At 38.9% G+C, this 72,089-nt stretch overlaps 1 protein-coding gene across 2 annotated transcripts; it reads right to left on the reverse strand.

Moving 5' to 3' along the window:
* Nucleotides 1–981: 981 nt before the first annotated feature.
* On the reverse strand, nucleotides 982–22,935 carry ARGLU1 (arginine and glutamate rich 1). Of its 2 annotated transcripts, XM_033104504.1 has the most exons (4): nucleotides 22,345–22,935; nucleotides 14,928–15,153; nucleotides 12,579–12,662; nucleotides 982–1,816 (listed from the first exon to the last, which is right to left on the reverse strand). In XM_033104504.1, exons 1-4 carry the CDS (start codon nucleotides 22,689–22,691, stop codon nucleotides 1,652–1,654), a joined length of 822 nt encoding a protein of 273 aa, XP_032960395.1. In that variant the 5' UTR covers nucleotides 22,692–22,935; the 3' UTR covers nucleotides 982–1,651. The 2 variants fall into 2 exon arrangements, 1 of the variants encoding a protein (XP_032960395.1); XR_004422854.1 differs by lacking the exon at nucleotides 982–1,816 and having other exon boundaries at nucleotides 12,578–12,662; nucleotides 13,091–15,153; nucleotides 22,345–22,920.
* Nucleotides 22,936–72,089: the final 49,154 nt, after the last annotated feature.

A 72,089-nucleotide genomic window follows, 5' to 3' on the forward strand; every position in this document is an offset into this window, starting at 1 on the left:
TAAGAATCACGAAATTAGAACTAACCTATACTTAAGAGGTTAAAAAATGATTTGTAAGCAACTTATATTATTTAGGTAAAATTGAGTGTTTTAGAGTAATAAGTATGTTTACTAAGTCAGTTCTCACTACAGTTCATGCCTATTTAAAATTCTATCTTTAAAGTTACGTAAACTGATTTTATTGTTCCTTACCACAATTAGACTCATTGAAGAGCTCAAACTAAAGCAATAGCATTTTTCTTAGCATGCACACACAAAATAATCTATCATTTAGTCATCTCATTATGTTTTCACTTTTAAAGACTGATCAAACTGTCTCAAAAATATTGGAGAACATTTCCTCTACTTTGATGACACATTTATGCAACTCAGGTAGCATTTTTATATCAATGTCCTTTTCTTGACTCTTTTAATACCAGATTTAAAAGAAACGTATGTAAAGATAAATGAGGCAGATTCAAGTGTTAAGTCATCCATATCACATGCAAAAACAAAAACTTGTAAGTTTAAATGTGTTTGTCCCCAAAATAAACGTGCAAGTACCCTACACTGAAGATGATTTGACTACCTTAGCCTTTTGTGAAAATACAAAGCTAAATTCTTTCTGATGGCCCACGTTGAAAATAATCTAGGATTCTATAAATTTTTAAAAGCATTTTTCTAGTCTTTAAGTATAATTTGTGGTGATAATACTTACATCCTAAAACAGAGGCACAGGATTGAGAATTTAAATCTTTTTCTGGGTGATTGGTTTTTCTTAAAGGTAATACTGATGTCTTAACTGCTGTATCAGCATATTTGTAAAAATAGCCACTAAATACTAATTCACAGATATATTTAATGCACATATAAATCCTACGTTAAAAGTATAAATGAGAGGAAATATAGCATAGTTCTAGGATTTCTAAATTGCTGACCATCAAAAAGTAAACCACCCTCTTTAAGACTTAACAGAACTTTAAAAAAAATTGCTTCAACATATGAATTTAAGACTTTACTTTATTCAGCAAAATCATTTATTTACACAATGGGGAATGCTGGTTTGATTTTGTCAATGAAATAAAAACAAATTGAACAAAGACAATACTGAACTGTATGTATATTTTGTATTAGAGCTGGCCAACTGTTTCCTTACCTGTATCAGGAACACCAAGAGCAACAGTATCATGAGGACACTGGCTTAACAATACACCACATAGGTCCAGCAACACCCTGGGAGCTTCCAATGCAATTACTAACTTTTTATTTTTTTATAAATATATAAAAAAACAAAAAGTCAGCAAAACCAGCATTATGATGTATTAAACAGAGTATAACTCTGAAGTCCATGGGTCAGTAAAAACCTTATCAGACCATCTATAGTTTATAAAGTGATCTGTTCTTCAGACCACTGATATAGAATCCAAACAGGTGAAAAATATATCGCTTTTTAGAAGACGACAATGATCTGATAAGGATTTGACTTAATGGAAGTTAAGGGGGGGGGAAGGAATTACAGAGCATAGCCCCTATTAGAACAAGCTAACTTTCCAGATTTTCCAAATAAAAAAAAAAAAAAAAAACAAAAAAAAAAACAAAAAAACCACTTCAACATGAAGCTACAATACAAAGTTTTCCCATTTTTCTTTGTAAAAAGTTCAGAGTTTGCAATTTAATCCTGGGTTTTTAATGAGAAGGACAGTTTGGGCCTGGACTTCCCCTTGCCCAGGATCATTTTTTGTTCTTCTTTTTGTTGACGTTGTCGCTCTTGTTCTAGTTTCATCCTTTCCTCATGAATCTTTCTTTGTTCTTCAACAATTCTCAACTGTTCTTCAGCCTGGAAGTTAAAAGTAAAAATTAGAAATTTCCATGAATTCCATGTCTTCTGTTAGTAGGTATCTGGGAAATCAGGTGAGAACAATCAATACGAATATACAATAGTATATTTAATAAAACTTGCTTAAGGTCATACAAAAAGTGAGAGATAAAATATTGAGAAGTTAGAAAAGAACTCCTTATTAATTATTCCTGTATTTTCTGATTGTGTTATGAAAAATATATGAAGAAACTGTAGAAAAGCACTTATATATTTTGAAAATGGAAATTTCTACAAATCATGTCTTGAAATCGGTCTAGATTTTGTCCTGTTATCTATTTTCATCTACGCTTTCAGTACATCAGATTAACAAACTGTCCATTACAAACCAAAGCATGGATTTATTCAAGAGTATGTTATCTACCTATTACTATAACTAGATTTATAATTAGAAAGGAATACAAAAATTATAGGAAAAATCCCTACAAAATTACAGGAATACAAAAATTATAGGAAAAATTGGGACATTATGTTGGTAATATACAGCCAATTAATACTAAAGACCCCCTTCCCCTCCCCCCAGAGAAAAATATTAGGAAACCCTTTTCGACTTGGCTGACATTAAAATGCTATCTAATTTCAAAGGAAACCTTGCATAACTCCTGCAGTCCAGTGCATTTATCTTCTTTAGTCTCAAGCAACCAACTCCTTCCAATATTCTCTACAGATTTCTCCTCTTTACCAAGAAAATGCAGGCCATTCTCATGAATGAGCTCCTTCATCAAGTCTCTTTCTTGCCTACCAACGCTACCATGCCCACCTCTTTAATTCACAACCCAGTGCAAGTTTACTCCTCTCTTCCAGGGGACATTAGGCAAATGTGTGGAGATTTGGTTGTCACAACTGGGAAAGTGGCTCCTGGCATCTAGGGGATAGAGGACAGGCATGCTGCTAGATATCCTACAATGCATAGGACATCCCCCCACAACAAAGAATTATCTAACCCCAAATGTTAATAGTGCCAAGGTTGAGAAAATCTGCTCTAACGCTTGAATTTTTAATCTGTTATCACTGAGTTGCCTCTTTTCTCTTATTTGACCTCGATCTTAAAACATTCACTGCATCCTTTGAATGCCTTCCTATTCCCACTCAAACTCAAATTTAAAGGAGTCATTACTTCCACCTCCATTATTTTACTGAAATTATTTTTTAGAAAATCAAAACTAACAGTAAGTTTAGTGACCTCTTCATTCATTCTTCTGTTCACTTGAACTTGAATCTCCTGTTTGTCTGCACTGCTAGGTTTAGGAATAGAAAATGTGACTGAATTACAGGCTTTATTACAGGAAGAAGATAGGAAAGGGATGGACTCTGCTTTGCAACACAGGACATTTAAATTTTCTCTTGGGGGTAGGAAAATCCCCAATTTTTAAATACATAATTAACACAAAGAGGTTTGTTTTATTTTTTACTTTAATACAGGGGTGGTGGTGGTGGTGTCAGACTAAAAGGTAGAAGATAAATAGTACAGGGGTGTGAGGAGTGGAGTGTGGCACAAATCCAATAATCAAGTAAGGTCAGAGGTGAAAATTAAAAATAGTGGGACCAAGATGGAAAAGGAGATTTCATATTATTTCTAAGCCTTTGAATTCTCATAAAGTGGAAAATCCAACACAGAGCTGGATTTTATCCTCTATCTTCAGAAATATGTCTTCTATCTTAGATTTTTTTCCTAAGTTACATTTCCAGCTGGCTACCGGACACTACCTGGGAGACCTCTGAGTACTTTCAAAATTCAACACATTCAAGATATAAATTCCTCTAACATAATCCTAAAATACATCAATCCTTTCTACCTTCCCTACTGCCATCCATATCCTATAGCTTAACTTTGTCTCCTCCCTCTTCCCTGACACAACCAAACAGTCATCAAGTTTGTTAATCTTCTTTTATATTTTCTCATCTAGAGTTCCTTTTCCATTTCCATTGCCACCATACCAGTTCAGGGCCCCACATCTCTTAAAAACCTAAAATGATTTCCCAGTTTCCAGTCTTGCCCTTTGACACATCCTACACACAATGCTGCAAGTCTCACCTTTCTAGAGCATTGATTTTTCTCTCATGCCCTCAAACTTTCAATGATTTTCAGTGTGCACAGAATATGGCTTACCTTCCTAAATTTGCATATTATTTAGGATTTTCTATTCTCTCTTTCCAACTTTTTTTCTACTAAAATACTCTTAAATTATCCTATCTTGCCTCCCCTCTCATTTGTTCAAGCCATTTTTCTCTTAGTAAAATCCTACCTGTACATCAAAATCCATTTCAAATCACCTCTCTTGCTTACTTTCACTGATAATTACACCAGGAAGAATTATCTGCTTTTGATCATCTTTAGTGAAATCAATGCCAATTACTTTACCCCCCGTTTTAATAAATCATCACACATTCAGGGTTAAGAGCTTGGCATGTACAACCGAATCAAGGTATAGTAAAAACTCTTAGTGCTTAGTGTGTGTGCAGCATGTGCTTGGGAAACGCTTACCAACATAAACACCCAGGCTCACTTTTCCCTAAGGTTCTAATTCAGCCCCTAGGAAGGCAGATCAGAATTCTTGGGGAGCACATGGTTTGAACATCACCTCAACCCATAAGAAAAATCTAACTAAAATTACAGAGACAACATTTTTTACCTTATCATATCAATAGAAATCCAATAGTATAATACCAAATACTATTTTACGAAGAGTATTTTGGCAGTATCTACTAAAATTACATTTTCATAATACTTTTACCTAGCAATTTATTTTTCTCCAGAAAAATTTCTCGCTCATATTCTATAAGTGAACTTGTAAACATGCAAAACTGAACAAGGTTATTGCAAATATAGTTGGTAAAAGACTGAAAAACCCAAATGTTCACAAATGAGACTATTAAATTACAGATCTATAAAACAAAATACTATTAGCTGTTTAAAAACAAAGGATCCCCTATATATGGAAATGGAAAAATCTCCAAGTTATACCGTTAAGTGAGAAAAGCAAAGTATGAAATACTACATATCATATGCTACTTTTACGGAAAAAAGGGGGAGGAAAAAATCTGCCTAAATATGTATTTTACACTCTGGAAAATAAAAAACATATCTGAATATACCTTTTGGTGATGGGAATGGGAAGTGGATGGATGGGGAAAAGTAGAGGGACTTTACTGTTTTTCTAAAAAAATTTGAATCATGAGGTCCCATTACCAAATCAAAAAATTAAAAACAAGATTGTTAAAATAACTTTCTTTACAGACAGAAAACTTATTCAATGGCACCAAAGTTACCTTTACATCGATAAAGAAAAAGAAGAATTTCAGTTTCATATAGGTCTACAAATATAGGAGATAAAAGTATGGCTGTGTCTAGAGGGGGAGCTATAACTTCTCTAGGACTATAGGTAACAGTGGTATCCCCAGTGTTAAGCATATTGTGTATTGGAAGTACTTAATGATGGAGTAACTTTTAAAAAAGAATTGAACAGGTGAATACCCTGTCTTTACATATAAGTATTTTGTTCTATTATAGTTTTAAATTAAGCATAAATGTTATTTAATTACAACTCGGCAAAAAAATAAATAAATAAATAAAATAGAAAGACTAGTTGAGCAAAAACCAAAGCCGTTTCTCATTTTAATATAGTGGCTCTCGTGATGAAAAATTGGTTTGGTATAACCCCACACCCTACTTGTTAGGTATTCTTCTAAAACCTGATCTCCCTCTGCAGTAAATGTCTGACATGCTACTTCCTTCCTGATGACCCCATTTGCTGGAGAATATCCATCTCTCCTTAGTAAACATGTATTAGTGAAATTTTCTAAAGTTATTCATGTACAAGGTAAAAGAATAACCTCCCCCAGGGGCCCATGGCAATTTACTTATTCTAACAGTTACATCCTTAGGGTATATACTATCATTATGGGATACCATTAGCTACCATCTAAAGAGAATTCATACCACCACCTAACCCACCCCTTCTAGCCCCCTTTCTTCTCAATTTAATCCCCCTTTTGTTACCTATATAACCTTAAATATATTTTAGAAAATTCAATGTTAGATAACATCTGAGATTTCATGTTACCTAAAGTGGAGACAATTGCTTCATAAAGAACTGAACTAACATAGTTGAACTTGGCATGGAATATTGGGTACAAAAGCACTGTCGTACAGAACTCTTGGAGAGAATGCCCTGTAACAGACAAAAAAGATACCTAATACCTTCAGGATTTTATCATTCATGTCCTAAAATTTCACAAAAACCTGTACTCACTAGATGTGGTTCTTTTAATCTTCTGTACCCTAACTTCATTCTGTTCTTTCAGGTGAGTTATTTTGTCTTGGTCATTCATTCCCTTTCATTAAGTTCTCCTTAAATGTCTGGTGATCCTTGGCTGGTTAGCTTGATTACATCAGGTCTTCTCTGGTTCTGACAACACTTTCCTTCACTTCCTTTTTTGTCTTCTTCCTCCCTCTTTATACCCTTACCACTCACCTAGTTTACCTAGTCTCCCTTTATAGTTTCTACTGCCACCTTACCAATTCGAGCCCCTATCCTTTGATTGGCCTCAGTGGCTTGTTTCCAGTCTCTGTCCTTCAAGCCACCCTACACAATGTCAATACATTAACATCCAGAAAGTTTTTTTTTAACAGTCACCCAGACGTATTAATCTTAAATCAACTTTTTATCTTATCAACTGGGAATAAGTCTCTCACTGATTGAAAATCCTCACTTAACTTTTCCACCATTTCATTTCAAATGAAATATTTAATTGGCATTTACATTTGGTGCCATGCCATATTTTTCTCTCTTAAAATGTGTAAATCTATCACTATTACCTATTTTAAGTACTGTGCTATTCCAATTTATATATCTTCACTCTACTATAAATGTCCCATTCTCTTTACAAGTATGTTAGTTTCCTATAACTGGTGAAACAAACTAACACAAACTGGATAAAAATTTATTCTGGAGGCAAGAAGTCCAAAATGAGTACCACTGAAACAAAATAAAGGTTCTGAGTAAGCCACATTCTTTTCGAAGGCTCTTAGAGGGAATCTGTTCCTTGCCTCTTCCAGCTTCTGATGGTGGCCAGGGTTTCTTGGCTTATAGAAATATCACTCAAATCTTCAAGGACATGTTCTACCCTTCGTATCACCTTTTCCTATGTGAGCGGTATCTGTTAGGAGACTTGACAGCCTTTCATCATGTCCTCTCTCTGTTCCTTTCAGTCCAAGTTGGCAGTGTTTCTTCTGATATAACATCCTCAAAAACACTGGGTCTCCCATGTATGTCAGGCCATTATACCAGAGGCTCCTCTAGACATTCTTGGATAATCTCATCTAATCCTGATTTTGCTCAAGTGGTTGAGGAAACCTGAATCGTGCATAATCTCTTCAGCATTAGCAAAAAAGCTGTCCAGCCATACCCTTGGCCTTCTTTTCAAAGAAAATTTTTCGAACCGTGAACCTCCTAATTTAGCATCTTTTATAATCTAGATAGGATGAAAATTTCCCCAAACGTCAAGCGCTCATTCCTTTTTACTTATCAGTTCTTTCCTCAATTTATCTCTTATCAAATTTTCCTATAAAAAAGAACAAACCAGACTTCACCTTCAACACTTTGAAACATCTTCAGCTAAATATTCAAGCTCATCACTTAAAAGTTCTGCCTCCCATAACTGTAGAACACGATTCAGACGGGTTTTCTACCGCTGTATAACAAGGACCTCCCCCCTTCCCTCCAGTTTCCAATAACATGTTCCTCATCTGCTTCTGAATCCTAACCAAAAGCCCTATGACATCCATATTTCTACCAGTAGGCTTTTTAAAGTAATCTAGGCATTTTCTATCATGTGCATCAAAACTCCTCCAGCTTCTACCCACTGTCCAATTCCAAAACCACTTACATATTTTTAAGTATTAACAAATTACCACAAACTATGTAGCTCAAAGACAACGTAAAATTATTCTGGAGGACATAAGTGTGAAATCAGTATCACTGAACCAAAATCAAGGTGTCAGCAGGGGCCTGCTCCCTCTGGAGGCTCATGGGGAGAGTCTGTTCCAGCTCCTGGTGGTTGCCAGGGTTCTTTGGCTTCAGACCACATCACTCCAATCTTCAAGGCCAAAATCTTCAAATCTCTCTGTTCTGTCTTTGGCATCTCCGGTATGTTGTATGGTAAATTTCCTTCTGCCTCCCTCTTACCGTGTTTCTCCAAAAATAAGACCTAGCCGGACAATCAGCTGTAATGTGTCTTTTGGAGCAAAAATTAATACAAGACCCAGTCTTATATCATGTTAGAAAGACCCTTATTTTACTGTAAGACTGAGTCTTATATTAATTTTTTCTCCAAAAGATGCATTAGAGCTGACTGTCCAGCTAGGTCTTATTTTCGGGGAAACACGATATACGGATACGTGTAATAATCCAGGATAAATGCCTCATCTCAAGATCCCTAATTTAATCACTTCTGCAAAGACACTTTTTGGGGGCCACATAAGGTAACATTCACAGGTTCTGGGGATTAGTAGTTAAAAATTTAAGTGCTACTTTTTTAATATTAAAAAAAAAAAATTCCCCATTATATTAAAATAGCCTTTTAAATATTTGAAGATACTTGTGCATTGCCAGTACTAACCCAAGAACTAGCAACCAATCTGCCAAAAAAGCCAAGTCAAGCCACATTTAGATTAATTCTGATTTGATTTTATAAATCAAGTATGTCTATTGCCAGTTTTTTGCCTCCTTATGGACAGATAACATCAAATACCTTGATAAACAATAGTCTAGAGCACTTAGCATGATTCTCATATGAGAGAGAACACGTAGCTAAGCTAATGAATTCCTTATTAATTATTACTGGGATTAATCTTTGAACTTCAGCCACAAGAATCTACTTAGAAGTTAGACAGTGTGGTTTAAATTTACTTTCTTCATTAATATTTTTATGTGATCATAAAAGTGATATACATTACCTATAGAAAATGTAGACACTGGAGAAAAGTATAAAGTTACATATATGTCTACCAATTAGAAATAACTGTTCTTAGCACTTTGGCATATTTCCCATCTATAAAATGTGCAAATATATTTTTCGAATTAGGATAATACTGTATTTTAGCTATTTCGTCCCTGTATTACCAAATACTTCATGACTACAGAAAAATCCAATGTATGAGTTATTTATCTAAAAGCCTAGGAAATTTTCACAATTCTAAATATGGGGAGAACATTTTTGTGTGTAAATTTATTTGTATCTGATTAAGTGTCCATGAGATATATTTTTAGAAGTAGAATTACCTTAAGGTTCCGTACATTTACTGATTTACTGTTATTTTCTAAAATGGTCATATCCATTTAAACTCCCAGGATCGCTATATAAAAGGACTCTACACCACATCCTTGCCAACACTTGGTGCCAATAAAAAAAGTCTTTTCTCATTTGGTATTTAGTATTAGAGAAAAAGAAAGGGGGGCATTTCTTTGTTTTTCTATTGAGGTTGGGATATATTTTCAGGAAATTATTATAGCTACTTTTCATTCTACTTGTGTGTATTTCCTCTTTTACAGCACTCTTTTTTTTCCCTATTAGGGAGTTTGTCTTCTTTATTTTTTTGTAAGATACTGACTGCTGTATTATTTTTTCATGATTAGAATGTTTAAGAAATCTCCCTCAGGGTACTTTATTCCGTCTTCAATCTGCTTTCAAAACCTCACCTCCCATTACTATCACACAAACTTTTTATACACATAGTTGGTTTACTGTAAGTGCGACTACTTTTCCCACTAGCCTGAGATCCCACACACTCTTGCCTTTACTCTAATTCTACTTCCTGAAAGGCCTTTGACCTCCTTCTTTTCCTCACAAGACATGTCCCCAACCTAAATTCAATTTCTAACTATCCAGCAAGACCCAGCTTAGGCGTATCTCCTCCACAAAGGCTCCCAGGGCAATTACATCAATCATCTCACATCCATCCCACCTACCAAATGTTTCGCGGAGTTGTCCATGTCTCCACAATCAGCACACTGAATTCTTTAAGAGAATTGAATGTCTTATCTATTTTTATCTCCAAATTATTTTTTAAACCTCTTAGTTTCTCAATATAGATGATGCGAATAGTTAAGCTTGACCAATACGCCTTCTTTCTTCATGAGAAAGCATCCCAATTCTTCTTGCTTTATATGTAGAACAATGAGCATTTCTAGCATATTTATTATTTCATGAAGCATTATTTTAATGCTTATTTTAATGCGGTTTTCAATATATTTTATGTAATATTTCTTAATAAACATGTATAAAGATTAATGAGCTATGCTCAAAAAATTGAGAGGAAAAGAACAAAAATGAAAGAAACCTCAGTACGTGCCTTGCATCTTTATACAATAACATTTTTTGTCTCTTGCACAGAGGGTATTCTACTTTCCCTGTAAGCGTATTACTACCAAAACATTTTCTCCAACATCAACAATAATTTCTTATGCTTCTAACTTTACTAAACACAAGAAGCAAATTAGTTAATTATGTCCAAATTCTCACCAAAATTTTTCAAATGCTAACTTTTTTTCCTTAAGATACCTTTTAACCTAAGTTTTATCAACAACAGGAAATCAGAATAGTGTCACTGCAGTCCATTAGGTCAATCTCAAATGTTCTAGAACAGTGCTAATCTAAGTACAGCCCATGGACCAGTGACAGTGCAAATGAACAGATCCACAACAAGGTATATAAGTGTTTTAGAAGCTTTTATAAAGATTTTGGCCTCATTTTTCTAATAATTCATCTTAATTTTGCACAAACTGGAATTACAATACAAAACAAAACCTGGCCAATTATCACCACTTGAGAAGCACTGCTCTATAACAGAAAATTTTATTTTTAGGTTCAAAAAAAGACTACCAGAGGAATATAAAGAGGCCAAACTGTCCCTTGGCACCTAGGTACATCCACCCCAGGGTCAGAAGGGATCAAGATCTCGGCAGGGCATACTAAGTTTTAGAAGTCACTATATGGCATTCCAGCCTACCCACCTGAACTCACTATACTATCCAATCTCTTGTTATGTCTTAACAGAAATGCTATCTTACCTGCTTGGTAATTTTGCGTCAATGTTTTAAATACCAATTATAGTATTCCTCTCTTCTGGAAATATCCATGCCTTACAAACCAGACTGTATTTACCTTTCAAAGCTCAATATGCAAAACTCAAATTAAGATTCACACTTTCTTACTTCCTCCCACCTGCACTGAGATTTTCTCCTTACATGCAATCACTAAATAAGCATTCTCACATATTTATTAAAGAGCATGTAGTAATACATCTTATAATGACTCTTTATCCATTTCACTCAGAGCTTTTTCTACCTAAGCATATATTAAGGCCTTCATTGAAAAACCAGGATTACGCCTTCCCCTTCCATGATGGCCTTTGAAATAACAAGGACAGTGACTAAGTAAGTATTCATTGTGTCATTCATTCTAAGTTGCTTAGGTATTTCCAATATTGGCTCTTTCTGGGATACACTATCTCTTAAAAGATCACGCTCTAGAACCCACTACCCCCCTGGTTTAAATTTTTTTACTTTCATATTAACTATAGACACATTATCTATGGTCCTCCTTCATTCCCAGTCTCAACGGGATCCGCTGTTAATAACTTAGAGCCTCTCAGATGTTCTTCTATGCCTTTATAAACAGTTGCAGAATTTGATTTTTCTAAACTACTTAACTGGAGCTTATAACTTGCTTTTTTCCCTCTAGTCATCAGTATGACTTAATAGCAAATGTCTTCCTATGGCTGTATTATTCTCAACACATTTCTAAATAGACAGAACTTTTCGAGATGTCTAGAACCAAGTCCCTTCTGGGTCATGTCTTTATTCCTGGGCACTGAATAGCACTAACCACCCATTCATCCTAAGTAAATTTCCTTCCATCTCTGACTTAGTCTTACGTTGAAGTATTACAGAATTCCTAGAAGCCATCTTCATGGGGAAAAGGTATTTTTCCTTATATAATAATGCCTGGCTATCCTCCTTTATTTTTTTGGTTAATTACATCCATAGTCCTTTAATTCTAGCTTTTTCCTTCATTGTAGTTCTTTTTCCTATTTTTAAAAGATCACTTCAATATTCTTGTATTAACCTCTTTATTAAAATTTAAAAATGGCTTTACATCACCTTTTACATCTCTATACCATTCTATAATTAGTAAGTCTCTGTATTTCTTGTTAGATGGTAAACTTGGAATAGGAAAAAGAATTTACTAATCTGGTACACTTACTATCAAATATACACTATCTACTCATTCCATCTAGTACCTGGCAATAAGGCAACTAATGCAAAGTGAAATGTTGCTTATACATTGGTTTAAATGCTTCCAAGCTTTTGTTTTTGTTTTTTTGTTTTTGTTTTTTTTTTTTAGCACAGGAGAAGTGTTAATGAGGTTAGGATAGAAAAAAATTGGGGATAAAGATTGTTCAATTTCCCCTCAGGAAACCTATTTTAAATCACTGCAAATTTTGAAATTTTCTTCAAATTAACTAGAATTTCTGAATTGCCTCCAAACAGATTATTGGGGAACACAGCAGCTAAAATCTAGTCAACTATTTCACTCCCGCCCCAAATCCCTTAAAATGGTGCAGAGAACTCTAAAAATAATTACAGAGCACGAAATCCTTCCACGAAATTCAAAGGAAAAAACCCAAATAAAACATTATTCACATATGCTTTATACATACCAGTTTGGCTTGTGCTTCGGCAATTTTTCGGTTATTCTCTTCCAGTATTCGCTCTAGTTCCTCACGTTTTGCACGTTCTTCCTCCTAAAGGGGAGGACATGTTAAGATGTTAGAAAAATAAAATGTTTATTTTTATTGATAAATATTTACTAATCTTCCTCTGAACTTTTTTGATCTGACTTATAGGGTAGCTTTACAGCAACCTCTGTCTGACAAATGATAAACTGTGCAGCCACTAAAATTTGTTTCTAACACTATATTTCTTCAAGCACCCCTCCCAGTCCAAACAGCAACCGACTAAACCCTCCCTAATTGATAGTTTCCTGACAATTATTACTAATACTTTAATATCACACAAATCAACAAGGACAACTACAAAACTGGATAGTATTTACCAAATTAAAAAAATAATATAAAATATAAATAAAGTGAATATTTGTCTCACCAATTATGTATACCTACGTATTCTTTACCTATACTCCTTTAATCAGCATTAAAAGTTGAATATTTACTGTCTTGTCCAGTGTCCTGCAGAGTGTGCTCCTCGGCTGCCATACGCGCCAGCTTCCTCTTTAAAATGATTTGTACTGTTAGCTTGGCAATACCTGCATCAGCAGCTCAACCATTTATAAAGAAACAACATACAAGGAAGGCTGAGCTGAGGAATGCAGATGTTTATGGTAAGAAGGAACAAAAAATGTAATTCATCATTCCTAAGGCAAACAATTAATAAGAAAAATACATTTACTGTTAGTGAAAAATACAAATGGTAATCCATACTTCATGGAACTAAGGGCTTCTTCCATGGGGAAAATGGACTTAACATTCAGATGTTGACAATTTCTAAAGGCAGCTTATCTTGTCATCTACAGTCTGAACTGAAATTCAGGAATCCAGGGGGTGCATGGTCAGGAAATAAAATTCTGTAATTTATTTTTTTTTGGAGAATTTAATGAGATTTTATAATGCAAACTATATGAAGATTGCTTGATGGTTTGGGCAGTGTTCAGATCACAGCATACATAGTCAAATGATTTTAATATTTGGAAAGACTGTTAGAGGGTTGTGTCCGTGTAAAAAAAAATTGTTAATATGAAACAAAAAGCACATGAAGAGAAAAAAATCTTCCTATGATTAATAACTCGCTACAAGACAGCACCATTACTCCAAAAATATCTTCATTATTAAAAGCGCTGATATACAAATTTTATACATTCAATTGCATAGTCTGATATCCACCAAACATAGACATGTATCTCTAATTAAAGACAGCACAAGGGAAAATACATTTGAAAAGCTAAGCTTACTGGAAAACAGAGACATTAATGTCAACTTGTCCACAATGATGCCAAGATTAAAAATGACAATGAGTCATGTAATTTAAATTCAAAATATAACTATAGGATTTCCTGTGGTACACAGCAATGGAGTTCATATTCATTATGCAAACTATGTTGAGGGACACTCAGTGCTTTAAAGTCATTTGCCTTGAGTGTTTCAGCAACTTTCAACAAGTTTTAGGATCCTGGAGTAATCAGTGCAAATAAGCCATAAAGCTTCAGTAGCAAATTACTGTCTCACAGAAAGACATTTTCAACTTCTGCTCCAGCTGCTGATAAAAACAAATCTGTGTTTAGCTTGACTCCAGACAAGGACAACCTGTTCCTTCATAACTCTCTAGAGAAAAAAAGGAGTTGTTAGTAGATACTAAAAAAATGGATGAATAATCTGGACATTTTTCCTAAACAGATTCTTTGAAAACACATCAGGAAAATGGAGGGCTTTATGATCAGAATGCTAGAATTAGTCCACTGTGTTGAAGCAGAATTTGGGGTAAAGGGTGAGGGATAAAAGAAGGAAAAAAAGAGCAAGAAAACCTATTCATCAAAAGCAGGTGCTTTTGTCACTCAATGTTAGGCCCTGCTCTTTTCACTCTGACTGAAGGCAAAAAGCCTCTCACAGTCTAGGTAGTAAGAGTGATAAACAGAAAAGAATACATAACCACAGGTGGATTTTTAACCTTTTCCCTTTACCACTCCCTGTGTCCCCCCACCTTCCCAAAGAAGAATGTAAGTCCTGCAGCCATGGCAAAAGTTTCAAACACTTCTCAAATATGTAAGCCAGTTCCATTAAATCAAAGTGTCCTTGAATATGTTTTATGAAAATCACTTTTAAATATCAGTCAGGACTTCTGAATAGGCTAAAAAATTAACTTTCGCAGCAATGTTAAGTTTAGATGAGAAAGGAATTAGTCTGTATTCCATCTCTTTCTGAACTGAGCAGGAGGCACACCCGACACTGAAAGTTTTGCCATGGACTGTCTCTACTTTCCAAACGACCGAGCGTTACCTCTCTGGCTTTTTGTGCTGCAAGTTCAGCTTGTCTCTGTCGCTCGAGTTCTTCGAGCAACTGCTTTTCCATGATGCGCTTGGCTTCTTCTACCCTTCGGAGAACTTCTCGCTCAATTTCATCTTTCCTTTTCTCCAATTCTTCCTCTACCCTTTTTGCTACCAATTCTTCCACTCTTCGTGCTGTTTCTTCCTCGATGAGTTTTTCTTCTATTTCCTGCTGCCGACTAGCAAACAAAGTGGAAAAAATGACTTAGATAATATAAGACATAAACCTAAAAATCGAAACCAGTTATAAATTTGTAAAATATTGAGCCTGAATACATATTTTTATGATTTTACAATTCATTTTCATGTAACATTCGAGGAAATGATATCAAGGTATTAAGTGACACAGAAATTCAAAGAAATATAAAATCATGTTTCTTTTCTCTATTGCTTTCTGAATACAAGAACTAGTACAAACAGCTTAATTCATCAGTTTTAATTTAGGAATGTATGGTAAATCTGAAACAGGAAATCTATTCTTACCAGTTTTATAATGAAAAGACAAGCTGCTAAATATATGGATTTGCTCACTTGCCAATCCATCCAGTCTAAGGGTTGAGCTACAGAGAAGTCAGGAACAATCATGATGTAGCAAGCAATTAGACCAGCTAAATTAATTTTCCCCTTCCTTACCCCCAAACAATGTCCGAATGCAGACTCAAAGAGACTCAAGCTGCTAAGGCATTAGTTGTATAGCTTTTAGTGAAAATAAGACCACCTTATTCGGGTTCTGAATTTTATACACTTTACTGTACTTTTTCATTAATTAAAGTTCAATTTAAAGCTCTTGTAGAGATGAGAGTAGATGAAAAAATATACTTATCATCAGTTCTATTAAAAATCCAATGAAGCACAATACTGTTTTAGTTATTTTAACCCCATTTAGATATTAACTAGCTTTACTCAAAGTAAAATTCTGTGCTGAAAATACTGACATTTTTCAAGGCATTACAGTGGAAACCTTGCACATTTTATACCACTGATACTTAATATGACCGACTCAAGGGTCTAGTATGAATTGAAGATCAGTATGAAGAAAAATACAAAAGGTCTCATTTGTTTGACTTTAATTGACAATATTTTAAGATAGATTGGGAATATATTAAAATTAATTTTACTAGTTTCTTTGTTTAATAAAGATTTTTATAGTTTCTAAGTGACCATTAAAATACCCAATCCATGTCAACTCAACTCTATTTTGGGGGGTGATTCAATTCCCATTCAAGTGGTTTCATTTTCAACTATTACTTATGTATCTAACATTCTGATTCCTTTCAGAATGAATCATTTAAAATCTACATTTAAAATCTCTACACATTTCTGTCAAGGAGATAGTAGCTACTTGAGAAAGCATTTCTTTTAGATTCTAGATATCTGGAATACCCATTCTGAAGACTGTTGCTTGTTTCTTAAATATTTCCTCTCTTACACACTATTAATGACTTTCATTTTAAGAAGAAATACAAAAGCCTAACATGCTCTAACTTACAATAAAATATAGCATTAGGCTAGTTTCAAATAGCCTTTCTAGCAATTCAGTAAAAGAGAACAGATACCCACCCCAACATTAAAAATGAATAGCCAGGAATATCAAAAGGACATAATCAGGCAGCGATTTCAATGGAAATTAAGCTACATTTCAAACACAAAAATTGTGTTTATCTACTTCATCCAGAAAGAGAGAAATATGAAACAACTGACAACTGCTGAATAGGTATACTAGGATTATAATCTCTGTACTTTTGCACAAGTTGGCAAGTTTTCATAATACAAAGTTTTAAAAGTATACACACCCCCACACACACACTTTTGCTAGTTGGTTTTTATGAAATTAGTAAATGTAAAGAAGCCTAAGAAGAATATTTTAAAATTTCAAAAATGGTACAACTTAACTCTTTAAATAAGAACAATGTAAAAGTTGTTATTACAACTTTCCACATAAAGTAAAAAAGAGGTAAAAGAATGGGGTGAGGCTTTAGGCTAGCTTATCTTGTAGAAAAGTTGCCAAATTAGGAATTTGGTAAAGATCTAAGAGACCTTATACATATTCAGGGTTTTTGTAACCAGTCCCTAAGTAATAGCAATAGCACTACAGCTAATGGGGCCACATTTCCATAGCTAAGCAAGCAAGCAAACAAGGAGAAAAGGAGCCTAATAAATTCATGACTTACAGCAAAAGCCAGATCAACATGGTGTTAGCTCCCCATGTCTTTGCTCCCACTGATGGACACCAAACCACAGAGGCCAAGTGACAGGCAGTGCAAGCACAGGCAGTGGACTGCTTTGCTGATCAAGAGTCAATTCTAACTACAGCTCAGCAGTTTTATAGTCTGAAGGGGAGGGCAAGTGGAAAGTCCCAAGCTCAACTGAAACAAGGAGGATGAGAAATGGCCTACCAGAGTTTCTCACAAGGCTGCTTATCTCTCTCTTCCTGAAGGAACCACAGGGCAGCCCCCTATGACTATAATTAAGCCTTGCTGCTGTGTCCTACATGGAGACAGGCAAGGTCAGGGTGCCACAGCAGAACTGTTCCCTTACAAGGATTATCAAGAATGTAATTTGTGGTGTTGCTGTTATTCGTGGTAGGTTAAAACTGGTACTTCAGTAAATCAGAAACAAATTTTAAATCAAATTTTAGATCCAGTGCTGAAAAAGTTAAAGTTCAATATTGTTTAATTCCCCTTCCCCCACTAAATTCAGAAAACAAATGGTCATGTGTGCGACTGAATTAAGCATGAGTTAATCTTTATTGATGATAAATGTATTATAATTAATGATAAAAAGCTATTAGGCTAACTTTCATATGAGGCATTGAAAATTTCTTTGGAGGAAAAAAGAATCCTTTTGGTCATTAGCATCTTTCAAAAGATGTATCATCGAATATCATTGCCTCTCCATGCCTTAAAAATTTTTGCCACAGGAGTTGTCACTCTTGAAGTTCTTTTATCTCTCTAATCTTTTCCTCAGGCTCTTCTGCTGAATCCATTCACTTGCCAAAATTCTGTGCCACGGATGAAAGGGCTGAATCAAATCTTCAAGTTTTTCAATGGAAATGGTGTAACATCAGGTCTCCATTTTCTCCAGGCTCTCAGGTATTTTAAACACTAGTCACAATCAACTTTAAAATGGCAACTATTAAAACAAGACAGCAAGGGCCCAGCACAGTAGCACTGTTAAGAGTGTATGATTTTGTACAGAGCAACTTGCAATATTATTTTAAGTCTTTATAACATACGAGTACGAAGTCAACCCCAGGAGCTTACTTCTAGGAACTGCTTCATACTATCAGCAAACATCAGTTACTCAGTACTGAATAGGTACCAACTACTCTGCCAACAGCTTTATACACTATTTCATCATTTACATCTTTGATGATTCCTGAGGTGAAGCAGTTTACTTACTCACTGGGCTCACTCTTGGTTACTGACAGATGACTCTCAAAACTAATGATCTTAAAGCACTATTCTATCCTTCACTGTTTCTCCAGGATAAATGTGAGAGGCAAAGACATGCACAAAGAGTTAAATACCAAAATTATTTTTAGAAATTCATAAAATTCTTATCACCAACTAGATTTTATGTTCTGATATTCTGGCTCAAAACCCTAGCCTCCTCCAAAATACATAGCTGTCTACTAAATTTGCTCATAAAAGCTGCTTTTTGCTCTAACAACAAGCTCCTCAAGCATTCTTTGAAAAAAATCACTCATATAATTCCAGGTTCAGTTTAGATATTCTACTTTAGAAGGCTCTTGATCTGTCATGCAGTTGAACACTAAGCATATTTGAACCTAGCTATCACAGGCTAAAATAAATTTCTACACCATTAACACTTTCCTGATTTGCTGTGAGTCATTTTCAGCTGCCCACTTTTTCAACAGTTAATACACTACGCATAAAGCATCTCAAAGAAATATATATGAACATGGTAAGAAGGGTGCAGGAGAAGGAGAGAGAGGGAACCACACTAAATGGGGCACAGGAAGGAGGGAGAGCTTTTGAACTGAATTTTGAGCCATGTGAATTAGCTATTCAAAATGAGAAAAATTTTTTATTTTAGGTCTGCCTTTTATTAAGATTGTAACTTGTAAGACCACTTCTTAAATTCATCAGGTTCAATCTGGCTGCATGTACATAAATTAAACAACATTAGTTATTGAGGCCTATTATACGCCAAACATTATCTAAATACTTCAAATGCACTACACATATTTCTTATCTTCACAATAGGCAAGACAGGTATCTCCATTTCACAGATAAATCAAGCTCACAGGTAGGTGATTTATTTAAGACCTCAGAATTGTAAATGGCAAAGCAATCTGGTTTCCAATCTTCCTACAGACTACTTTTTAACTAGGCCCAACAGCAGATTCTAACTTTGCTGTCTCTCTGATCTCACACTGGACCTCTTGAAGGTACACTTGACAATAGGCATTCTTCTGGTACCTTTTCTCTGCTTCTACCATGTGCTGGTCTTCCTCCATCCAATTGTGAATAGGAACATTCCCTAAGGTTCTTTCAGTCCCTGGAACCAACTGCTCTTCTCTACCCACTCTCCCTGGGTCATTCTGTCTACTCTCAAGGTTTGCCCCAGGCTTGTCCCCCATACCAACCTTAGGTAAACTCCAAAAAATTAGTGTTCACAGTGGAAATTCCCTTTGAATTTCCCCTCTCCCCTATCCACTGGGTTTCTGACATTTTAACCAGTGTCTGACACATAGTAGTTACTTAAACATTTGATGGCTGAGATGTAATAGCCACAATATAAAAACATGAGAGCTAATATTAATGCTTTTTGTCCCTTGTTTCACATCCAATTTTATTTGTTCTAAACGGTTTGTACATCTTTTCCTCTTTTCCATTCTAACTACTGCTCCCACATTACTCCTGTATAGACTTAATGTAAATGTAACGAGTTCTATCCTTATACAGAGGGTAAGTTAAAAAAAAAAAAAAGCTCCCACATTTACCTGCTTAAATTAAAGCCTTTCCTGTTTTTAGGATGAAATCCAAGCTCCTTAATATGGCATACAACATCTTCCCATGATTCCCAGCCTCTATTTTACGTCCCTAATAACTCCGTGACATTAATGCTTGTAGTACTTCCTATTTCAATAACATTCATCTTTTTACCATTCTGCCCCTCCTCCCTTTATTCAGGCAGGGGTAGAGGGGACTCTCCTTTGGTCCACATACGAATATATATCCTCCTATGCCTAAGTTGGACAGTCTCTTCTTTTATCTGTGACCCACTTAAGAGAACAGGTATTTTACCCATCCAAGATGCTTCCTTTCTACTCACATCACCGTCACTGAATCACACTGGAATTAGTACTTACCTACCTATCTGTATCTATCTTCAAGCTAGATCAAGATCTTGGAGAGGGTTCCAATCATCTTTCTATTAACAGCACCTAGCACAGCGCCTGGCACATTAAATGCTCAATAAATATTAGGTGAATGAACTAACCAACAGGGATTTGCAGACATATGACTTCTTCCAATTCTCATGGCTCATGGCTCCAAAACCTAGGTCTTTCCATTGTTTCCTTTGCATTATTTCTAAGGCATTAGACCCACATTAAATAGTGCCTGCTGCAGAGCATACAGAAATTCAATGTACAGGTAGGTGGCTGTTAGCTCTGCCCCCTCCCTCCTTGGTAAGTACTAATGGTAGTTTGCCTTTTCTATCACTTGGAACTACGTAGCTGCTCTATTCTCTCATTTTCATCCCTGGATTTCTTCTCTGCTCTCAATGTGCAGCTTGCTAAATGGCTCTAATTATTCTCCACATACCACATTTCCTTTCACTTTTCCTACAAGGCTTAGCTTTCTAGTGAATGGCAAATCATCACTCTTTGGAGGGCTCCTTTGTTTTCACATGGAAAAATTATCTCAGAGATATCTTATTTTTTTTTTAAATGTCCATCTGTTGGTAGTTATTTGAGAGCAACATCTTTTAAGTTAATCTTATTCCAGACCAAAACAACTGGATTCTATGTAATAATGGTTTGTTGTGAAACTACTTGTACTTCGTGTGTGTGTGTGTGTGTAATTGACATTTCTAAGGAAAGATGCAAGTGTTGTGCATGTTTTAAAGGGATGCAGCAAAACACCTCTCCAGGTATTGCTTCCACTATAACATTTATTAGTTAGTGCTCCTGTCTCCTACCTCTTAATAACTTTGCTCTTAGAAACAAACTGCTGGAAAGCCTACAGAGTACAAACCTAACTGCAGAAAAAATTTACACCCCTAGATAATTCAGTACACATATATTTATCTCAGGAAAATTCTAAATTCAGTTTTTCCAGCCTCATGAGCAATTTCTAAACATGCAATGAAGAACTGAGGAAGATAGTGGTTAAATAGGGGAAGTGCACACGTTTGTCTAACCCTATCTTTCAATAGGTCTGTGAGGAAGGAATATTCAGAGCAGAGTACCATAGTCTTAAACCAAACACTACATTTTAAACTCAAAAGTTCATTAGTTTGGAATTATTTACACCTACTTTTGAGAGGTGGCTCTTTCCAGAAATACATTTTACCCAAACAGTATGTCAAACTGGGAACCTGTGACTCTGATTTTCCTTACATAGAAGTCTGCATGTAAAAAACACAAAAATAAAAGCGAATGTTCAAGTGTCTAAGTATACAAGGGGGAACGAGTATCAGGATTGCACCGAAGTTTGCTACAGAAGACTATAATCAATATTAATTAAAAGTAAAATGAGTAGGCTTTGGGATGGTGGTTAGCAAGGTGAATTCAAGCGTCAAAACTCATCGTACTGTACACTTAAGGTTTGTGCATTTCGTTTTTACGCCTCTAAAAACAAAACAAAACTGAGGAGACCCGAGAAAACTGACCGAGACATAATTTTAACAGGAATACATTAAAATGCATTTTTGGGTATATACTGTCGGAGCACCTCAAGTGCCTTATTCCTGAGAAGCCCAGTCCCCAATTCAAGCCGCAACACAAGAACACTCTGGCCAGCTGCGATTTGCATCCCACCGCTTAATTCCTTTCTGCTCTTCTCCAGCGGGCCTGCAAACACTCTCCAGACACGTCTTCAGACTGGCTAATTCTTCGCCCCTTGGCCGACGCAGCTCTCCAACCCACTCCGAACTCCACCCCCTACTTCCGGCACTCTCCTCCCCTCTCGCGCCAAAATCGCTTTCTCCCCGCTAAACCTTTCCAGCTCAAGCTCCACGATTTCCCTTCCCAACCAACTCGTGGGTCTGTCCTGCCCGAGGCTTTCCACACACCCGTGCCGCAGCCTCTCGCGCGGGTTCCCGCGTCCCCATTCCCCTCTCTCCCCGCCCCCCCCAGCTTGCCTCCCGGCCCCCGCCCCTCCCCCGCGGGCGCTCACATTTTTCGCTGCCGCTCGAACTCCGCTTTCTTCTCCTCCTCCTCTCGCTTCTGCTTCTCGTCCAGGCTGCTGCGCTTGCTCACCGTGCGCCCGAAGATGTCGATGCGGTCCGGCGGGGACGAGGCGCGCTCCCGGTCCCGCTCGCGCCGGGATACGGCCGTGTTAGTGGAACGCGAGCGGGACCGCGACTCCCGCCGCCGGTTCCGTTTACTTTCCCGGGATTTGGAGCGCTTCCGCACGCGCTCCTTGTCCCGGGAACGCGACCGGGACCGGCTCCGCTTCTTGTTGTGTTTGCTGCTCTTGGTGTGTTTGGAGCGGGACGAGCTCCGGCTCCGAGACCGGCCCATCCTTCCGGGGGACGCTGTGACTAACCGCTGGCCTCGGGCCCCGCACGCGCCTGGCTGCTCTCGCCTCCACCTCCAGACGCAGGCTGCCCGTCCTGTTGAAGCTGGGGGCAGGAAAACTGTCAGCCAGCTGATTTTCTGTCACTCTCTGAGGTAGACCGCCGCCACGAAGGCCACCTCCGACGAGCAGGCCGCAACACCAGGAGTTGCTAAGATGGCAGCCGGGGCTGCACCGGCCGCCCTTCCCACAATGCCACGCGCGGAACGCGCCGTCGCGCGAGCCCCGCCCCCGACGATCCTTGCCGAAGGCGAGGCGAGCGCTTCCGAACGCGGTCGGCTCCTTCCGCCAGTCTCCGCGCCAGCCTGCGGCGTGGGAGCTGGAGTCCCTCGTTTCTGCTTTAGTGCATTTTGCTTTCTGGTAGGATGTTTGGTGCGAACGAAGTCTTGCCTCGTCACGAACTGACTGCTTCATTTTCTAGGAGCTGCTTTTGTCAGGCAGACTTAAATTATGTCAGAGTGACCCTGACCAGATCACTTGCCTCTCTGCTTAGCTTGCTCATTTGTGCAATGGAGATAACCACATTTTATGAGGTGGTTGTGAAGCTTACAAGAGATAAAGTAGGCTTTGATAAGTGGAAGCCAATGCTTAACGTAGGGCTTCATGTGCCAGGCGTTGTTTTAAGTGCATTGCATTTATTAACTGGCGTTTTAATTCTCATTTTAGTGATGGGGACGCTAAGGTCAGAGGGTAAAGAAGTTGCGCGGTCACACAGCTAGCAGGTGGCAGAGCAGAAGTGTGTATGTTGCAAAGCCCCTGCACATAACTGATAAGCCCAACAAATCTTAGCCAGGACAGCTGTGACCCTATATGGTACAACAAACTATTGCTGTCAAGCCCCCAAAATAAAAGACGGCATTACTATTCATAGATGATAGGAAACCTTGAAAATCTAGGTGCCTCAATCTTAAAACTGAGTTCAGTAAAAGGCTGGAATGATGCCCAGCTAATGTTAAAGACAGTTATTTCCAGTTAGTTGGTATATGGTTTCCTGGAACACCACAAACTGGTGGTATACAGTAACAGGAACTTCCTCACTTAACAGTTCTGGAGTCCAGAAGTCCAAAATAAAAGATGTCAGCAAGGTTGGTTCTTTAGGAGTCTCTGAGGGAGAATCTGTTCCATGCATCTCTTAACTTCTGGTGGTTGCTGGCAATCCTTGGCATTCCTCGACGTCCCCTGGTTTCCAATCTAGTCTCTGTATTCCCATGGCAGTTACTGTGTCTGTCCTTTTTGTGTAGTGATTCTGATGATTAAATTAGGACCCACCCTCATCATTTTGACCTCATCTTTCTTAATTACATCTGCAAAGACCTTATTTCCAAATAAAGTTACATGTCCGAGTCACATGAATTTTGGGGGGGATACTGTTTAATCAACTACAGTTGAATCTTTTTAAAACCTTTTTTTTCTTAGTATTTTTCTGCATGTCGTTAATTCTTTATAATAAGTATGTGGTATTTTACAAAACTAATAAAGGGATTTTTTGCATCATAACAGGAACAAAAACTAAGATGGTTAGAAGTCTAAATATATTCAGATGCTTAAAATATCATTAAAAAATATAATCATTTAGGAAATTAGAATAAGTGACTATGAAGCAATGGCTCTGCCAGAGATTCTCATATAGTGCTTGGGGCCCAGAACCTCCATTTCTAATAAGTACCCCACATGATTCTCTTGTATGCATTTCACCAACCATAGTTTGAGAAACACTGGTATAAATAAATAAGTTAATATGTTTATCTATGTAAATAAAAGACAATTTTGAGAGAAAATACTTGGCAATATTTAGCAAAAAGGCATTGATATCGTTAGTATATAAAAAGTTCCTAATAACCAATAAGAGAAATAGAAACAACTCAACAGAAAAATGAGCAAAGGGTATAAATAAGCCATTCACAGAAAAAAAATACAACTGATTAAAAAAACCTGTTAAAAGAATCTAAATCTCACTAATAACCAGGTAAATGCAAATTTAAATAGCAATTATTTGTGTGTGTTTTCCTGTAATTGACAATTACTTTAAAAATTATAAATAAAGTGTTAGTAAGGTGAAGAAGAGAGGTGTTGATGACAAACACCCATATATACTGTTAATAGTTTATTACAACCTTTTTAGGGTGTAATTTGAACATGTCTATCAACATTTTAACTTTTTATAACCCTTGACCCATCATTCTCACTTCCAAGACTTTGTCCCACAGATAAAACACCACAATACTTATGATATAACAATACAAGGTGTGATAAAAAAAAATACGATGAATGCTCCTGCCGAGTGCCATCCAACTTTCAGAAAGGCAGGAATCTTCAATATGGGAAGTGGCGTGTCAAACCTTAGTAACAGTTTGTGACAAGTTCAACTTGTTCGGTGCAGTCAGTTGGGTATGAGCTAAGGTTGAGAGAAGGTGAGTTTTAAAGTGTGCCATAAATCATCCTCCATCATGACAATGCTCCGTGTCACACATTGCTTCTGGTATATGGCAATTTCTGTCAAATAAAAACATTTCGGTGTGTCCTCATCCACCTTGTACACCGGATCTGGCACCATGCGACTTCTGGCTCTTCCCCAAAGTCAAAATGACCCTGAAAGGTAAATGTTTTGAATCGATTCAGGACATCGAGGCATCCACGACAGTGCAACTAAAGACACGAAAGAGGACTTCCAGAACTGCTTCAGAAAGTGGCAAGAATGATGGGATAAGCGTGTTTGAAGCAAGGGGGAGTATTTTGAGGGGGATTAATGGCAATGTGTCTTTTACCATAATAATCTTCTTTTAATTTAAACATTCGCCATACTTTTTGTACATACCTCGTATATAAGACTATTTATCTCAGCATTGGTTGAATGGCAGATAATTGAAAACAATCTAAATGTTAATGGTCCAGCAATACAGATCTATATGGACTGATGTGCAAAGATGTCCTCAGTATAATTATGGCTAGTAGGTGAAAAAGGAAAGTTGTAGAATTGTAGATCGCAATCTCATTTTTGTTTCCAAAAGCATATTTGTGTGTTTATATTTATCTATGTGAATGATAGCTACACATTACATAGAAAGATCTAGAATTGGAGGAATGAACTGGGAAGCTTAGCCTAAAGTTGCTTACAAAGCAAATAATCTTTTTATTTGAATTCTATGTATACTGGGGTTGGCTCTAAGATAACTTACAGAACTTTTAAAAGAGGATGCTATTTATCCACCTCAAGCCATGTCTTCTTGCTCACCCTAAAAAAAAAACACACAGACAAACAAACAAAAAAAACCTGGAAAACAAAGGTGCATCAAAATCCAAGGCCCCGAATTAGGAGGGATTACCTCTGAGGATGCAGTAAAGGAATAAGGGACACAAACATTCCGTGCCTCCACTTTATAATTATCAAAATCTCGGCATTCCACACTCCCTGAATTTGTCTTTTTTTTTTTCAAATGAATTTACTTGTGTATTGATTATCTTCTGCCACTGGAATCCAGTTCTAGAGATCTTGGTGGTTTTGTGTTCATTGAAACTACTGGGTTGGCATGCTAACCTCGATAAACGTACACTGACTGAATAAGATTTGAGTGGCTTTTATTTTGAGTATGAGTTTGGTTTTATTTCTGTTGTTTTGTTTTTAGACGGTTTAAATTTCCTGTTGCCTCCTCTTTTCCATTCTCTTCTCCCATTAAGTGTTTCCTCAGTTCATCTCTGAATAATTACAATAGCCAAATGTAAATAACATATCATTCAAAAACAGATCATTCTAAAGAACAATCTTCTAATGTAAAAAATACCCAGGAGATGGAATATCTTTCCTACTTATTCTTAAATTACCAATCCTCAACCAACTTTTCAGAATTTGAGATGTATCCTGTAACATGTTGATGAAGCATCATTTATTTGGGTCATAAATACTAAGTGCCTATTTTGTGCAAATACTGCGCTAGTTGCTCATAGATTTATACCTACGCTTAACATATAGGTGGAGCCCGTGGGCACCAGGTTCCAATCTCCCCATAGCTCATTTATCAACCAATCAGTCTTTCTTGTTTCTTAGAAAATCATCTCCCTAACCCTTTCCTGAGCTAAACCCCATTCATCGCCATCCTTCCCTACCCCATTCAAGTCCTTGCCCCTCAGCAAGTTAGTTCTCATTGGCAGCACTTTTTGCATTTGTGATTTTTAAAGAAATGTTAGTTATTTAATATTCATCACTCGTGAAAAGGTGAACTTCTTGAGGGGTGGGGAGAGGAGTGCCCATGTCTGATTTGTTCATTTCTGTTTTTCTGTCTTGGGCCTAGTACCTTGCACACGGGAAGGATTCAACAAAATGTAATTTGAATGAGTAAACATGGGATGCATTATCTGGTTACCCCTAGAAAACTTAAAACACTGCTCCTTTTAAAATTGGTTCAGGCAATTCAAAATTACAGAATATTACATAGTTTGAACGTAGAAAAACTGATTTCCATCACAGCTCTGGCAATAAAATCAGCAAAACTAGCTTCCAAAAATTATCTTTCAGTGTAATTCAGAATGTTCAGTCCTATACAAAACATCCAGTGTTTTTTTTCCCCTAAAACAAATGTTACTTCAATTCTTCATCAAAAAAGTATTGTCCAGAGGTCCTATGCTAGGCAATTGTAAACTTGTAAGTGTGCCTCTATGCAAAAAAGTAAAGGAAAAAAAGAATCCAAGTTTGCCTAAGAAACAGAAAGGGAATGCTTTACTCAGAAAACAGAAAAAAAAAAATATTTCCATACTTAGACAAACACATACAGATAGTCCCAGCAGCAACAAATGCAAAGATCTGTCATTTCTGCTCAGATGCCTGAAGAGCAAGGCAGCAAAAAGGCAAAAGAAGCCCTTTCAGAAACGTGCTCAGACTGAACTGGGACTAGAGCTGATCTCTGAGAGATGGGAATGTTAGCTTGGCAGGCTCTGACATGGAGCCAGTCCAAAGCAGGAAGCCAAATGTAGTGTCAAATAAGAAACAAATCCTGACTTATTAAGGAGAGACTATTCAAAAGGATTATTGCAAGGAGTGGGGTGGGGGGAGGAAGACTATCACAAGAGGGGGCGGGGACCTGTAGAAATAGGGAGAATGCCGCAACAATAGCATCTACAGAGGCTAAAAGTGTTTTCTTCTATAAAGAGGAGTAAAGAAGGCCAGAGAGACCCAGGTACCGGGGAGTGGGGTAAAAGTGGGCGGTGATCCTATAGTAGATCAGAGAATGTTTTACTCTGAGGCCAGCCTGTTCTCAGGAGGGCCCCTTTACTGGATGTGGCTGAGGGTGGGCCAAACTTCAGGCACCTGGAGGCAGGAGAGAAGCCTATCCAAAGTTTCACTAACAAGCATTTTGTTCCCAATGATCAGAGGGGATAAAATAGTTCAGCTGGTTTATGAGGCAAAGAATGGGAATTTGGAGAGTCTGCCTCTGGCCTTGTCATAGACAGTCACGGGGACTCCTGTGAGTCATATCTAGTCTTATGGGGAGGTGGGGTTCTTTGCAGTGTGCCATTTTCCAGCACTCAAAGGATGGGAGATCTCTTAATTTTTGCTGCTTTCGAGGAGCATGGGGTTCTGGTAACATTCAATATTGTCAAAGTTAAAGGCTTTGAAGGACACCCTAAGAATCTTCATTAACTCCTTCTCTGACTCTTCCTTTCTTTATGCAGATCTGAGTTTCTAAAGACCTTTGTTCTTTTTCTTTTCTCTGAAGAATTTCTTTTTAACATTGCTTGCAAAGCAGGTCTACTGGTGACAAATTCCCTCAGTTTTCGTTTATTTGAGAAAGTCTGTATTTCTTCTTTACTTTTTTTTTTTTGATGAGTATTAATAGCTCCTGTTTATTCTTTTTAGTTTATTACATTTTTTTTTTTTTTTTTTTTTTTTTTTTACTTTTTGACCCTTTCACTCATTTCTCTCACTTCCTACACCTTGCCTATGGCAGTCACCAATCTGTTCTCTGTATCTATGAGCTTGGTTTTTGTTTGTTTGTTTGTTTTGTTTTTTAGACTCCACATATAAGAGAGATTATACAGTATTTGTCTTTCTCTGTCTGACCTATTTCACTTAGCATCCTTTACCCTTAGTTTTGAAGGATAATTTTGCTGAGTACTAAATTCTGGGTTGGTGTATTTTTTTTTTCCTTTCAAAACAACATTTCACCCCATTCTCTTCTTGTTTGCATGGTTTCTGAGAAGTCTGATGTAATGCTTATGTGTATTCCTCTATAGGTAAGATATCTTTTTCCTCCTGGCTTTTTTTCAAGATTTTCTTTGGTTGTTTTTTTTTTGTTTGTTTGTTTTTTGGTTTTTTCCCTTTGAATATCATATGTCATACGGTAGATTTTTTTGTTATTTATCATGCTTAGTGTTCTTTAATCTTAAATCCTTAGTTTAATATCTGTCAATAATTTTAGAAAATTCTCAGCCTTTATTATTTTAAATATTTCTTCTGCTTCTTTCTCTTTCTTCTTTTGGAATTCTCATTAACAGGTGTTATACCTTTTAGAATTGTTCCACAGTTTTTGGATATTTTGTTCAATTTTGTGTGTGTGTGTGTGTGTGTGTGTGTGTGTGTTTTCATATTTTCTCTTTGAATTTCAGTTTGGGAAGTTTCTATTGACATATCTTCAAGCTCACTGATTCTTTCCTTGGCCATGTCCAGTCTACTGATGAGCCCACTTTGAGTTCTTAGAGTCCATCTCTCTGCCTTCATTACCCATCTGCTCTTGCATGTTGTCTGCTCTTTCCATTAGAGCATTTAGCATCTTAATTGTGGTTATTTTAAATTCTCGATCTGATAATTCCAAAATCTCTACCATATTCGAGTCTGGTCCTGATGCTTGCTTTAGCTCTTCAGATTTTGTTTTTTCTTGACTTTTGGTGTGGCTTCTAACTTTTTGTTACAAGTCAGACATGATATATTGGGTAATAGATATATCTATCTAAAGTAGCTAGGCCTTTGGTGTGACATTTATGTTTATTTGGCTAAGAGTCAGTCTGTGTTCAGTTTACTGTAGTTGTAGGTGTCAGAGACTTCAATTTCCTCTTGTGTCCTTGTTATTATCTCCCTCTTGTCTTTGGGCTTCCCTAGGAAGTCCTTCTTAAATAGAGGTAAGGCCTTGTAGTTCTTTTAGCTGTAATCCCCTGCTATTATGCAGGAGGCCTATTGATCTGGGGGTAAGGTGTAGAGGAAGGGAATCATTCTATAATCCTATAATTAGGCCTCTGTTTCAGTGAGTCAGTACTCCTGGGCCAAAACCTTCACAAGGGTTTCTCAGCATTTTTTTCTTTTCCTTCAGGTGAGACGGGCAGGCTAGAGGAGGCTGGAGTCAGCCAGTGTTCCTTACCCCAAATTGGATAAGACTGGTGAGGTCTTTTTTTCTTGCTGGGTAGGCATTTGTTGTGATGTATTTCAAAATGGCTACCCCTCCTCCCACCCCAGACAAACACGGGATTTTTTTCCTATCTTCACCATGATAATTGGTGGGAATACTAGAGGTAAAAATCTATGAAAATGTGGGGGAACCTTCCTTAGACTGGGCCCCCAGGAGTTTTTCACTCGCAACTTAGTCTATCCTCAGCTTCTAGCAATTTGTTGAAGATATCGCTTAAGTGTTCCTATCTCTTCCTGGCTTCAGTGGCTTCTGCTTCAGAGAAGCTTGTCTGTATTCTTTGTATTTACCTGTCTCTCCAGTTTTCAGGGTAGTGGTTTATCCTGTGACTTTAGTTCTCTGTTGGATCTAAGAAAAGTCATTGATTTTCAATTCATTCAGCTTTTGTTCTGAGGTATGGAGACATCCAAACTTTTTGTTTTGTTTTTATACTTAATTAATTGTTTTAATTCCCACAAGAATTTCACAGCAGTAATCTATGAATTCACCTGTTCCTTTCAGGCAACACAATCTTAAAATATGTGTGTGAGCTATGTCCCCATTCTGGTTTTCTTTTTCCTATTTAGTGCAAGCAATCTTTTCTTAAATTAAAAAAAAAAAAAGTTGAGATATTCTTAAAGTTGGTATCTCACTACCAGCCTATTACTAGTTAACCAATTTCTTTTTGAAGGAGGTAATTTAAAAATAGCCTACACACTTCCCTTCTCTCTTTCACTTCAGTCCACAGTTATTAAAATAATTGTAAACTCAGCTGTTTTATTTAAGTGACTTTGTGATGTTTATGAGTAGGGGGATTAGCATTTATTGGCAAATTAGTATGCCCCAAGGACTGTGCTAAGTGCTCCTCAAACTTTGATGAACATCTGAATTATCTAGAGATCTGGCTTAAATGCAAATTCTGGCTCAGTTGGTCTGAGGGGATAGGGAGGCTGAATTTCAGCATTTCTCACCAGGTAATGCCCAAGCTGCTGTTCTGCAGCCACACTTGTCTCAGTTTACCCCATCAATAGATAAGTCCTCAGACGGGAGAGATAAAATGGCTTTTATACAGCTTCACAGCTAGGCAGTATTTAAATCCAGGTTCTTCAGGCTGCAAAAGAAATATTAATAGCAAAGGATACCCTGCAGTTAATTTTCCTGTCTTCCCCACAACCAAAGCCCTTTACTTAGATCTCTATTTAGGACACTGTTGTGAGTTGAATTTTGTCTCCCAAATGTGCAAGTCCTAACCCCCAGTATTGTGAACGTGACCTCATTTGGATGTAGGGTTTTTACAGATATAATCAAGTTAACAGGAGGTAATATTGGAGTGGAGGACCATAAATGCAATCTGACTTATGTCTTCATAAGGAGAGTAACACAGATACACACATATCGAGAGGAGAACGCCATGTGAAGACTGAAGAGAGACAGTGATGCAGCTACAAGCCAAAGAATGCCAAGGACAGCCGGCCACCCCCAAAAGCTAGAAAAGGCAGGGAAGGATTCTCCCCTAGAGTTCTCAGAGAGAATGTGACCTTGCCAACACCATGATTTATGACTTCTAGCCCCCATAACTGTGAGTCAATGCAATTCTGTTGTTTTAAGCTTCCAAGTTTGAGGTAATTTGTTATAGTAACTCTAGGAAACTAAGAGAAACTCTTAATACAATGTCTTGGTTTTCAATATTTCTGAGTGTGTCTGTCTGCCTTGCTGGATGTCATCAGGCATATTCAGTGGCTGCTGAGAACACTTTACACCAACAGAAGCCCTCATCCCATTTTGCTGCTTATTTAGCTTAAGAAAATTTAAAAAAAAAACCAAAAAACGAAAACATTTACATTATGAAAGTAATCAGCCATATAGTACTTTAGAGCACAGAACCCCCTGGTTTGTGCTTTAAAAAAAGATACTTCTAAAAGTAAAGCTGTATTTTTCAACAAAACAAATTTTCTCCACAGGAGAAAGTCTTGTATATGTGTGATTAATTGCCTAGATATTTGCTTGGGAACTGTACTGCTAAGCAAGTGTTTATCATCTGAAAATCTCGTGACATTTAAAAAAAGAAAAACCTTTTGGGATTACCTTATATTTGTTCCTCAAAGAATCTGTGCTGCAGAAAGTTAAAATTCTGAACCAGGTTTTATTTCATTTCTCTTCTCAAATGAAATACAGTATTTTAGTTGGCCTCAAGTGAAAATAAAATAGACTAAGGATATATTTTTCCTCTTCATGCCCTATTTGAAAGTCCTCATAGTAGGGAGAGAAAGGTGTTCATATGCCAGCTGCTGCATAAAAAAACAACCCAAAACTTAGTGGCATGAAACAACTACTTTATTATGCTCCAAGGTTCTGTGGGTCAGGAATTCAGACATAGCACAGTACAGTGGGAATGGCTTGTTTTTGCTCCACAATGTCTGGGAGCTCAGCTAGAAGGCTTAGTGGCAGAAGGCAGAAGGGGGCGGGGGTGTGACTCAATAGCCAGAGGTCACTTGCACTCACATATCTGGCAGTTGATGCTCACCATTGCCTGGAATGTTAGCTGACACTATCAGTTATATCACCTACATGTGGCCTCTTCAGGTCTCCTTCACAACATGGTAGCCTTGGGGCAGCTCAGTGCTCTTAATGCAAGTGATTCAAGAGAACAAGTGAGACAGAAGCTATCTAGCCATTTCTCATGTACCCTTAGAAGCTGTGTTGTTCATTTCTGCTACATTCTGTTGGTTACAAATAAGTCACTAAGGTTGGCCCAGATTTAATGGGAAGAGACTTAGATAACACCTCTTGATGAGAGATGGGAACTCTCTTGATGAGAGTTCAAAGAATATACAGGTGTTTCTAAAAATCATCACAATGCCCTTTACAAGTCAATGTTTCACATAACATGTAATGAAAATGGCACTGCATTCTAGTTGGAAGATGCTGTCGAGTAAAATATTGCACCTCTCTAGCCCTCACTTTCCTCAACTTCAAGACGAAGAGCTGCACTAAGTGGGCTCCACAGCTTTTAGCAGAGCTATGATTTTAGGTTCTTCTTAAAATTATACATAACAAAACTGTAGAGGGTCTAGTTTGCATTTCATATCTGACTTTTATCTGAGAGGAAGCTATTATGCCACTTATAGCTGTCTAGGGCAGCATAATGCAGAAACACATCTGATCTCAGTCCTTCAATTCTAGTTCTTCCTGTTGTAGTTACTAGTAGACATAGATTTCATTTACTGCAAGTGTTGGATTCCATTTCTTTGCCTCATTTGCTCTTCATACTCACAGCAACACTAGATTCAGTATTTCTTTAGACACATTGAGAGGGGTCTGCTCAGGCCCACCCCCTCACTGTGGACGCCTCTTCTCAGCCTCCATTCGAATAGCCCAGGAATCAAGTCTCTTGAGCATCAGAAACAAAGTTGGTGTGGTTATCAAAATAGAAAGTGGTCAAGAGGTAGAAGGGGTAGAGGATACAGGTGAAGTGTTTGACCTGACCAACTGAAATTCTATGCAAAGTACATTGCCACCAAACTCTAACCAAACATATTGGTAGTATATCACTAATGTTGCACTGAACATACTTATTGAATGGGACATACTTATACTAAAAAATGCATTGTTTAACTGAAATTGAAATTTAGTGGGGTGACCTGTAATTTTATTTGCTAAATCTTTCAACACCAACAACATGTCCTTTCCATTTTATTTTCATGAAGGAAGATCTTGCTGCAACCCGCGAACTGCTGGGACATGCGGATTATACTTCACAGAGACCCCCAAAACCCTACAGATTTGCCAAGGTGACCTCTTCCCTGCAGAGTACTGTTTTTGTTCATCCTCAGAAGTTCAGCCTACAAGCTCTTTAAGAAAATGCCTCTGTGGGATGAGGTCCTTGAGAGAACACGACCACCCATTGACACTGAGCTGGATCCAGGACAATCAGAGGCCCCCACCCCCTCCTCTGTCCTTGAAATGTATATTCAACCCCTAGTTCCCATACTAGCAGCTGTTTCAAGGACACAACCTTGAGAGAGTAATGTGTTGCTAAGACCATCTAGACTGAATATGTGACTGAACCCTGGTTAAGGCCTTTATATAAACTTTAAGATTCTGGCAGATAGGTGCAGAGATCTACTCATCTTGCAGCACCCCGGAACAAGCCTCCTATGTAAGTTCCTTTGCTTATTACACCTGCCACCTACCAATCTGGAGTGACTTGCCTCTTTGGCCTCTTCCTGCCTTCCATGGACAGGGCTAGTTTAGAACCAATAGCTTCTCTTACACACTATGTTGTAAAACTTGGGGATTTTTGCTTGTCTGTTTGATGAGCAACTGAGCATCTCAGTGTAGTTTTAATAACAATTTTTCTTATTGTGGCTGGAGGTTGAGCATTTTCATATATTTAAGGGTTACTCACATTGGTTTGTCTGTGAGTAGTCCTTTGCGTGTATTTTCTTTCTTTTTTTCAAGTTCTGGTTTTTCCCCTCAATTTCTAGGAACTCTTCTTATATCAGGAAGATCTGTCCTTTGTCTTGGATGTGACTGAATATAATTTCCTCCCCAGTTTATGGATATTAGCTAGCCTTTTGACTATTGATGTTTAACCTATTTTTGTCACATGGATTTGTCATATGCTTACAGGTGAATTAAAACCTCTTCCCCATAGTGGTTGTGTCTAGTTTTTCCTTGTGTCTCCTATAATTTGTTTGTGAATATTGCTATTGTGTATTTAGTGCATTACAACGTGCCCTTCACACATGCCACTTTTAATGGTTTGGGCCAGAATTGTACTCTGTCTGATATTAATATTAGAACTACAGTTCTCTTTTTGTTTGTATTCATTTAGTTGTACTTTGCTTATCTTCTTATTTTCATCTGAACTGAATCACTTTTATAGAGTGTGTCTCTCATGCACGGCATAGTGTTAGATTTTGCTTTGTGATAAAATTTGAAGATCTTTCTCTTTTAATAGGCGATTTAATTCTATTTTCATTTAACAATTAACAGATATGTTTGATATTAGCTCCGTCATATTATTTTATTGTATTCCAGTTTTTAGGGCATTTTAAAAAAGTCTTTCACTATATAATCTGTTTTTGTTGCTTTTTGTTTAGAATCCTTATATTAAGGTACGCACTCTCATTTTATTGGCTACTTTTATAAACATATTACACAATCGTTTTGCTCATTTATTTTTTAGACAGCAATGATGACATTAGAATCATCTCCCTTCATCTTTTTCTTTCATAACTTGATTTTAATGAATAATAACATATATCTTAGTATCTACATTTGAGCAGTGTAATCTGCTTACACTTCTCTTACTTGGTGTGTCAGGTTTGAATCACATCCTTACACTCTCAGCGATGAACAGAGTGCCTCTACCTTCCATTTGCTTCCCCTGCCCGTTTGTCAGTTGTGCCATTTCTACATCATCAGCGCAGATGGCATTTACATCCTTCTTCCTCTTCATCACCACAGTACCTTTAGAGCTGGTCCTTCTGTGGTGGTTTGGTTGACTCAAGTTCACTCTCTGAGAGTTCCCCAAGGACGTCTTATGGGAGTCGCAGTCACTGATTTGTGCAACTTCAAACTCTCTGTCACCTTTGTATTTAAAGGACACTTTGGTTCATTATAAAATCCTTGAGTCATGGTTTTTGTCGTTGTTGCTGGTGTATGTTTGTTTTTGATCTTAGACTTACTGCTCTGTTGTCTCCTGGTGTTTACTATTGCTGTGAGGAAATTAGAAGCCAGGCTGATCTTTTTCCCTACCTGTCCAGGGGAGTCGTTCTTTACCTTTAAGGTTGGATAACTTTACTAGGATATGTACGAGTATCTCTGCTAATGATACGGGTATAGTTTCTCAGACATAGTGTGCTTTTGTCATTTAGAATCATGTCTTCTTTTATGTCTGGAAATTTTATTTTTTTGTGTGTGTGACCAAATAGTGGTATTTGTTTATTTATTTATTTATTTATTTATTTTGTGGTTTGGGAAATGGATTTTTTTTATTAGTTTCAGGTGCACAAAACAAAGTAATACTTAGACGTGTATCATTTATATCTCTCACACTGTGTCAATCCCCCTCCCCCCATCCACTACCCCTCTGACATCGCACAGAGCCATTACATTTCCACTGTCTCTATTCCTAATGCTGTATTCCGCTTCTTGTAAGTGTATATATATATATATATACACACACATATATATATACATATATATGTGTATATATATATACATATATATATATATATAAACTTATAGTTGACATTCATTATTGTTCAGCTTCAGCTTCAGGTGTACAGTGCAGTGATCAGGCATCTATATCATCCCTGAGGTGGTCTCCCTAATGAGACAAGTGTCCATCGGATACCCTATAAAATCTTTACAACATTATTGATTATATGGAAATTTTATTTTTAATTATGTATTGAAATATATGTTCTATTTCATTACTATTATTATTGTTATTGTCATAGGTGGGGGAACTCTAACCATGTGTATATTGTTTTTCTTTGCAGTCTTTGGTGGCTTTCATCTTCTCTCCATGTTCACTTTTCTTATTTGTATCTTCTATTTCTTTTACTATGTTTTCAATAATATTTCTTTTCCCTTGTTCACCTTCTAATTTATCTTCATTTTTGTATGATTTTTTTTCTTTTTGTCTTGTCTTGCCATTTCTTTCTTGTTTCTCTTATGGGATCTTAGTAGACACTTTTTCTTCATTAGATTTCTTTTTTTAAGAATGGCAGTGTTCCTTGGTTACTGATATCAAATAATCTCTGATATATTTTAAGGTACAAAAACAACAGACAGAATTGTGTATCACTAATTGTATAAAAAGGGGGAGAGAAAAGAATTATAAACTTTGGTTCAAAAGTTTGGTTCAAAACCAAACTCCTTTGTGTATGCACAATATATTTCTGAAAGAATATTCAAGAAATGGTGACATTGTTGGCCTCCAGGTGGGAGAAATGAATGTTTGGGAGATACTAGCAAAAGGGAGATTTTTTTTTATTAAATGATTTTTGTGACTTGAATTTCAAACCATATGAAAATACTATCACTTTAGATGAAATGAACTTGGTATTAAAAACTTAGGTCAACTGGAAATACATATGTGCTAAAATACTCATGATAAATTAAAAAAATAAGGATTAAAAATAATGTCAGCAAGAGGTCCCTTGCTTTACCAGATATTAAGTTTCATAGATTTCTGGAATCAAGTGGATTTAGGCCAAGGTTAGAGAGACAGATGAATGGGTTGGCATAGAAATGGAAGAACTGTCCTTCCCCAAACAAAACTCAATTTCTGAATTGGGTCCAGATCCTATTCCTGCCTTTATCTCATCTCATGTGCATGGTTATTTTTCTTTCTTCTTTCTTTCTTTCTTTCTTTCTTTCTTTCTTTCTTTCTTTCTTTCTTTCTTTCTTTCTTTCTTTCTTTCTTCCTTCCTTCCTTCCTTCCTCCCTCCCTTCCTTCCCTTCCTCCTCCCTTCCCTTCCCTCCCTTCCTTCCTTCCTTCTTTCCTTTCTTTCTCCTGGGTTTGTTTACCAGTGTGCAAACATGCTGAGTTAGCTTCCAGTAAAAAAGAAAAACAAAGCAAAAAAAAAGTCCCTGATTCTGCACTCTCCAAGCAGTTCTCCAAACACCTATTTCCATTTTCACCGTTTCTATGTCTTCATCCCTATTGTCCTTAGCACGTGCACCTTCAGCCAGGATCCCTGCTTCTCTGCTACGACAGCTCTTGCCCTTGTTGCCAGCGACCTCCAACTCACCAAACCCAGTGGCCCATTTGCAGTCCTAATAGCGCTTACTCCTCAACAGCTTTGACAGATCCTTTCTGCCTTCGTAAAACAATTTCCTCTCTTGGTCTCAGGGTACCACATCTTGTCCTCCCTCACTACTCATTGCTCTGCATTCTCCTTCTCTTCCTTGGAGACCTCTGATCTTCTGGATTTACAGTCCCTCTCCAGCTGATCCTCTAGGTCCTGCATTCTACCTGAAGGCTAATGACCCTTCCCAATGTGTATTTTCCAGTCCTGAACTTTAACCTGAGGTCCAGACTTAATACATCGAACCACCCAGGCAATATCACCACTTGAATAGGTTGTAAGAATTTTAACTTGAACATGTTCAAAACCAAACTCCTGTTGTACCTTCATGCCCAGTTTTGGCCACCTCAGTCTTTCAGGCCATCTCTAAATTTTACCCTTACCCTTATGTCCAATAAATCAGCAAGTTCTATAAGCGTTAACTTAGCTACATAGCTTCAGTCTGATCCCTCTCACCATCTTTGTGACTTTCACCTTGGTCTCTTAGAAGACTCCATGTGCCCCTAAACTGGCCTCCCTACTCCTGCTCCTGTCTCTCTGTGTCATTCTGGAAACAAAGCTACAAAGGTGCTCATTAACCAATGCAAATCAGACTGCACTCCTAGCAGAAAATCTTCATTCATGGCTTTCAAAGAGCCCTGTCAAAATTTCTGAACTTCTGCTCATTTATTTCAGCCCAGCTACTTTGACTTTTTTGATCTTCCTCCCCTTACCCCCCCCAATAAAAAACCTGTTCCTCCTGCCCCAGGGTCTTTGTACTTGTTGTTCCTCTACCTCCGAACTTTCACAGGTTTATTTCTTTACTATATTCGGGACTTCCTTGTATTAGTCACGTTCTTTTTGCTTTTTCATATGTTTGCTCAAATAGCATTCCTCACAGAGGCCTACTCTGAACACTTTTGTTAAAATAGCTCTCCTGTCCTCCGCTCCACACTTTCACTCCACTGCTTTACTTTGCATTGTTTCTCTTCTTCCTGCTTATCACAATTTGTTTATTTTCTGTGCCTACTACTTGAACACAAACTGCAAAAGACAGGAATCTTGTCCATCTCATTTGGTCCTACAGTCCCCTGTGTCTAAAACAGTGACTATAAAACTATACAGCCTAGTATTTGCTCAATAAAGAGTGATGGAATGAATAAAGGCATGGATGAATGAAAATTTAGAAACAAATACTGCTTGAAGATCCACCAGCATGGTATCTGAAGGCTGGAGTAACACCAGACGCTATCCAGAAATCTTAAGTCTATGGTTTTCCTATTTGTTTGGATGAATAGGTACTTCAATTCATTTTAAACAACTGACTTTTCTTTCCATTGCTTAAGTTTGTTTCATAAAAGTTCATTCCATCCAATAGTACAGGATTGAAATGCAAAGTCATGCATGCTTAGAGTCAGTTTTTATCTGTGGGGAAAGTTATTATTTTTGCCTAAACAGGCTATATATCATGCTGGGCACTCCTACTGTCAAGAGTCTGAGGTCATTTTATTTTAAACGTGGTGCTCCTCGGTGGGTCTCAGAAGCTCTGCAGTATGTCGGGGTTGGTGTGAGGTGGATAGGCAGGTGTATGCTTTTGTGCGCAGTTATTTTGAAAAACAAATCTTTGTCTCAGATGAGCGGGAGGAGGTTCAATCATTAGTCTTATCCAGACCCCTTTCTCATTCCCACAATTAGAACTTACAAGGATTTTGGTTTAAACACAGAATGAACACACGTAATTAACAATTTCCATACCCTCCCCTAACCCCAGTAAAATTATAGAAAAGTCATTTCAGTACAAAGGCATAAACAAAACAAAACTGAAAAGAATAGAAGAGACAATATCAGATGAGTGATGAATTCAGAGCATTTTTACAAGTTGGAAAATGGAAGCAAAATGGTAACTCATTGAGTTAGGAGAGGAGCAGAATGTGGAATCTAAACATTCTGGAAGGACATATCAAGAAGAAGGGAACCAATCGAAGCAGCAGGTGTGGTAGCTGACAGGGGACAGGCCTGGAGAAAAGAGGAGGGATGGTAGAAAGCCTGGACATAGAATAATCAGTAGTTGCTGCTTTTACCATTCACCAGCAGGCGACCAGTTCCCCAGAAGTGTGCAGGAGGCAAAGCCAGTGGAGGGAGGAGGAAGGAGGGAGGGCAGAAATGTGACAGATGGAGACAAATGTTTTATGACAAAAATATGAAGAGATTATTATATTACAACCAAATGTAATTTTATCCATAATATAACTTGTTTTAGATCAAGGAAGTAGATGTTTACTCTCATTTTATGCACATCATCTGTGTTGTGTGTGCTGTTTTTGGTGTTTGTTGTGTGTGTGCTGTGTGTGTTGTGTTTTATATTTGTGCAGTCTGTGTTGTGTGTTATGTGTGGGTGAATGTATGTGTTGCATGTTTGTGTGTACGTATTGTGTGTTTATGTGTGTTTGTGTTGTGTGTCTGTGTGTGTTGTGGTGTGTTTGTGTGTAAGTTGTGTGTTGGTGTGTGGTGTGAATGTGTGTATGTTGTGTGTAGTGTGTATTTTGTGTGACTGTATGTGTTGTGTATGTTGTATGTGTTGTGTGTAGAGTGTGTTGTATATGTTGTATGTATGAGGTATGTGTGAGTGCATATTATATACGTTGTGGGTGGGGTGTGAGTATTTTGCATGGTGTGTGCGTGTGTGTGAATGTGCCATGTATATTGTGTGTGCTGTGTGTAGTGTGTATGTTGTGTGTGGGGGGTGTGTGTTGTCTGTGTTGTGTGTATGCTGTATGTGTGTAGTATTTAAATCTTGCCACTCTTATCTCACAGCTCTTCTACCAGAGCGTTCTTTTCATTTCAATTGCTCTTTTAGTTTTTCCTAAACACACTATCCACAATTTCATTTTCTTTATAGGTCTTTCAATTGAAATATACTTTTCATTCTTCTTTCCTCATATTTACCTGTCATTTAAGTCAGGCTCAAGCCTGCCCAATCCTTGATATCCTTTTTGACCTTATCAGTCCTTTGTCTTCCGTGCTTTTAGCCTGTGTGACTCTGGCACTTAGTATGTGTTGCCTGGGGGTGTTGTTTTACTTTAAGTTAAGTGTATTTTCTGTTCTACTAGAACTTGTGTCCTACTTTAAAATTTATGTTTTATTTTACCTCATTCCTGTGTAAAAAGGTGAAGCATATTTATTTTCCCTGATCTTGTAACAACTTGACTAGAGAGGAGGGTGGGAGGCAGTTATGGCTGTTTTTCAGGAGACAACGGCCTGGCCCCCAATACAGTTTTACATTCGTCCTGCCTTTTATGGTCTGAAAGTTACTCCTGCATATTTAAGTGCTGATCTAAGATTTAACTATATGAAGTTCTTATGCTTCTTTAGCAAACAGAAATCCTCAACAGATCAGTGTTTGTTCTTTAGTAGTTTTATTTTGAAGTAATTTTAGATTTACATAAAATTTGCACAGGTCGTACCTAGAATATTTTTTCTGTTTCGATACATTCATAAATGTATTTTGAACTAAAATGGAAACAAAATATATTGCTTTGCAATCTTTCTTTGTCTAAAAATATATGTGGGTATCATTTGTGTCAAATACATACCTACATAATCATTCTTAATGGCTTCAAAGAAATTACATATGTACCATAATTTATATATCGGATCCCTTATTTAGCTTGTTTAGGCATTCATGAAAATTATAATTTTTTACCATTTAAAAATAAGTAGTGAAGCTACGTGCAGTTATATACTTATGTATTTCCCAGTTTATTTCCTTGGTGTAGATTTCTAGAAGTGAGGTGACTGAGTTAAAGGGAATGCATTGTTAAAGATTTCGATGCACATTGCCAGGTTGGCCTGCAAAGATTTTGCCTGCCCACTGTCTGCACACAAAAGCATTCATTTCATTTGATTCCTAACTACATTGGTATTATCTTTTTCACATTTTCAAACTGGTTAACAAAAATGACTTTTCCCCTTTTCTATCAATTTGTATGTTATTGATTACCAGTGAGAGTGAACTTTTTTTTTTAATGTTTAATAACTGAATATCAGATGTTAAATAAGTGAAATTCTGAAGCCTCGATGAGTGAGAGGACATTGAGTGTGGAAAGCAGCATAGGATGACCTTCAGGAGCTTGAGGACATTTGGGACTCTGGTGGTTGGGATCTCAAGGAATAGTAATAGAAAAATGCCAAGTCCCGCAAGGGATGGTGGGCTGTGCCCCCTGCAACTAAAAAACAGCAACTGGACCTGGAGCTGAGCTGCGCCCTCCACAACTAAGACTGAAAGGACAACAACTTGAAGCTGAACAGCACCCTCCACAACTAAGATTGAAAGGACAACAACTTGACTTGGAAAAAAAGGCCTGGAAGTACACACTGTTCCCCAATAAACTCCTGTTCCCCTTCCCCAATACAATCTTTAAAAAAGAAAAATGCATGAGCAAGCTTTGGGAGACATTGGAAGTGAAGAACCTCCTTGGAGCCAGGATGTGTTTGTGGTGCTCAGGGGACATGTGAATGGCGATTTTCAGTGGGCAGTTTAATACATGGAAGGTTGGAACTCAGGAGCATGTTTGGGGCTGGAGATAGAAGTTAAGAATTATCAGCACACAGGTATTAGCAAAGATCATAGTTTTGGAGGAGACCACTAACCGGCAGCCGTGAAGTAGAGGGATAGAGGGCTGAGGAGATGAACAGTAAAAGCAGAGAGGAGAAGACAAGATGAGGGCGTCACAGCCTTCAAAACCTTCAAATCTCATGCATTAAAAGCTAAACAAGATCCAACAATGACACTTAAATTGACACTTCTAGTTTAACTTACTCCATTAGGTTTGGCCCATGCAGATCAATTTCAGTGGAAATTTTTTTTAAAAAGGTGTTTCATTGCTTTAAAACTTTACTAAATTTGAAATATTGACTTCCTTACATATTTTTATCTGAAAAATAAGATAAAATTCTTCTTTGCCATACATTCTTTCTGACCTTCACAAAGCAGCGTACATGAATCCTCCCCTCATGCCCACGTTTGAACAGTGACCCTTTATCCATTTTAGGTGAAATACTGTTTGTCTTTTCCAAAGCTCACTTTTCTGGGTTACTTCTTAGCGTCTTGAGATTCCAAGAGCAGTTGCTTTGTGGGAAAGAGCTTTCATGCTGACTCTTTGCCTTGAAACTGGGTTGACACTTGCAGTGAGAAGCATCCGGCGACTTCAGTCAAAAGTTTCAGATGGCTTCTTCCATTGCTGTCTTCCCTCTGAGTGTCTGCTTCCTTCTTTGTGTACTCAGCTCCTGCCCCTTTGGCTTCACCTCCTGTTTCACTCCCCATGCTGGACATTGTTACTACCCTGAACCTCAGTAGGATTTTGTATTTACACTGACTCTCTTCTCCTTAGAGCTCCAGAAAACTCCCCCGTCCCTATCTGCCTGGCTATTGCCCCTGAGCCCAACCTTTTGACGTAGCTCATTTGGCAGATCTCCTGCTGAGCCTCTTTGGCCTCTCAGAGACTGTTTAGATACTTAATCCCTAAGGATGCTTTCTTACCTGTTGGTCGTGAGGGCTTCTAAACACTCTCCTAGCAATGTACAAACTAGACAGCAGTTTGCAAGGAGTTCCTTCCTTCCTTCCTTCTTTCCTTCCTTACTTTCTTCCTTCCTTCCTTCAGTCAGTCATCTCATGTGCCACCTCTCCCTCTTCAAGCTCACTTGGTCTCCTACCCTTTTCCAACTATTTCTGAGCCACACAAGAACTCCACTTCTTGACTTGACCACTTCCTTATCCCTCTGTGATAATGAAACCACTCTGTTTTCAGTTCCTTCCTCCCTTGCTACCATTCTCAATTCACTGATCCTTTCCCTCTATAGTAATTTATGACAAAACTCTGACTCTGATTACAGCCACCTCCAAGCCTGTTTAACCCACAGACCCAACTCCTCAGCTCTTTTGAACCTCCACCAGCTGGAAGTTACAAGTTACTTGGAAAAATTATATACCAAGTGGAAGGGTTTCAACGAAAATTCATGACCACAAAGCCCCATGTGAGCACTCAGCACTCCTTCATTGTTCTGCTACGTTCTCCAAAATATTTCCTACTTTTCAACTGTTCTTGAAACTCTTAAATCTTCTCCTCTCCACTCCCCTCTCTCTTAGCCGAACAACCAGATGGGAAATCCCTCATCTTTCCTTCACCAAAGCTGCACACCTGTCTGCCCCTCTATCCTGTTATATGCGTGAGACGACACTGCTGCTTTTTAAAGGCAAGTTCCTTCCCTTCTGACCTGCACCATCTTCCCTCTCCTTCCTGCTCCGGGCTTTCATTTCTGAAGTTACTCCCTTTCTCTCTCTCTGCTTTGCATCGTCTATTTCTCCTTCTCTCCTGGCTCATTCTCATGGGCACTCAAACAGGCCATTTTCATTTCCCATCTTTAAAAGGACCTTTTACTGACCTGTCGTACTCCTCTATCTACACCATTTCTCTGCTGTGATTCACAGCAAAGCTTGAAAAATTTGTCTACATTTATTGGTGTAGCTTTCTCAAGTGCTATTTACTTTCATTTTTTAAAAATGTGAGATATATTGTGAAATATAGCATGCATTCAAGAGGATGTAAAACATAAATGTATTTGTGTATATATATATATATATATATGTGTGTGTGTTTATGTTATTTATATAAATATAAGATATATTTAGAAATCTATGTCTAAAATAGAACACCCCCAGCACCTTAGCAGTCTCCTGTGTGATGTTTCTAACTCACATACCTTTGAGTACCCCTACAGAAGTAACCACTTTCCTGAACTTTGAGATAATCATCCCTTTCTTTAGTTTCCCATCTTTGTATGTCTCCCGAAACTACACATTTTTTAGTATGTCTGTTATGTAAATATAATATTGTTCCTAAGACAAGCTTTTTAATTTTATTTTTGTATTGTTGTTTATCATTAGTGAATTTCTATTGTGTTCATGTGGGTAGCTGAATGATGTTCAATGTATAGTATGGTATTGTATGAATATATTCATATTATTTATCTTTTCTACAGTTCAAGGATATTTATATTTTTTTCAGGTTTTTTCTTTTTTATCTGCTAATATAAATAATGCTTCTATGAATATTACTGTATGTAGCTTACATGCAAGAGATTCTCCAGGAATTGAATTGATAGGTAATAAGATTGTACATTTTCAGACTAACTAGATATTGCCAATTTTTCTTTAAGGTAGTTATACAAATTTACATTGCTCAAAGCATGTCATAAGAGTTTCCATTGCGCCATACCCTTGACAAACTTAAGTTTTTAGCTGTTGGATATGAAATGTTAGTTCATTGAGGATCTAATTTTCCTTTCCATTTGCTAATAAGGTAAATCATTTTTTCAAATGTTTAGTGGCCATTTCAGTTATCTCTTTTCTGAAATTCCTATTTACATCTTTTTGATTGATTTTTTTTAATTGAGTAATGAGAGTTCTTTATATCCTATTATATCATGATATTTTGTGTATTGTAAATACCTTCAGACACTTTAGCTCTTGTATTTTTATCTTCTTTAAGACATGTTTTGATAAACAAAATTCTTAATTTTAATGTACGTAGTCCAGTGTATTTATTTATTTATTTATTTACTTACAATTTATTAGGGTGACAATGGTTAGTAAAATTACATAGCTTTCAATATGTCTCCAATTTATTAATCTTGTCTTTTATGATAGATGATCTTTGTGTCTCGTTTTAAAAAATACCTCCTTACCTCAATACCACAAACATCTTACATGATTCTTTTAATGTTTCAAGATTTTGCCTTTCAGAACTAAGCTTTAATTTATCAATCAAATGCAAGTAGGGAAAATGGTTTGGTTAAAATACAAGGACTGACATTTTAGAAGTCCAATTACATGCTTAAATTGTCAAGTTTAAAATTAATCAATAACTTTATCCTACACCTGGGAAATATAAGGACTTAGAAGATTGAATCATTTACAAACTCTTTCCAACTACATCACTATGGTTGTCCTACATCACCAGTTTTCCGATTCACTTATTTACTACCATTTTACTCTTCATTTCTTCTTTCATCTCAGATGTTCCATCTGGATCACACTCTTCTGCCTTTAAATTTTCCTATAGTAAGAGATTGCTAGGGGCATACTCTCAGTCTTTGAAAATGGTTTTATTTTGCCCTTGTTCTTAAAAGGTATTTTCACCTGTCTACAATTTTAGGTTTGATGATTATTATTTGACAGTATCATTCTTCTGTCTCCTGGTTTCCATTGTTATTGAGAAATCATCTGAAATGCTAATAGGTACTCCATGAAAGGTAATGTCTTTTTTCTTCTGATTCTTCTTTTTGATTTATTTTTCTCTTTGTCATTGTGTACTTCAGTTTTTCTGTAATGTGTCTAGGTGTAGATTTCTTTTTATTTATCGTGTTTGGTACTTATTCAGTACTTTAATGATGTCTTTGTGGAAAGATCTCAGTAAATATACCTCAAAATATTGCTTGTTCTTCACTCTTTCTCCATTATTTCTGAAACTTCAATTAAACATATATTAATCTTCTCAAATACCTTCCATTTCTCTTTACTTCTCTTTTATATTTTACAAGAAATGAAAGGCAAATAGGCATTAATTGAGCAAAGTTCAGAGAGTGTAAGAGTGTTTCAGAGGGAAGAGCATGCAGTGACTTGAGAAAAGCTGAGAGAAGGCTTGTGTGGCTGATGCTCACAAAGCGAGGGGAGAGGTGTAAACAGGAGCACATTGGGTAGGGTCTTTAGCCAAAAATCAGCAGGAGCCATTGCAGATCAAATTTCTATATTGAAAACACTCACGTAAGTCTTTGGAATAGCAAATGGATTGGAAGGAGGCCAGACAAGATGTCAGAAGACTAATTAAAAGGTTATGGTAGTGTCCAGGCAAGACATGTTAGCTTATTCTAAGGTGGTAGTAGTTGAAATGAAAAGAAAGGAGTAGAATGAGAGATATTTAGGAGACAAAAATCAACAGAACTTTGTGTTTTGGAAGTTCTGGCTAGTACAATGAGACTGAAACAGAAATAAAGGATATCCTACGGTATAGAAAGAACGCAAGACATCATTATTTTCAGACTGTATACTCAGGGAATCTCAACTCATCAACTACAAAGCTATTTGAATTAGTTATTTAGTAAGCCTAATTTTCCCTATTCCATTTACTTTCTCACTTTCTAGGTGACCATTTCATTTCTTCTCCTCTGTCCTAAAATTCCAACATTTTTCTGTCTTCCTCAGTCTCTGATCATGCTTTGTTTCTGTTCATGACTGCACTTTCTATTTCAGAGAAATACTAGACACAATCAGAAGAGAATTTCCATATGCTCCCATCACCATACCTGCCCTCCTATTTATATGAATATACTCTATTGTACTCTCCCTTTTCTCATGTTTCTAGAGATGAGTTATCCTTACTAAGTCCATGCCCTTCACTTGTTCACTGACTTTTTACTCCTTTTGCTCCCTCAAACCTTGCCTTTCTCTTGGCATCCACATTTTGTCTACTCTATTAGTTGATGCCACTCAGCATAGAGATATAATGTAATTTTGTTCCATTTAAGAAAGAGTGGCTTGACCCCATGTACCTAGCCAGCTATGATTCCATTTCTGCTCCCATTGGCAGTAACACTTCTCAAGAGTTGTCTGTACCCACTGCCTGCAGTTTCTCCTTTCCCCTTCTTTCTTGAATATATTCAATAGGTTTATGCTCCTGTCTCACCACTGGACCTGCTTTCATTAAGTTTGTAAGTGATATTCATGTTGCTAATTCCATGTGGACTATGAAAAACACAGGGGTATAAATGGGCACCCCTTGCCTCAGGGTAGGATGAACTGTGTGTGCAATTTCCACTGCAAGTTCCTTGTGGGATCAGACTGAAACTTGTCTCTGGGGAAACCACATTCTTGACCTTTCTTCCTGCTCTATCCTTCCTGTGATCCCGTTCTTCTAAGATCACTGTCTAAGTAAACGTCTTGAACGAATATCTTCCCTCAGCCTCCACTTCTAGCAGCCCAATGTAACACAATTCCTCTATGCCTCACTACTGGATGGTCAGAGAAAAACTTTCTACATCTGCATCAAATATTAAATGTTCCCAACTATCATTATTAACATTTACCAAGATGCCAGTTTCTCATGTGTCTGAAATTTTCAGAGGTAGTTAAGAAGTTCTGCTCAGATCCTTCTCTAGTTTCACTCAGATGAGGATATCTTAATATTAAAACTGTAACTACCCAGCAATCCCTCTCCTGGGTATCTATCCCAAAAATCTGAAACCATTTATCCATAAAGACATGTGTGCTCCAGTGTTCATTGCAGCTTATTTACGGTGGCCAAGACATGAAAATAACCAAAATGTCCTTGGATAGATGAATGGATAAAGAAGTTGTGGTATATATATACACAATGGAATGCTATTTGGTAGTAAGAAATGATGAAATAGTACGATTTGTGACAACATGGATGGATCTTGAGATTATAATGCTAAGCGAAATAAGTCATGCAGAAAAAGTAGAGAACCATATGATTTCACTGATATGTGGTATATAAAACTGAAAACAACAAAAGAACAAGACAAACAAATGAAGAAACAAAAACTCATAGACACAGACAATAGTTTAGGGGTTACCAGAGGGTAAGAGGGGGCTCTAGAAGAGGGCAAACAGGGTCTAATATATGGTGATGGAAAGAGAACTGACTCTGGGTGCTGAACACACAATGTGAGATATAGATAATGTATTACAGAATTGTACACCTGAAATCTATGTAACTTTACTAACAATTGTCACCCCAATAAACTTTAATTAAAAAAAAAACCCACAAAACTGTAACTAGCCTCTAGCACAGTTCCCAGTAATTAACACAAAGCTGGCACATGGAAGGTGTTCAATAAATATTTTTGAATGAAAGAATTATTTAATTTAACCCTCTGATGGACTATCCATTTGCCTCGTATTCTGCTTTTTCTAGTTTACATCTTCTGCCCTCCAGGATCTACAACCTTAGGAAGATGCTGACTTCTTCCAGGACATAAAACTAAAAAGACAAAGCCCTTCTTCTAAAAGACAAGCTCCTCGCGGATACAAAATGGGTCAAGCAAGATGTTTTCATAGAGCAGTCTCTTAGCAAATGTCAGTTCATGTGTCACTTCATAATATCCGAGCACGTGGTGGTCGGGAGGAATCTCTGGCATTCATTCCAGCTACTTCTTGTTCAAATCTTTCCATCATCTGATTAGATAACACAGGCATGGAGCCTACACAGGCATGCGGTAAGGTTTGTTAAACCCATTTCTTGGCAGACTTGTTTCTCTTTGGATGGCTCTGATTGGTAAAAATTTCTTCTTTCCTATTCCTACATCATCATGACTTCTCATTCCCGTTCATTGATGTAAATTCCATTGATCGGGGCAATATTGAATATACCTAATGCCTCCTCCACAAGATGGCCATTCAGATGTTTTAAAATAATTATCCTATTTCTCCTGAGTTTCTTTAATATATAGTTTTCTGTCCTTACTGAAATTCAGCCCCTCTGAGGTATTCTGATTCCCATCTCCCCTGGGTTCTCAAGGACTTTCAGTCCCTCTCTCTCTGCGTTCCATTGTCAATCTCTCCCTCTTTAATGCTTCATTCCTATTATTAGAACTATACATAATCTGGGATAGTATTTCCCTACCCTTTTTTATAACAAATATTTTGTGACCTGCTCTTTCCTCTTCTAAACTAAAATTCCTTGACAATATAACTTACTACTACTAAAAATATTAATAAAAATGCCTTAGCCATAATAAAATAGAGAAATAAAAGAAATGTAGTTTATCATAAGGTATTTTAATATGCAAATGTTTGGGCTGTGTGGTAAGTAGCTTTTTAAATGGCTCCCAGTTAAATTTTACCTTTGTGTCGTCCCTTCTCCTTGAGTGTGGGGAGGACCTAGTGACTTGCCTCTAATGAACAGAATACAGCAAAATAATGGGATTACATTGTAAGAGTAATTACATTACACTTCCAAGATTACACTATAATAATATAAAAACTGTGACTATCTCTCTCTCTCTCTCTGTCTCTCTCTCTCTCTCTCATACACACACACGTACGTGCTCTTGCTTATTCATGAAGGAAGCTATCATATAGAGAGGTCCATGCATGACATCTGGCTCATTGCCAGTGAGGAACAGGCCCTCAGTCCAAAAGCCCACATGGAACTGCATTCTGTAACAATCACATGAGATCTTAGAAGTGGCTGCATTTCCAGTGTAGCCTTGTTATGACACTGCAACCCCAGATGATATCTTGATTGCAACCTTATCGAAGACCCTGAGCCAGAGGAACCAGTTGAGCTATACCTAGATTCCTGACCCAGAGAAACTGCGATAATAGATGCTGTTGTTTTAAGCCACTGAATTTTGGAGTAAGGAGTTACTCAGCAGTAGAAACTAACAGTCCATGATAAAGTCATGAGATGCTTGCATCTGCTTCTGGGGAGTCATTTGGATTTAATAGAAGTGAGATCAGAAGTGATTCTGAACAGAAAGTTCACGAACCGGAAAGAACAGAGATCTGAACGGACACCGATTAAAAAAATCAATGTTAGAAACACCAGAGTTACTCCAATGTTGACCAAAAAAATCAAACCCTCTACAGCCAACGGATCTTTATACCATGTATGCTAAGTTAAAAAACTTAACTAACAATGAGATCCTTGATGTTTTACTTTCCTGGACAAACACTGTGATTTGTTTATAGAATCGAAGTGTTTTCCTGGACAAATGCTATAATCTTTTATAAATGCATATTATCAGTACTCTTTTAAATAGCTTTTTTCCCCTTAAATGTGTGATAACTTTTGACTACAGCTGCACTTTTTCCTTCTTCGCTGAGCATTAGGATGTCCCATTTTCCCTATTTAATTCTGTGAGGCCTCTCCTTCCCTGATGACCATGGGGAAAATCTTGGAGGGACTTCACAATCTGTGGTCTCTTCCTCAAAAGGATATAAAATAAGACGATGAGGGAAATATCCTTAATTGAAAGGAATAAGTTGATAACATGTCAAGACAACTTACAGACTGAAACTGTATGGTAATGTCATAAATGAGGGCAGCTTTATTATTTGTAAGTGTAGGGTCCAAATAATTTTCTTTGTTACGATATGGGTCAGGTGTGGTAATAGTATCATAGAAAACAAATCCTCGTTTTGCAACCCACTTGGTTGAATAGAATGAGAGCATACCTTCAGGTTTAGTTTTGGGTGAACTATATGGAAATTGTGAGGACTCAGGACTCTCTGCTCATTACAAAGTGTTCTGTACGTGGCAGGATAGCTGGCATCCTTAGCTCCTGCCTACTAAAAGCCAGTAGCTCCCTTTCAATGATTGTGACTTTCATAAACACTCCCACAGATTTTTGAAATTCACTTCTGAGTTGTGGTACCCCCGTTGAAAATCACTACTCTATTATTTCTCTAAAATTCATCAAGTCCTGTCAACTCTACTGTCAAAACAAATCCTGCCTTTCATAATACGTGATTAGTCCTTGAGCAAGACTCCATCTTCAGGAAAGGAGCCTAAGACTTAGTCCTAAGATAATCGATGCATTATGTTCATCTGATGATAATGGTTGGTTTAGGATTCATGAGCCAATCAGAGCCAAAGACACATAATAGAGCTTTTTCTTAATATCCTGGGAAAGAGACTCTCAGCCAGCTTGAATGACAGGTTGTAGGGTGTAGACCTGCTACAGTCATTTTGCATCTTGTGGACCCCATAGTAAAAATCAACCCAGTGGAATGCATAGGTAACTCTGGGTTCCCTATAAGTGATTCTTTCCATGTCGTAAGTCCTGCTAGATTGGAGGAGGAGAAAACTATATTTCTACTTTATATCAGGTTAGGATTGTCCGGGAAGAACTTGTATATACAACCTGTGATCCTAGTACTTTCATAGAATATTTTCATTGCACTGTCTTGATCCCTGAAACAGATTTGTGTTTCCAAGGTTACATCCTGTACCGTTAGGGAAGGGAAGAAAAAGCAGGGTTAGCATACAGGTGCACAAAAACACATTTCCAGTCCAAATTGTTTATTGTCTGTCTCTCTCTAGCATCTGATCCTCACAAGGTCAAGACTTTTCACCTGTTTTGTTCACTGCTGTATCCCCAGTACAGAGGATAGTGTCGCTGAGAGATGAGGCAAAGGTAAGTCTTGGTTTTCTGGTTTCCTATATTTGCCACCTAAACAGTATTCAATGACATCCACTCCATTTCTGTTTTTTAACCTTTTACTATGGAAAATTTCAAATAGCATGCAAAGTAGAGGAAATATAAATGAACCTCCTTGTACCCATTACCCAACTTCACAATTATCATAGCCAACGTACAGTTTCATGTATATCTATCTCCACTCTCCCTGTTTGCCCCCCTTATGCGATTATATTAAAGCAAATCCCAGAAGACTTCCAAATACACTCTTTTCAGCTACTCCTCTCTAGTTTCTGGGATACTACTTCCTTGTTCATTATTTCTTTTCTTTCTAGCTACTCTTTCTTAGTCTCTGATTTCGTGGGAGTTGGAATCCTTTTGAGTTGTCCCACATTGAGGTCACGGGGATGGGTCTTTCTTACTCTCCACCACTCATGGACCAGTCATTGAGCTAGGGTTGCTCCCCAGGGCATGAACTGGGGCAAAGCTCTCTTCAGCTGATGTGGCGTGGAGATGAGTAGCTCACCACAGCCTCCACGACAGTCCAGTCCTTCTGCTGTCATATCCATTACCTTCATAGAACAGTTCTGGGCACAGCTTCCTTAAGACTACTTGGTCTCTTTCCTTAGGATGTAGTGAGGAAGGTTGACGGGCTGCGTCTTCATCCATTTGGGTTGCTACACCAGAATACCATAGACTGGGTGACTTATAAACAACAGAAATCTAGTTTTCCACAGTTCTGGAGGCCAGAGGTCCAAGAACCAGATGCCACCAGATCTGGTGTCTGCTGAGAACCAGCTTCCTGGCTCACAGAGGGCCATTTTCTCACTGTGTCCTCACAGGGGGAGGAGCAAGCGAGCTCAGCGGGGTGTCTTTTGTAAGGGCACTGATCACGTTCATGAGGGCTCCACTCTGAGGACCTAATCGCCTCCAAAGTCCTCAACTCCTACCATCACCTTGGAGGTTAGGATTTCTATCTATGAATTTTGGGGGAACACAGACCTTCAGTCCATAGTAGGATGAAATAATAGAGTCTGCAGCTGATCTTGAGACCACAACTGACAGTCATTGTCTTCCTCCCTCTACTACAAATTCCAGAGTACCTGCTCCCTCCTTTGGCACCTCTGTGGGTACAGGTAGCTTACCTGGTGAAGCGACCTTCATCTTTGAGAGGAGTAAGCCCCGGGCCAGAATGCCCTTCTTAGGCTATTGTTGCTTCATTTGTCCCTTGCCTTCAATGTTGGTAATAAGTACACCAAGCGGCAACCCAGCATATTACCTGGGTACCACACATATTCTTCTTTGCCTCCACTGTGTCAAAGCAGGGGCACTTCCTCTTGAGGGTTAATCCCTCTGCTTGGATGATTAGTCCTTTTCTTGGACTTATGGGATGAGGAGATTAATGTGCCCAGGCACTTCCATTATTTAGTATCTATTTTTCCAGTGTATATTTTCCTAAATAAATGACTGTAGATCCTTTTGGCAAAGGACTATGGAAATCATTAATATATTGGCTTGCCATCGGGACTCCTGAGGACCCAGCCTCTCTTTAATTAGTGGGTCTGGGTCAGAAAACTGGCTCAGGGATTGAGATTTGTTTTATCCCTACTTCTACCATCTGTGACAACCGTTATGGCATTTCAGTTTTACTTAATGTGTGCCATAACTTTTTTCAAAGTTCCAAGAGTCATCCGAGCAGTACTAGGAAACCATTTCCCAGAGTCCTTGCCAGGGTGCAAACCACACATAGCAGTAGACTGCTTTTGTAGAAATAAACTCACCCTTACCCAGCTTTATCTTTTGCCCCCTTTGATCCATCAGCCTTAGGATACGCTGCCAAAACCATCTTCAGCTTGCAGAGTATACACAGGCTGGATTCTGCAGCCCCTTTGTGGTTTAGTTCCTTTCCCCCCTCAGCAGGCCCGGCACTTCCCCACCATGTGCTGTTTCCACCGGACTCTAGTTATTGGTCTGTAGGAGTGGGAGTAGGGGTAGATTGTGTATTGTCTTGCAATGCAGAGACTTCTGTCCCTTGTTCAAGCAAGGGACAAACACAGCCTCAACATGGAGGAGAGGGCCCCCTTTGCAGGCCCACATGGCTCTGAGTCAGGTTTTAAAGGTTCATTCATCTGCATCAACTCTGATGTCCCCATCTCTAGATCTGTAGGGCCCCCTCATCCCAAGGAAGCCACTGACATTGTCATAGCAGATTTGCCAGGGCTGAAGTGTCAAATTCTTTGGAGTGCTGCTGTTCTCATAATTAAGTCCTGGGAATTATCCTCAGCCTTTCCTCTCCTCCATCCATAGGAGACGAGAGTCTCCGTAGACGCCATCAGTGAGGCTTTCGAACTTTCACACTTCACTTTCCATGGCTCATTCTTAGCCCTGAGCCTCACATTGTCTTTCTTTAATGATCAACGACTCAGCAAGAGCCACCAGATTCCATTGTTCTCAGAAATGGTACCTTTTCTGTGGCTCTCAAAAACCTGGATATCGCACCTACCAGGGCATTCTCTCCCACTCGTATCCCAGCCCAGTTCATCACCAATGAAGGTTTTAACAGTGGTGCTTTTTAACCAAATCGAGGATTGTCAGGGCCTCACCTCCCACCAGGGTTGGTCTACATTTCTATCTGCAGGTGGATGATCCAGTTCTGTAATTGCATTTTAGAGTCTATTTCCTTGGATCACTTCTGGTACCACCTGTCTTGGGTCTGGTTCTCTGGGAAACAGACATGGAGATAAAGATTCGTATGAAACAAGTTTATTGAGGAGTGACCTTGGTATCTATGCCTATAAAGGGATAAGGAAAGGAATGTTGGGCAGGAGAATTTGAGTTTTGTTGTTAGGTTGTAAAGAAGGGCCACGGTCAATCCCACAGGGAGTCTCAGCTGGGATGGTCTTTCAGAGCTGTCCTACCTTGAAGGAAGGTCTCTACATTCCCCCTTCACCCACCAGTCATTGCATGTGGGCTGTCCTTGGGGGAATGCTTTGAACTTGGACATGGTGGTTCTCTTTACTGAGGGCAGGTCCCAAAAAGAGGCTCAGAGGAGATCTGGGAGCCACCAACACTCCCAGCAACTGGAGGATAATGTGGGGTCCTGGGAACCACTGCAGCTGTTACTGCCCCCTTTAAAACTCCTCTTGATCCGCCTGTCCTTTAGTAAGCATTGATTCTCCCCAGGCTCCATTCTCAGGCTTTTTCTTTGATGCACACTTCTTTGTGGGTGGGGGGAACACATTACATCAACTCCCGTGGCTTTAAGTATGCCCTGTGCCTGGATCTCCATGGTCTCCCGCCCTCCGGTTGTTGCTTCTGTTTGAACCTCACCCCTTGGAACTGCCCACCTTTTGCATTGCTTGCCTGACTTTCTGATTTGTTCCCTAAACACTGCCTTTATTCTTGTGCCCTGACTGCCTCCCCTGCCCCCCACGCTGTAGACTCAGGCTTCCATTCTCCTGTCCCTAGCACTGAAACCACGACCTGGCTGGACATGGAAATGAGATGGATACCTCACTGTATGTTTTCAACTTTTTGTCTGGGTACACAATTTGCTCCCTCCTTCCACCCCGAAACCACAGTCCATCATCCACACTGTTGCTGGAGGACACTTTCTTAAATACAAATCTTTATTCACGCGAGAGAAGTTATTGAACACATGCCATGTCCTACCCAGATTATTTTCTGGGCATGCCGTGGTAGACAGATAAAGTCCCTGCTCTCATGGAGCTTACATTTTAGTGGAGAGAGAGACAATTACAATAAAGAAATGAATAAATGAGGAATAAATGGACAGAGAGTGATAAATGCTACGCCAAGAATTAGAATAATATGATAGCATGATGGAGTGGCTATCAAAGGCTCCCCCTTGTTTTCTGGGTACAGTGCAGGCTCTAGCTTGGCCCAAAACGATCCCATGGAGACAAGTTCTGAACCCCCGGCGAGAATTGGATGTGGCTTCTGGCCTTCTGGGTTTGGTCGTTTGGATGGTAGGCTTTTCCTGGAGGGCCAGGCTGACGGCCCTAGGTACCTCCTTTTCCTTCTCCTCTTCCTTCCTTATCCTCCTGGGACCTCCAAGTGCTGGAACAATGGTGCTGTGAGCCACAGTGACAAAAGCCCAGCTGGCACAGCAGGTTTATTGTTATCAGTGACTGATACCAGACAGTTAACAATCCATTTCTATGGTGACTTTTGACATTCTTTGGACATGACTTTTGGGAGGAGAGATTGCTTTCTAAACCAGGAGGTGTAATGCACATTTCTACTGAGCCTTTCCCTGGGCTTGATTTGCAGCCTCCACACTTAGCATTGTCCCCTTTTATGCCAACTCCTCCTCCCCAATCTACCTCACTGAGGTTATGGAAGGAACTTGTGTCAAGCAGGAAAACTAAACAAAAGCAAAATGAAACCAAGCATGTTATCAGTGGGTTCCATGTAATGACTGATAATTCCTCAAAAATGCCAGTTCTTGTTAGGAACCTGTGACTTCATTTCCCTGCACAAATGAAAGAGGGAGTGGGAACTCCCCTTCTCTCTGAAACGGAAGCTCCCAGCAGTCTTGCTTTGGCAGGTTCTATCTTTGCTTATTTATCAGGGCATCTAGTCATTAATCTGAAGAAATTGAAAAGAAAATACCCCGATGTCCAGCTGAAGCTTGTCTCCCCCCTCCACCTCTTCTTTCTCCTTTTATCTGGGCATTGTCTTCATTACCTTGTCTCCACTTCTCTCTTCTTTGCAGACCTGGGTCACTATCTTAGCTTCATCTCCCCCTAGCGGCAAGTACGGCAAATTACCTGTTGGAGTATGATTTACAACAGTTCCAGCTTACCTGCTCCAATGCAGGCTGAAAAGATATTAAAATGGCAGAAGACAAACATGTATCACTCAAGAGAGGTTCAACTTTTATTTTAACCACAACAGACAGTCCCATCAGAAATCGTGAGATACTTATCTTTTATTATTTGATTACAATATACACACAAAAATTTACAGCTATATAAATCAGACTTTATAACTTCTACAATCAAGCCTTTTAGATATTTTCCTATTACTCCACATAAAATATAATTGATGAAAAATAAGAAATGTTTTTTTCTGAACATTTATGTCTGAATTGCAACATAAATGGTTTTGTAAGATTGGTATTAGTCACAATGATTGCCCTTTTGAGTGGCATCAACATGCTTTATTGAACAAACTGGTTAGCAACAGGGTTAGGCCTGTGTGTCTGAGACTGACAATTGTCTTAAGAAGGGTGGGCTGCACTGTGTGATATGAAAACGGCTGGGAAGGCCCTTCTGCAGCTGAAAATTTTACCCAGAGTGACACAGCCTGAAATGATACAATTACCTTGGGCTAAAGTCAAATGTCCATATCAATAGGCAGATGTCATTTGCGTCTATTAATCACCAGCTCTTTCTCCTTTCCATGGTTAATCCTCTAAAAGCGTAACTCTGAGCCACTGGAAAGAAGTGGAAAAATAGTACTGTATGGAGCAGGCTCAGGGAAACTAAAAAACAGAATGAGAAGTAGGGAAAGAGGGCGGGGAGCATTCTAGGAGGTGGAAAAGGAGTGTGAATAGGGAGCTCATAGCTTTACCTCCAGCCCTCTTCCGGCACAGCTTTATTAAAATTAATAATTCAAGAGTCCTTACGAAAACGTTTCTCCCCAAAATGATGGTTTGTTTTAAAAATGTTCAATTAAAAATTTTCACAGCTGCGGAAGCGGGAGAACCCTCCCAAAATGTCAGTGGTCCAGGTCAGGGCCTGAAAGGAAGACCTCCATCCTTTACTTTAGGGTGGAGCTGAGAAACTCACCACACCATCCACAACAGTGTTCAGTGTTAACTCATTAAATTCTCTCAACAACACCCTGAGGGCAGTGGTTGTAATATTCCTTGCACAGACAAACTGAGGCACAGAGAAGTGAAGCGACTTGCCTGGAGTCACTTAGCAAATAAGTGAGGGGGCAGATTCCAGCCAGAAATATGGCCAGCACGCACAGGCGCTGGAGGAGTGAGTGGCTGGGGTTTGGAAGTGGGAGCTTTTGTGATAGTAGGATATCAAGCCAGCCGACCTAAGCACGTTGCAGTGGATCCACCAAGATCTTTCAGGCAACAATTTTCGGGGCTGTTATGTTTGAAAGAGGATGGTCTTGTACTGCAGCTTAATTTAGCACACAGAATTATATCTGATCCTTCAGGATTCTAAGCTGAATTCTGTACTGATGGGTTGGAATCCTGACGGCCTCAACTTCTATGGGTCGACATGGTAGAGATGAGAATCCTCCATTTTCCCGCCATGGACACCTATTTTATTTACTGATTTTTGTAAAACAAAGACAATAAGATTTCTTTAAGAAAGTTTTGTCATGGTGGTTAGTTTTAAAAATGCTCGATTAAAAATTTTCACAGCAGCGGAAGCGGGAGAACCCATCCTCTGGTGGCCTTGGACACATTTGTCACGGTATAGCACATTGTCCTGGTGAGGCTGAAGAAAGGTGCAGAAAAACCAATTCCATGACAAAACCCAAACTTACTTTGCACATGCAGGCAATCTATTGAATTAAAAGAACAATTAAAGAGAACTCAAACTTAGTCTTGTTATAGTGATTGTTTATGCTTTTTTTCCAACTGTGATTTTTATCTAGTATGTTAGCATAAACTTATGTGGTTACACTTATTACCAAGGGTAAGAGATCTAATTCCAGATCAACCAGGGAAAGCTGGGTACTTTTAACCACTGACGTCTGCAACAGCTAAATAAGACCCATGTCGCTTCTGTTATGCAATGTTTCCTACTGTATTTTTGAAAATATGCTCCATTGTCACAGTAGTAAAAAGTAAATATTGGGCTGGTTCCCAGGGATGGTGGTACTCTTTAAAAAGTGATTTTAGTTTCTATGTTCTTTAAAAAGAACTTAAGTAAACATATGAAATAAGATTTCAATCCTTTTGCCTCTGATTTCTGGTCCATATAAAATTCTGTTCGTTTGGAATGGATGAGGAGATAGATAATATCCTTGGAAAGACTGTAAGTCTAGACTATGGGCAGGTCAGCTTTATACTTTCGCATAAAAAAAAACTTTCTGCTCACAGAGCCAGATGGTGGGCAGAATTGCTCTACTTAATTCTGGAAGCTGTTCATGAAAGAGTGTGCAGTGGATGCACTGACAGAGATGAATGGTTTGGAAAGGCCTTCCACCGAAAACAGAAACTTGATTTGCAATCGCGGAGGGTTTGTCTGTTCTCTAAGTGACTGCGCTTCTAGAATGAAAGGTGTGAATTGAAAATTAAATCTGAAATCACAAGATAAGTAACATCTTCCTGTATACTTACACATTTGGGCGCATGATTCATTTCTGGTCATTTGGCAGGACTGTTATAACAAGTCACAATCTGAAATAAACTTTTTATACTCGAGTTTTGTGCTAAAACGCATTTGCTTAGCATCCAAGGATTCGATTTTGGCCAGAGTTTGTATCAAGAACAACTAAGATTTGTGTTGCAAAGAAGAAATGAAGAGAGCTGCTATATCATATTTATGAACAATCTAGGATAATACTGTGCTTAAAAACTAACCAGCGTAGGATTAGCATTTTGTTATGCGTTCACATACAGACTTTCACGTATAGTGCATTTCTCTTTCCAGAAGCAATTAGGGGATTCAGGTAAAACCAATTATTTCTGAACACTTTGTTCCATAAAAGAGGTCTCTGTGCTGCACCACACACTGGGAGATGGTAAATCAGTGGTTCCTTCCAGGGGCTGTTTTGTTTGATTGCATTTATATTCCATAATATTTTACCCTTTTCATTTTGTGCTCATATTTTCAGTGGTTTATGAAGTAACGATCTCTAGATTTCATTCCAAATGGAAAGTTGGCATGAAAACTCTCAATCCAATTATTCCTGTACACATTTTGAAACAAATCATTTTGGCTTTTTTGAAAAATTTACAGGAGGTGATAAAAATAGGAAATTTCAGGTTTCAGATGTTTTATTGCATTCTTGTACCATAATAACAGCTTCATTAAAAATAATTTTGCAACACAATGTGAACTTTGTGAGATGTCTAAAACACGTTTGCTGGCTTTCTCTTTAAAGCTTTGTATGAAAGAAAGTTGTGTTATTTTACATTTTCTGTCTCATTTTATTTTGCTCGGGTTTTGTGAGATATTGAATAACTACTCCCAAATGCATGATTGTGAGGAGGCTGGTATGTGGTACCACACTCTTGAGGATGAGGACTCAGGACACTTCCAAACTTAGATCACATAGATGCAAAGATGCTAAGAATGGTTTCGAGGCTTCTTTCAAACTCCTGAACTAAGAGCCCTGGAGGGATGAGCTGGAGGAGGTGGACATGGGGGAAGCTGTTCTCTAGAGCACTCAGATATCACAGAGCATTTTGCTCAGCCATTAGAGGAGGACCATAAGGGGAAAAGCAAAAGCATCCTTCCACGCCTCTGAAACTGGGAAATGATTGTTTCACAGGCTGAACAAATTTTAGGAGAGTGGCAAGGAATCTTAAAAATCATCTACTGCAGATGTGCTTTTGCTACTTGGTTTTCCTCTCTGAAATCCCTCTTCCAAACAATGCTCAAATATTTCCAGCGATGGGAAATTTAGTCTCCCAAGGCAGTGCCTTCCGCCTGTGAACAACCCCATGTTACAGGGTTCTTCCTGCTATCTAACTGAAATCTGTCTTCCTGTAATTTCCACCCATTGTTCCTAGTTGTATGCCTCAGACTCAGAAAGAGACAGGCCTATTTTCCATTCTGTAACAGTAATTCAGCTCTCGGAGGGAGGCAGTGTGGAGAGTGAGAAGGATTTCTGGGCAGATAGGGTCATATTCTCTCTGACCTTAGGTCTCCTCTTCTATGACACGGTGATTATGAAACCTGACTTACAGGGTGGTTGTGAAGACTTAAGAATATGTGTATAAGGCACTTAGCACAGTTCCAGGCATATAGTAGCAACTCAAGAACAGGTATCGTTATCATTACTATTAAAGGGGACAAGTAATTTCCCCTAGTTCTCTTTTCTTTGGGCTAATTAGCCTCCAACTTTTCGTCTGGTTTTCATATCTTGTAGTTTGGGGCCTCTACATCTTCTCAGTCATTCTAACTTTGCCCAGTACTTTTCCATGCTTGTTTATAGTACACAGTGATTGCTGGAGAACAGAGTGGACGCCCTCCCCAGGAGCCCTACTGCTGGTCTTTAAACTGTGTTGGGGTCCTCATAGGGTGCTCTATTCTAATCCTTTCATTCTGAGAACAACTATCAGCAAATGTCTGTTGAGGGAGTGGTAGGCATTTCATGGAATAACATCTAATACTGCTCGAAGTGGACGTTTTAAAATCATTTGAGAAATGTTAACATTTAAAAATGCAATGGGACTTCACTCTAGGGTTAAATGCTTAATAATATATAAAAAGCAAGTGGTTATAAAGGAAAAAAAAATGCCTGCAGCCAATGTTCCCTATAAAATAGACTCTAAAGCAAAAAGTCCTAAACATTAGCCTAGAAAGGCCAGGATGGAAGTGTTCAGCTCATAAGAAAATTACTTTCCTTCTCATGTTGTTTCTTTTCCAGGTCACATGAAAACAAGTGTAATACTGTATTTTGTCTATAGGTGCCAAGACTTACCCTGTTCACTCTCAGATACTTTTCTCTATTGTGTTTGGGAACACAAGCTCAGATATAGTGTGAGGAAAGGAGTGTTGGGAAGAGATAGAAAAGAACTGGACACGGGGACACTACCATGCATAAAACATACTTAAAACCCTCTGTAGCTTCAGAAACGACTGGAAGACCCTTCCTTTATTCGAATAGGGGTCTGTGTTGTTCAGCCCTTTCAGTCGTGCTGCTTCATTCTTGGAAAAGCCCCTGTATCAATCAGCATTCCACCAGGAAACCGCTGGCATTTCAAATTAGCATGATTCAGAGAGGGTGAATCAAGGGACTGTTTACGAAGGTGTGGGCAGGCTGTTGGGAAGCCCCAAATAATAGTGACTGAACCAAGTGCTAATAAAACAGAGCTGTTACCATCCCTGGACCCAGAGGGACAAGGGAGAATCATGTAGAGAGGACCACCTTTGAAGGATGCAGGGGCACAGCTGGAAGGAGCTGGAGGAATAAAGTTTCTAACTCTCTTCCCAGTCTCCCATCAGGACTCCTCATTGGCTGAGACTAATTGGAATTCAGAGGGCAAGGGAGCCCACTGTACTCCAAACAGGTCAGCTTCCCTTAGCAGAGAGCATGGCGCGGGGAGGGGAGTGGGTTTGGAGGGAAATGGGAGCTCTCTGGCACAGCCCTGAGTACCTTGGCGTAGTGTAAAGGCAGATGTGTCTTGTTGGGCTGATCAGTGTTTTGTTGAGTAATATAAACTGTAGGCTTTACCAAGATTGAGTTCCTGCAGAATCATATACAATGCTCCTGAATCATGATTTAAAGTGCTCTATGTCTGAAAATTATTGCTTATTCTTAGAGGGGGTGTATGAATTCTTGCCTAAGCCCTTAGCTAGCAAATTGGAAACCTGGGCCATGGCCTGGGGGACAAGCAGTCCTGATGTTTTCTTTCTATGTATGGAATGGAAGACAATGAAACTGGGCTCAGTGCAGAACTTTTGGAATTGGGCTACTGGATTCCCACATGTGGTGTTATTTAAAAACAAATAAGCCAGACTTTGGGTATTGCTCTGTGAATCACTGTCATTGTTTGATTCATGCCTTCTGAGTTAGACGCTAGAGGGTGGGACATGGTACCCACCCTGAAGGAAATAGCTGTGGCTATTCTCATTGAGGTGAGCCTGGGACTAGGAGAGCGAACTCTCTGTGGGACTAGAAGTAAGTTAAGTCTGGGTTTGGACGTTAGGAGCCAAGATTACCACTGATGGTGATAGATATGGCTTCCCCCAGGCGGGAGCCCTGGGACGGGGAGCCTGGGCAGGGTTGCTGAGGTGCGGTTGCAACCTGTGGGTCTGAGTGTGGATCTTTTAGGAGCGACTGTGTCACGAGGTGCTTTCTGCTAACTAAACATTTCAGATATTCCTGTGAAAGGTCGCAGTTGCTGTCATTTGTGCTGTGGAGATTAGGAGAGCAGAATTCCTTATTTAAGATGGTACAGGGTATCAGGAAGCATTTCTCTTTGGGATATGCTCTGTCCAGAAGAGCAGAGGCAACAGCATGGCTGCAAGAAGAATTTAACATAGAAGAACCATACCCAGATAGGCGTATAGGCCCAGGGGCTTTGCCATAAATACTTAGGTATTAAAAACAAGTGTGATCTCATTTCATTGTGACAAGCTAGTAAAGCTATATATGCAAAATATACATTAGCAAAGCACAACTTCTTCTCCTTCAGTCTCAAGGACTTATTGCTCCTCCCAATTACTTGTTCTACCTAATAAATGTTCTTCACAGATGGGTAACTCAGCTTTTTGTAGAAAATACATTAGTAGAAAAATTCTCATTTAATTGGGGTGATGATAGTGGGACACGCCAGGCTGATATACTCCAAGTCTAGAAATATGGGAAGATGTATAAGATTGAGTGGCAATTCTGGCAGGGAAATGTAAACTTGAAGCCACAGTTACATTGAAAGTGAGCATTCAGGGACATGAGTGTGAACCAGGGGCGATTTCCCGGGGAGAACATTGGCTTCGCGGTCTGGCCGTAGTGGGGATTAAGCCTACCCTGAAAGGTGACTATCTACTTGGTGGCCTTGCCAAAGTTTTTTAATCTCTCTGTATTTTCTTCATCTGGAAACAGGCATATTTCCTTGGAAAAGCCTGTTGCTACCTTATGAGGTGGTTGTCAGGATAAAATCAATTGTTACATGTAAACTTAGAAAATTGTCTGGAACTTACTAAGTTTTCCATTCATTCATTCATTCATGCATTCATTATTCAAGAAATACTTATTGAGTCATTTGTCAGGAATTGTTTTAGGCTATGGATAGCCCAGGTGAAAATATTTGCCTGCATGTAGCTTATTAATAGGGGCATAGGGCCATGAAGAGCTTTATAGTTTTATCTTTTTCTTCATATCACACACACACTTCTCATATGTTGAAAAGATGTGCATGTTTTGGGCTGTACAGTCCTCCCTAACTTTGCTGATGTAAGTATTTCTGATTCCTAGCTGCGACCGAAGGAAGAAATGCATTCCTATTGAAATTGTTCATTCTTTCTGTATTGCTAATGCTCCTCATGGATTTATGGGTTCAGCACTGCTGAACTGGGGATTGGCAGTTTAACTCAATGGCTGACCTATGTAGCCATCGTACTGGAAAGAAAAGCCCAGCTTAAGATGGAATTGAGTTTTGCGAGTTAAACAAGAGGAACTTTCAACTTTTGAACTTTGCAGTAGAAAGGGGTAAAAGTTGAGAGTTAGTTCAAACATGGAAGTTTTCTAGAGGTTTAAAAAACATTTTTATTTTGGGGGGTCAGAGGCTTTCCAACAAGGGCCTACACCCCCCAATTCAGTTAAAACCCACAAAGCAACTCCCCACAGCTCCATGCCACATGGCTACAATTCACTCCAACGTGTTTTTTGGCAGAATGTCCTGGGTTAAATGTTTATAAATACTGCACTTTGTTTAGGGCTGACTCTCAGAGTTCAGCTCTCATATGCTTTAGTTGTATTAACTGATTCCAGGAAGAGAAACTTGGAAAAAGACTTGTAAAAAGCAAAGAAAGAAAACCAGCATTTTCTCATCTTTGAATCATGGAACTTGGCATAGGAGAACCTCAGCTTTTTCATGTTTATCATAAAAGGTTGATTCATTCATTTATTCAACAAACGCTTTCTGAGAGTCTACTCTGTGCCAGGTATTGCACTTCCTGTTGGAGAGAACACAGTGAGCAAAATGGTAATGGCAATCCCACGGAGTCGTGCTCTGGCCCTCGTGGAGCTTACGATTTAGTGGGAGACATATATTAATAAAACCTATTGTAATGAGAAATGCGAAAGTAACAGCTGGGTGTTTCTAAGAGGAGGTAAACAGCCGTATAAGAATGAACAATAGAAGTTGCTTCATCACGGAAGTCGGGGTAAGCTTTCTTGGGAGAGGATAATTCAAGCTAGGCTCTGAAGGAAGAGTGAAGGTTAACTTAATGAAGAGGGAGTGACAAGACGCAGAGGGATCCAGGAAAGGGAGCACATGTGCAAAGACTGTGTAGTGCATATAACATCAGGAGAGGCTGGTGTGGTTGGAGCAGAGGAACAGAGATGGAGAGATAAGGAGAGGGCGGGCCAGTGCAGATGGCAGTGAGGCTGGAGGGGCGGGAATGCCAGACCTTGCCATGCTTTATGGCACACATTAAGGATTTTGATCATCGTTCTAACTGAAAGCTGCTGAAATATTTTATGGGGTGTAGTGAGAAGTATGGTTAGGTTTATTTGGGATACAACTTGTGCAAGATTGGAGCGGGAACCTTCTAGATTGCAGTGCAGATCAGTTGCCTCTAAAAAGAAAGAGAGGAGCAAGCAGGACTAGGCAGTGAGAGCCTGAGACCATGATGGACACGAGGCAAATTGTCAGACAACCCAGAGCTGCTGTCTTAGTTCATTCAGGCTGCTATATTGGAATACCATAGACCTGGTGGCTTAAACAACAGAAATTTATTCCTTACAGTTCTGGAGGCTGGAGGTCCGAGATCACGGTGTTGGCAGGGTTGGGGTCTGGTGAGAGCTCTCTTCCTGGTTATGTCTTCACTTAGCCTTTCCTTGATGCAAGCAGGAGGGAGAGAAGAAGAGAGGGAGAGGGAGGGCTAGGGAGGGAAGAGGAAGGTGAGAAGAGAAGGGGGAGAAGAAGGGAGCGGGAGAGGGGCAGGGGGGAGAGGGAGAGACATAGATATCTTGTGTCTCTTTCTCTTTTTATAAGGACAATAACCCCATCATGGGAGCCCCACGCTCATGATCTCAGCTACATGTAATCACCTCCCAAAGGACTCACCTCACATTCCACATACAGTTACACTGAGGGTTTGGACTTCAGCATAGGAAATTTGGGAGGACATACATATTCAGTCCATAACAAAATTCATAACTTGTTTACTGAAATTCTTTTTAAGTTAGTTTATAGAGAAGAAATTATTAATAAAACAATAAAATACAAATTATACATTTCTCACCATGGTGCTTAAAGCAGATGACCTAGTTTATCCCTTAAGGTAAAGCCTGGATGCACAAAACAGACTATCTTGTAGGTATTTAAAATTCATTGATAAATAACATTTTACGAAGACTATTATCAAATTAATGCAAAATTTAGAGTATCTTATTTTGTACTTTTTTGGAGTCTTTATGAACAGTTGGTATTTAAAACACATGCTAAGAAGTATTGATAGTTTATCATATGACTCTAAAGCAATAACATAGATTGAAATTTTCCAATTGCCTGATTAATCAAGTAAATGCTACAGATATAAGTCACTAAGATGGTTATAAAACCAAGCTATTGTCCAGTGTGGACCCTTTCCTTGAGCTCCAAATTAGAGACCTTCACCAATTCTATGAAAGACATCTCTAATGCAAGATATTTGAAGCCTGCCGTAGTTTCACTCTTTTGGCTTTCCAGAACTTTCTTCTCCACCACCCACCACCAACTGGATCATGTGTTTGCCCCAATCCACCCAATCACACAAGCCAAAAACCTGAGAGGTGCCTCACGCTCCTTCCCTGTCTCATCATATTCCACTGGTCACCAGACTCTGCCTTTCTATGTTGCTCAGACCCAAGCTTGCCTCTATACCCCATGGGCATTGCCTTAGCCCAGGGCTTATTTCTCAGCTTCCTCGAGTGGGACTCTCCCCTGGCTTCCCTATCTTCAGAATTACCACCTTCTCATGCAGCGCCTTTCAAAGCAATATTGCTCGACGAGCTTCAGCAGCTGGAAACGAATTAGAAATGAGAATTCTTGGGCTCTACCTCAGACACTTTTGGGGGTAGGCCCGGCAATCTGTGTTTGAATAAGCCCTCTAGGTAATTCTGATAACTGTAAAGATTAAGAACCACGGCTCTGGTGGACACTTTGACGTGAGTTGTTCTTCAAATTCAATGATGATTTTGTCCCTTCTCTGTTTGAAACACTTAAACGCCTCCTGTGACTTACAAGATAACATTCACATTCAGCATAAAATAGTTCCAAACCCTTTGTCATCTGGCCCCTGCCTCCATGTACAGCTTGGGTTCTCCTGACACAGTCCCCAAGCCCCCATTTGCCCTCCAGGGAGTAGAAAGGAATGATTTTCCCATGCACATGCTTTCTGCCCTCTACTTACAAAGGCTGACCACACCGTTGTCTCCATTTCCCTCTTCCACTTTATACCTAGAAATTTTTTTCATTCCTTGCATTCCTAATACCCTGTCGATGATTCTGTAGTTTTCTCTGAAGCCCTTGATTGGGTCGGTCACTCTCTTTCCAAGACTTCCATTGAATCATGTGCACGCTTGCCTCCTGTAATGTCCATCCACCTGCTCCCCTCCTCCTGTGAGTACTTGGAGAGCAGAGAAAGGCTCATTTCTGTTTCTACTTCTGTTCCCTTGTTTCTTGGCACTGGCTCTAATGATTACTTGATTCTTAGTAAATGTTTGTCGAACCAATTGGACTGAGCTGAATGGTGCCCTTTGGCTCCCCATTTCCCTGGCATTTGTACTATCATTGACTTTGGCTGTTGCATTTGGACTGGCTCTGAATAAGTCACTCTCTCTAGGTTGAAAATGACAGTATCTGGATTGTCAGTCTCACAGGATTTTTGAGGATCAAATGAGGAGTCCAGGAAGTTCAGTTGAATTCTATCCCTTTGGATACAGACACTGGCTTGAGTCAAGTCTGAGTTTCCTCTGCCTCTCTGGACCCTGTAACGTGGAGAACTTGCAACCTGACGACCTGTTTCTCAGTCCTGGCCATGCCCAGACCTGTTGACACTGCTCCAGTTCCTGGGAAAGTCCTAATTCCCATTGATGGGGACAAAAGGGAGGGATAAGATGATGAGGAAATACTCTGGGAAATCAAGGCTCAGGAGACTGGGCAGGGCTCCTGTCTGGTGGGGGGCGCTAGCACCACCCAGAGAAGAGGTCAGCAGAGGATAGGGGCAGAAAGTAAATAACTTGCTTATGGTCACAAAACTAGTAAATGCCAAAGCTGGGGAATTCATGGCCAGCCATTCTGATTCCAGAATTCATGATTTTAATGACTGTATTAGTTTCCTGTGGCTGCTGTAACAAACTAGGAGGATCACACAACAGAATTTTATTGTCTCACAGTTCTGGAGACCACAACGAAAGTCAGAAATAAAGGTGTCAGCAGAGCTGGTTCTTTTTGAGGGCCATCATCTCTCTGTCTCTTCACATTGTCTCCCATTTGTGCATGGCTTTGTGCCCAAATATTCCCTATTAATAAGGACACCAGTCATCTCAGTTTAGGGCTCACCCTAGTGACCTTATTTCACCTTGGTTGGCTGGATAAAGACCTTGTCTCTAAATAAGATCACACTCTGAGGTATTAGGGGTTAGGACTTCAACATCCGTGTTTTGGGGGAACATAATCCAATCCGTAACAACCACCACACCACACTGGCTCTCTAATAAATGAAAAATGAATGAATGAATGATTGAATGAGAAGGTGAATGACTATGTTTCCTGGCAGAAGTCATCACCTCTGAAGCACACCTCCATTGCTAGTTCTGCTCTTTTTTCATTGCAGCCTAAGCTATTGCGAAACCACCAAGTCAGGCAATAGCATTCAGTGGATGTGAGCACAGACTGTTGGAATCAAATCCTGGCTCTGACATTTCTTAACTACATGACTTTGGGAAATTTTTCAACTTCTGAGTTGAGCCTCTGTTTCCTCTTCTGATGAGAAAAAACTACATAGTTCCTACCTCATAGGGCAGTGGGAGGATGACATGAGAGAGCCCAAGTAGAGCAGAGTGCCCTGAATGGCTCCGGGATGACAGCTGGCCCTGTCCTCAGCCTCTGCTACCTTGCTTCCAATTCTGTTGTGTGATCCTCCTAGTTTGTTACAGCAGCCACAGGAAACTAATACAGTCATTAAAATCATGAATTCTGGAATCAGAATGGCTGGCCATGAATCCCCCAGCTTTGGCATTTACTAGTTTTGTGACCATAAGCAAGTTATTTGCTTTCTCTGTGCATCAGTTTTCTCCTCTGTAAGAAGGGGCTGGACATGCTTCATACACTCGTCACAACGATTAACTGTATCGATGCATGGGAAGCAGGTAGGTAGTGCTTGGCATGGAGAAGAACTCTCTCCATGGTGGCTCTTTCCACAGGTGATCTCAGACGTGCATCACAGCCTGCCTCTGCTCCACCACAGAACCACACGTCGCTGTGGGACATACACCTGAAGGTACAATGGGGCTTCTCACTGTGGTGATGCCAGATACAGTGGGAGACACTGTTCATTTCCCCTCTTTCCCGAGAGGCAGTGCGGCAGGTTGCCCACTAGGGAACTGTGCCCTAGTCCCTTGGGTGGGGGCTTCACTCAAGCTGGGGAAGGAGAAGAAGGGGAGGAGAGAATAAAACTTTTCTGAGAATTTGCCAGGTGTATCAGTTTCCTAGCACTGCTGTAACAAACTAATATATACTGGGTGACTTAAAACAACAGAGATTTATTCTCTTAGAGCTCTGGAAGCTAGCCGTGTAAAATCAAGATGTCAGTGGGGGCTGTGCTCCCTTTGAAGGCTCCAGGGGACAATCCATTCTTTGCCGCATCCAGCTCTCAAGGCCCCAGGAACCCCTAGGCCTGTGGCTACATCACTCCAGGCTCTCCCTCCATCTTTACATGGCCTCCCCCTCCCTATGTCCGCTTCTTCTCCTTTTCTGAGCTCTTATAAGGACACTTGTCATTGGGTTTAGGGCCTGCCCAGGTCATCCAGGATGATCTCATCTCAAGATCTTTAACTTAATTATACCTGTAAAGATCCTTTTTCAAATAAGGCCACATTCACAGGTACTGGGCATCAGAAATGGACATATCTCTTGGGAAGGGCACAATTCAATCAGAATAGTAAGTATCTAAGTATCGCAAAGTATCTAATTTAGTCTTTGCAACAGCTCGGCAGTAACTCCATTTGGTAGTTAAGGATACTTAGAAAAAGAGGTCGGCTACCTTACTCTAGAGAATGGCAGAGCAGGAATTCAAATATTGGTAGGTACGACCTGCCGGCCCATATCCTGCCCTCTTCCCATGCTTTGAGTTAAGCAAACTGTTTAAAACTTTCCAGAGTGTGTCGTCCTGCTTTAGACTACGGGCACCCCAACACAAGGGTCACATATGAGAATGAAGAAAAGAATGGGCCTTGTGCTTCCTTTATAAGATACCAGCTGCACAAGAAATATAATCTTCTTTGAAACTGACAGTTTTATTTCTTGCATTTATGTTTGTATTCACAATGAGGACATTCACTTCTAATATTTAACTTACAGCTGGTAGAAAAAAATCTTTGAACTATCCTCAAGCTTTGTGCCAAATAGTTTAAGATTCAAAGGCAGACAAAAAAATTGTCATTTTTTTTCAGCAGATTTTTCCCTCTTGCATGATTGCCTGGTTTATTCACACTTCACTTAGAACAAAGATGTTAGTACAAAACTAAGTGTTCTGTTCTTTTACTGGGAAATCCTCATTTTGCATCATCCATATTTTTTTAAAAAAACCAATGCATACAGTCTTCAGTTTAATTCTTTTGAGTTTTCTTCTCATGTACTGATATGTTTTAATCAAGATGCCAAAATTCCACTCTTCTTGCCTTGGTTGGGGAATTCCAAAAAATCAAAAAACAAACAAAACCAAAATACTAGATTGTCAGTCAAGAGTTTGAAATAACATCTCTTCCACTTATTAGCTCTGTGACTTGGAAAAATAAGTCCAACCTTTTGTGTCTGTTTTCTCATCTGTAACATAAAGTTTGTAATATTTATCTCATAGGCTTCTGCTTCTCCTGAGTGAAATAAGAGAACACATTTACATCACCTTGGATGTTGCTAGGCATAGCACATACTTAATTCATACATTTTCCTCCCTTTTTTCCTTCTTTTTTCCTTCTTTTCTTCCTTTGGGTAGAGTTTTCCTCTGTTCTTTCTCTTTACTGAGTTTTCCATTGTTGGCGAAAAAGCTTTTCCCCAAGCTGTTTTGAATTCTAGAACAATCCTTGTTATTTGGTCTTGGTTTCTGTATTTTTTAGAAAAGTCAGCCCTTTTCTTTTGACTTTCTGCCTTCTAAATTTTCTGTCCTGGCATCCTTATAGTTTTACTAACTCCACAATGTGTTTGTGGGATAAAGTTTGTGTGTAAACACCAGGCAGTTTAAATCACTGAGTCTGTTTCACTAGAGAAAGGGAGAGGGCAAAGGAGGGTGAACGTCTTTTAGTCTCTTCAAATGTTTGAGTCAAACATTTCTCTTTCTGGTTTCAACTACTCTTACAAATTATATGAGCCTGGGATTGACCCAATTTTGCCATTTTAAAGAATGTTTAGCTTACTTTATCCTACTCTGGATGGGAACAGCTGGGGAAGGAAAGTAATGCTTTTTCCCTCTCTGGGTAAGATGACTTTGTGTTCTTCCAACAGGGACCATGGCCACTGGAGTTGGGGAAGGGAAAGTATTAAGTTCTGGCTCTTTTGGAAGGCAAGGTGATTTCCAGATTTGAATTGCCTGAAGGTTAGGGAAGCCCGTCCATCCCTACAGTCTCTATAAATTCTCTCCCTGAACTAAGCCAAACACTCAGAGAGCTGTGTGTGTTCCGGAATTAATTTGGACATGGTATTTGTTTCCTAGGGCTACTGTAACAAACTAGCGCAAACTGGGTGGCTTAAAACAGCACAGATGTATTTTCTCACAGCTCTGGAGGTGAGACATCCGAGTCAAAGTGTCAGCAGGGCTATGTCCTAGCTTCTGGTGGTGGCTGGCAGTCCTTGGTTCTC

The sequence above is a fragment of the Rhinolophus ferrumequinum genome, chromosome 4 (assembly GCF_004115265.2).
Source record: "Rhinolophus ferrumequinum isolate MPI-CBG mRhiFer1 chromosome 4, mRhiFer1_v1.p, whole genome shotgun sequence".
Lineage (NCBI taxonomy): Eukaryota > Metazoa > Chordata > Mammalia > Chiroptera > Rhinolophidae > Rhinolophus > Rhinolophus ferrumequinum.

Coding starts and splice junctions, on each gene's coding strand:
- ARGLU1 (XM_033104504.1), bottom strand. CDS start 22,691: ATGGGCCGGTCTCGGAGCCGGAGCTCGTCCCGCTCCAAACACACCAAG. Junction 15,154..22,344: donor TTCGAGCGGCAGCGAAAAAT/GTGAGCGCCCGC, acceptor TTTGTTTGCTAG/TCGGCAGCAGGAAATAGAAG. Junction 1,817..12,578: donor CCGAAGCACAAGCCAAACTG/GTATGTATAAAG, acceptor TTTAACTTCCAG/GCTGAAGAACAGTTGAGAAT.